General features: G+C 37.1%; 2 protein-coding genes across 11 annotated transcripts in view; one reads left to right on the top strand and one right to left on the bottom strand.

Annotated features, from left to right (window-relative positions):
• LOC110450821 (anoctamin-10-like) overlaps positions 1-5,408 on the top strand; it is a 41,372-nt gene extending 35,964 nt beyond the window's left edge. For 6 of the 10 annotated variants that reach the window (XM_021498573.1, XM_021498568.1, XM_021498569.1 and 3 more), the window contains one exon: positions 5,139-5,408. In XM_021498573.1, the coding sequence (XP_021354248.1) occupies positions 5,139-5,216 (78 nt within the window). In that variant the 3' untranslated portion in view covers positions 5,217-5,408. Of the gene's footprint in view, positions 1-2,436; positions 2,489-5,138 lie in introns of all 10 variants that reach the window. The other 4 variants (XM_021498572.1, XM_021498570.1, XM_021498575.1 and 1 more) reach the window with 3 other exon arrangements.
• Positions 5,409-14,347: 8,939 nt separating this feature from the next.
• Positions 14,348-62,914, bottom strand: LOC110450859 (thyrotropin-releasing hormone receptor-like). Its single transcript, XM_021498631.1, has 3 exons — positions 61,898-62,914; positions 39,452-39,674; positions 14,348-15,252 (listed from the first exon to the last, which is right to left on the bottom strand). The coding sequence occupies exons 1-3, from the start codon at positions 62,744-62,746 to the stop codon at positions 14,978-14,980; spliced, it is 1,347 nt and encodes a 448-aa protein (XP_021354306.1). The 5' UTR covers positions 62,747-62,914; the 3' UTR covers positions 14,348-14,977.
• Between the last annotated feature and the right edge of the window lie 9,175 nt (positions 62,915-72,089).

Here is a 72,089-nt window from a genome sequence, read left to right as displayed (position 1 = left end):
AAATCTCTCATACTTTTGTTTAAAACTGCTGCATAATTAATGCTTTAACTTCATAAACTGTATACCAAGAAACTTTTCCCGCGTCAAATATTTGCCCTTCACAGGAAAATTGATATTCACCCAATGTGAGTTTTGCCCTTTACATGTAGTTACTATATAGGATATACTGTGTACAAATATTTGCTGTCTTGATACATTCTCCCTCATCGTGGTTGGTGAAAAATGAGAAAATTGAATTGCAATGTAAATTTTCTAGCATACAGTAGTTCATTGCAATCATGACAATAAGGCCGATCTTCATTTCAGAAACAATAATGTAAGAGTGAAATGTAGGTATGGCCTGTGTATGTACAGTCACACATGTAAAAGGTACGGGGTAACTTAGGTCAATTAGAAAAAAACAATATTAATTTGGGTGGAACAGGACACAAAACCAGAGTAGATTGAATAAGATTTTCAGAGTAGATTGAATAAGATTTTCTGTACTCTTTTGTGGAGCAGGAAGTAGTAAACAAAACGAGTAGATAGTGTTCAATTTGTAAATTCCTTTTCAGGTTTTACCTTTTGTTTCTTTATTTATCCTATATTTTTTTTTTAGTTTTTTGTGTGTTTTCTTGCTTTGTTTAATTAGGTTTGTTTTTCATGTTACACATTTCTAATCAGACCTCTTTCTGTCATTCATAAACCTATAACAATTTAACATTATACAGTACATTCCACTTAATAATCATTCCATCGCTTTGTGTCACTTGTGAAGTATTGGATAAACATGCAAGGAGTTTGTTACAACCTTAATATGTCAATCTTAATCATGATGTCACATGAAAATATTTTGTTCTGGTATCATCTGTTTTGACAGTCATGATTTATATGATAATTGTTTTTTTGATTGGAAACAGGAATCGTGGTTTTCATGATAGATTATGAACTTCAAGTGAGAAAAAAGGCCCCCAACCTCATGTCGGCTGCTTATCATGTTGTTATATTCCAAATTGTACAAGGAGACTCAATAAACTACATGTTTTCCACTTTATTTAATGACATAAACATGGTTATAAACATCACTAGTTTTGATCCTTATCCAAAACATTTCTAGGGAATATTTACTTGTGTTTGGGTACAAGACCTGGAGTTCATACCCAGGGGGTCGTTTAATTTGTCAGACAATACATTTTACAAACAACCAATAGTTGCCATTTACCGCACCTCAGGCACTGTCATCAATGAACTTGTCACCACACCTTTATCACTGGTTCATCTCTGATGATAAGGAACTTCAGATAATCTTGTGTCAATGTTTAATTATTTGTAGTCAAATGTCGCGTTATACAATAGATCTTGATTTACATAAAGCCACATTTCTTTTTCTAAAATGGCAAACATATGGACTAAATTTCTGTTTGGTTGTATCTGATTTAACATCTTTACAACATCCTAAGGTCATGTGAAGAAAAGTACCTAGTAAGACAAATCCAAAAAGGAAAGAAGAGTTGGTAAGAGTGTTACAATGGGGGCAGCATATCTGTATTGGTTTCTTAAGTGTCCTCTATACAAAAGATAGAAAAAAACACCGATTATGCAGGGGGCTCCACATCAGTCGCCTCATACGACTTGCAGTGGGTTACAGCTGATCTCATCTTTCCCCTCCCCTGCATAGGAACAACCAATAGAAGTTTATTTTAAAAAAAATCCATCTAAAATAATCTTTTGTTTTCTAGGTCATTCCCCATGAAATGAACTTCAAATTCTTCTGTTCTGTCATGTTTGTTTTTACATTGCTTACACAAATATAAGATATATAAGTGTTCTGTGTTTCCAAATGATTGTATAATATTGGTGTTTATCACAGGAAAATATACCACAGGGTTTAATCAGTTAGACAGTCTTGCAGGTCAAAATCAATACGGAAATCACACACTAGGAAGACAGGATACATTGAATAAAAAACGTAGGTCATAGTAAATCTCCGCGAAGAAAAACCATTTCTTCAACAGATCTAACAACCATCTTTTTCTTCTTTCAAATTCAGGAATGGATACATTAACACTATAAGAGAACTATAATACAACTGAAAAATGTCAGAAAACCACTTCTTTTAATGTCATTTTTCATTTAGTATCGTATTTGGTCGATCAAGAAAACGTGAAGCAAGTGATATAAAAGCTGAATGTACTGTATTGTCACAAAGTCTGCGTCCTGTAACCATTTATCTAAATTAATTCCTTGAAAGTTCATAATTTTCTTTGGCATTAAAAAGAATGTACCCTATGACTTCAAACATCTAATCCCTTTTAATCACCATTTGACTTTTCACCTTAATATATATATATTTCCGTTTTTAATACCTAAGAATTCTTAAAATGAAACAGACTTTTCCTATACAGAATAAAAAAACATGTATGAAGAACATTATTGTTTCATTTTTTGATGTTTTAGAAGTCGAGATCATGACAGAATGCTTGTAGGTAGTATATGTGTATACAATCAGGTAAGGTTGACTCAGGACCCTCTATGTCAACTACTGCTAGCATCCACCTGTTTATGTATCCATGTGCCGTCAACAGCAAACACACTGTGTCTTAGGCTGGAAAGTTTGGTCTGTTAAAATGGTCATTTCACTTGAATTATTTATTCAAAAACATTTTGTTTTTGGTTTGCTGTGTTGGAGGCTGAATGAGGTTCTGTTTTAAAATAAATGACTCGGCTGTATGAAATTGTCAATGGACTGGAAAACAATTCAAATTTGTGAGAATCACATGCAAGTTTTAATAAATCATCACTGTAGAAATATTAAGGTAAAATAATCAGTCAATATAGATTATCATAATGTCCAATTAAGATTCGTCAGCGAAAGGGGGAACATTGCTTGTACAACACTTTATAATATTCACAAATGTTGGTTACATTCAACACGCAATTATATTGTTATGGCAATTACTAAATGATATGTGCGGTCTATTGGTTTCTGCCATCTAACAACGGTCAAGTGAAAAAGATCTAGGTGAAAGCTTTTTTCTTCAGTAAACTCTCAGTATAAGTTCATTAAGAAAACAGGCAATTAATGCTTTATTGATTTATACAGAAAAATCTTGTAGATTGAAGTTTTACATCACGATTGTGTTTTTCACGTGTTTCTCAAGAGAACCCTATTTTTTAAATCTAAAAAATGACCTTTTTCAGACCAAACTTTTTCTGCCTGTCTCTAAAGCAATCACCATCTCCTCCTCATCTAATGTTGACTTAGACTGCCGTCTACCCTTACATCACCTTTCCTGTGGAGATCTCAACTGTGATGTCCTTCACATTTATTTCCCTGTGTACTTTTTTGGTTGAGTCACATTTTTTTGTTTTACTTATGTTGTATGTCACTTTATCTTCCTGTATTTTCCTTATTTCATATTTTAAAATGTTGATGAGATGTAAAATGTCATTGTTTTGTAGAGTCGGGTTTATTAAAGTATTGAATGACATGGTAACTTATAAAACTGACAAGCTTTCAATATATTTCCGTTATTCTGGTTGTTACATAATAATATCATGACCACTTCCAACACAGAAAGACAATCAAAGATTAAAGTACATTTAAGCTTGGGCTGTTATCACAAGTTCTTTTAAAGTGTTATACAACAACAAAAGGAAGCTAGATAACCTGTGTCTTGAGTTTTGTTTTTCTCGATGCTCTTTATAAATTCAATTGAAGAAAAATATTTTAAATTGTCATATTCTTGAAGGAACCATGTCGGTCAAGGGAGACTCGATGTTTAAAGAAATTAGGTATTGAGGGATCACAGATACTTCATTCGGGGTGTAGCAATGTCCTTTCCCAAACTTAGAGACCAATTAGAGTAGATTTGGTATGTTTAGTATGATCGGCAGTTGCATTTGATTTGGTTTAACGGGGTAAGCGTGATTTAAGAATGTACCTCCATCGTTTAATGTAAGCGCGTATGTTTGCTGGAGGTGGTATGTTGTGTATTTGCCCATAAAGGAGTGGATTTGATGCAATATTTCTTAAACAAACTATGCTGAAGGCACCCAGCTCATCATTCCATCCGGGCATACTGACAACGAACATGTTTTGTTTAGGAAATTGAGATCAGTTCACACGAAAATATTAAGGATATTTGCTACTTGTTTTTTTTGTTTTGTTTTGTTTTGTTTTTTGGCAAATCGACAAGTCATTTTATGGCAAAACAACACTTCAAATATATATTATCAAAACGGAATGCATCAAACCTTAACTAAAAGGTTGCTGGACAATTGTATTTTTAATTGCTAGTCAAAACAATGCACATAGATTCTCACCATTGCATGTAGATTTAGTATGTTAAATTATTGAAGTTTACACATTGTTGGATGGACTGTCGAAGGCTAGATTAATGTTATTTCTTTGGGTTGGGTTTTATATGACATGTTTTGTGTTTGTTTGAATAATTTGATTTAGAAACAAGTATGCATACGATCCAATCTCCATTCATCAATATACTTGTGAAAATGAAATCAAAATAATGGAAATTGGTCATGGTACCAACAAGCTACTGTGAGATATATATTGTACTTTAACGAAATTCATTATGGCAAATTTAAGGTGTCATGCAGATGAAGTGTCATAATGATAGAGTGTAAGACTGCTGAAGTGTCATGTTGATTAAATGTCGTAATGTAAAGCTTAAAAGGTGTCATACTGATAAATAGGCTTCAGTACTCTTTCTGTTTGGTACATGTATCTATAATATGCATTCATCTCAATTTTTTCCATGTACAAGAATCGTGCGACTAACCTTGTACTCGTTCGGAATTCTATTCTAGTCTTACTCCACTTGCATGTGAAATAGGCATTTAAATATGGAGTTGAATGTTGATGGTGGAGAAATAATGGATGTAAAGAAGTATTCTGACCTTTGACACCATTCCATCCGGTCACATCATTACTTACAAGGAACGTGTTTTGGATGTTTAGGATTGACATCAATATTACTCAGATTTACCCATTCGTTGTGTCAAACTTAACTAATAATTAGCAATGAACATCAAAATTGCTGTATAAATATAAAACTATCTCATTCCTTCTCTAAAATTAGCCTTAAATATCAAAGATACCGTATTCAAATGTTTCTTGCATTTTTTTTCCTTTACAGAGAATGGCTGCTGCATCAAGTCAACAGAAGAAGCTAGGAGATTTGCTCAAGCTGGAAACCAGAGAAACGTCCATTTAAGTTTTAAACTGTCTTCCTCGCTCTCCTTATTCTTTCAATTATTGTTTCGTATTGTTATATAGTTTCTCCTTGTTCTTCATGAATAGTTCCGTACGTTTATGATAGGTTGAAAAAGCTTTATAGAACAGTTATACTTTATATTACCTTGTTGTTTAATAATAAATATTTAAGAAATGTAGTATATAATAATATATATATAACACAGATTTAACATTTTGATAGAAAGCAGAACTATTTTATTAAAAACATATCTTACTGATTGTTATTATTTGTTTCCAAATTGAATATTGCATATATTCCTTACCTTGTTTTCTTCTGTCTGTTAATTATCTGTATTGAAGTTTAATATATTGTGTTGTGAAAATATCTTTTAATGTAATTGAGTGATACAGTGAACAACTTCGGACTTTTATAAGGTACAGATTTACAGTTGTAATTTAAAATCGTTGTCAAGCTTTGGTTTAATGACATAATTGACGGTATTATAAATATAACATTTTATTTAATCAACAATATTTAGAAATGTTTTCATAATTGCGGAAGAACAAACTTTCAATGATCTGATCTGTAGGCTGCCTAGGTTTTGATTTTTTACCTTAATTGTTACCATATTGTTTATACATTTCTGTTTATTTCAATTATAATATAAAATAGATACATATACTACTGCCATAATTACTTTGTTAAGTACACAATTATTTCCTATGAAGCCAACGTAATGTTTCAGAAACATGAATCAGTTACTGAATTTCTATTTTCATATATGGTTCTATCATAATAACAGTTTAAATCACTTACAAATATAGTGGTTTCTGTCAGAGGGATTTCTTCTCATCACAAGGTTTCACTTTCACCATGACAAAATGTTTGAATAATATATCAAGACATGTATATTTCACATGTGTTTTACTGAGATTATAAACGGACTGGAGTTATATATGAGTTGAACCTTTGCAACGAAACGCAAACCATGATCAATACAAATGACAAGTGTGACATACATATTAAGCGAAGGTTTGAAATACAACGATGGTTTTTAATAGTAAATAATCGAATCGAAAAAGATCCAAGGTAAAAAAAAAAAATTAAGTATATATATGATACAATTTAATCAATGGAATATCTGTTTCAACATTTTTTTTTTAATCTGTCTCTTAATTAAGCAGTTATGACAGGTGGATATACATGGATAATTGATAGCAACATCTTAACAAAATTGATGTGTCTTCCATATCCAGTTTTGTTTTGCTCACACAACGTAATTATGAAGATTGAGCATCCGTACTACCGTACTAAACATATGACACGGCCAAAGTTGGTAATGCAATATTAAAATTTATAATGCTTCCTCTTGTAATTGATTTTCTAATTATTATGGGAAAGGAAGTTATGTATATCACACTATTTCTTGTGTAGGAAACATTTTAAGGTTGCTAATTTAAGGTCAATAGGGTACTCATTAGCTGATATACTTCCCCCAGCTGTTTATAGAACAATCAATCATGATTGTACGTCGAAGATGAATGCTCACTAGATACCTTGTCTACAGGTATTGTACATCACAGAAATTATATTTTTACGGATTTTTTTTTATCAATAATTGACACGGGTACCTTCTTCAGAAAAATAAGTGTTTCAATGCCTTATTAAAACCATCAAGAAACTCTGTGTAAAGTGTTAAAATAGTATAAAATTGTACTATGTTTCTTTTGTAGGTTTAGATTAATAGATTTGTAATTTGGTCGGATACGACAGTGTGTCGAAATTGAGAGACCAGTTATGCCAGTATAACAAAATTTACGTAACATCTTTTGAAAACTTTTATCGATGTATTCTGTAATTGAAGCCAAATATCTATTGCATTTAAAGATTTATATTTTTAAGATTGTTCCGTAATCACAGAAAGCTTACTGGTTTTGACGTTCTATACTCGATGTTGTTAATACATGTTAAAGTACATTGTATCTTGCTATGTAAAAGAAGATTATTTTTACAACAAAATTTATGAAAAACATTTTCTTAATGCAAAAATGAAGTAAAAGTGAATAAAGGTTAAATAAGTTTATTGTATGATTAAATGTTTCATTGCAGTTAACTAATTGACAGGTTCATGTTAAAGTCGACCTTTCTTTATCGTTTTACAGTGTAAATGCTGAGTCAACTTGTAATGGATTACAAAAGTTTTCTGTTATATGTCAAAATTTTGAAAAACATGTTTTTGAAGAGCACACAGCTAATTGCACGATGATACTTGAATCTGTAATAGAGGGTTAGTCTGACCTTGAAAATTATTTTGATGTAGGAAATCAAGTAACACCACAGGGCAAAGACTGTAGATAAGATACTAGGACTACACCCTATGATTCAACCACCAATACCAAGTGTCGTCCATTCATGCCTAATGTGGTTCTCAATAATTAACAGTTTATTCAGATTCAACACATCTCGAGATCAACTTTAAAATAAAAATGCACGAATAGTGTATAGTAGATACTATTGTCCTTTTTTACAGCGCGTGACCATCCTATATATTGTCTTGCCTTATTTTTGGGCCAATTATACCTTGCCAATTCATGATTAGATTAAATACTCAGCTGTTGTGCAGATTCAGAGACGATCCTGATATGTTTTGTCATGTCACTGACCAGGAAAAGTGTTGATATGAACCACTACTACATGTAATATAATATAATTTAAAGTACATTGTTTAGCTTTATTGTGTTCTCAATGATATAACTATTATCTTATATCATCTTTTTATGTACATTAAGGAAGCTACTGAATGTGTAACGAGGTAGAATTTTAAGGTGGTATTAGGTTACTTAAGTAGTATTTGTATATTCTATGTTGAAGTTTTATGTTTTCCTTGCACCTTACATACTTGTTTAGTTGAAGTCCATTCGCCTGTTATTTTATAATTTGCGCTTAATATTATGTTATGTATTCATTTTTTATTCTACACAATTTGTATAACTATAAATACTTGCAATTTCTACTGTGCAATACTACTGTATAAGGCCAAACTTTGTGTTGCACATTCTACTTAATATATTTACAAAAGGTGTTACAGCTTGTTTTGTCTGTTTATCTTTTCACGGTGTATGAAGTTCTTTAATTTACGAGTTTTCTTTGCGTGTATGGGTGAATTAATGTACTTACATGCCAACTACATGTACCATTATTTATAATCGTTCACATTTCTGACATGTTTTGACGAAAATATAAATGTATGTTTACATTTTATCTTTAACCTGTTTAAAACTAGAATAAATTTGATCTTGCAGAACAAAAATGTACCTACTTTCTTCACTAGAGTATTTTTTCTCGAAATTACAATGTTATTTTTAATGTTATTTTTAACGTTATCTTGGAGATTTACAGTTGTGGCTATTTTCTAATGATATATTTTATATTGAGGACATATTCTATCTAAAAACAAACATCGTGGGAAATCTGAAGATTATTTAAGTCATCTTTTTGCGTTTCAAATGTTTTAAATGAAGAAACACTAGTAATAAATACAATTATTTAAAACAAAAAAATAAAAGGTTTAATCGATTTGAATTGTTCTTATAGTTGCATTTATTTTGAGGTGGACATGTTTTACTGGTTTAGAAGACTGTACTGATTGGCAATATATTTCTTTTGAAGTTCTTGTTTCAGGAGCTTTTCAGTATTTTAATTGGTCAATACAATTCCACTCAGTTCTTACTTCATCCTATATGGACGAAACAGCTATATGGTGTAGTGTAATTCATTTTTTTGCCAACTGTGCCTACTACCAAATTGTTAAACTACAATCACCTGTGTTCATGCTACGTTCATCTTTAAAAATGGTTTATGCCTTTTCTGAGACTCAATGCTGTGGAATGGTTTAAAATAAAAAGCGTCTTGCTATAAACGTTGAAAAAGTTAATTGAAATGATAGTTAAAAGGTACAGGGATATGTTTCGTTTTTAATGGGAATCGTGGAGTTTAATATAATAATTCAGTTGAAGCAATCTTTTTGCAACTCTTTATACTGCCACCATTGACTTCAATGTAGATGTTATCAGGATTTTGGCGGTATGCCGGGGAAGAATTGACATTGACCTAAGTATTGAAAAATATTAAATACAAGGAAAACGGAAACTTTGAAATAAGTTGGCCGTAATCAAAGTGGCAAGTAAAAGAAGCGCCATTATGTCCAGGTTTTACTGAACAAAATTCCACCCATACGCGATATTATGATGATAAGGTCTATCATGAAGCCGTCTTCATGTATCTAGGAGTAATTCCTATAATTACGTGATGAATGTATTGGCAATAATTTGAACAGAATTTAGACATTTGCCTTGATTTTACCTCGGTAATCGTGGCCTTTAAGAAACTAAACAACTAATCTATACTCAAAGGCATTCGTGATAAATGGTATTCACGAGGGCGGTTCTCGTGATATTCTTTAAGCTAGAAAGCGCGTCTAGAACTAGTCCGTAGATTTCGATTACTGAGGGCCACGTGAAGCTTGAACGAATTCAATTAAATTGTTAATACTGGGTCAAATATCTTATGCTTTACATCCGTTTTTATGCATTTTAACAAGAAAATATTTGTCAATAATACTTAGAAATAAATAAACCTGGAAATTATCGTAATGTTTTGCCCTTTTACTTATATTCATTGAACATCCGCCGACTTTTCCTTTAATGAAGAATAATGGAAACTCAGTATTTTAGTCAAATTGTTGAGTCATGACTCATTAAATAACACATCATTAAACATGTCTTATAGACTCGTACTGAATGTCTGAACTTTATATAATTATAATGTATGGCCCCGAGGCTTGAATACATTGAGATTTCTTATAGACCTACAGCAATTAGATAACTATTTGCTTGGAACCAGTAGGAAAAAGGATACATTTAAATGATCCTAGCAGTTGACTTATGTGAGTCAGTGCAGGTAAGGTGATGTGAAGCCAGACGCCGTGAAACAAAGATCAATACTAATTTGGGTTGGTTTTAGTTGCATTGACTTGAGCTATCTATTAACAGCTAATGTCTTTTGAAAGGAAAGGAAAAAAAAAAAAACGAGATAGAATAGGATAAAGGTCGTATGTCAACTGTCAAAGTTGTGTGTAGGTGTATTTGTTGTCAAATGGAGTTAGTCATCAGTTTGCATAATATAGAAAGAGAACACCACTGTTTGTAATTTGAGAGGATTATTTGACAGTACGCAAACTATTTGCAAAATTATTCTAAAGGTTCCTACCGCAGTCCAACCGTTAAAACAAAAATCAAAAACCCACTTTGGTTGGTTGTTCGGTAGTAAACGGCCTTGTAGTAGCTAAGGTAATTTGAAGACGGATGTTACGAGACAGCACCGAAACATTGCTTCTGGATACTGTAAAAGGTACTTATTTCAGCTGTTAGATATTGGTGTGCTGAATTCAGATTGCGCTTATTGAAGATTTTTGTTCATTGGTTTCTATTGCAAAAATATAAACTTTATTTATTTTGCTACAATTATGAAACAAGTTATTTCAACTTATATTAATCACTCTTGTTGGCCCGGATGTTAGCGCGCGGGCGGTCTTGTTGTGGGAGGAAACCGGAGTACCCGGAGAAAACCCACGTGATCGGGCAGGTGACCCCATACCTTTTCACGTCCGATCGGGGAATCGAACCCCGGCCGCCTTGGTGAAAGGCAAGTGCGCTATCCACTGCACAACCCGACCACTTTCTATTGCACATATTGCGAGAACACCAATTTTAATTTGCTATTCTGTTAAAATTCAATCACGTCAAAAATTGATAGCGCTAAATCACGCACGTTTGCAGTACAGAAAACGTTGAATGTCTTAAATTCAACAGGGTACAGTTAAAGCCAAGTTGCTGGTTGATTGGCCCTCAAAAGTTGTTGAAGGTAAGTGAGCTTTCATTCTTCGGTGCTACAAAGGAGAACGGTTAAATAAATCGTGGGACACACCCTATAGATTCACGTACGCCGATTTTTATACATATCTCGTTGGATTCCTTTTTTAAGATAATTGTAGCGTTGAATTGTCCGTAGATAGAAAGTATCGGCTAACATACATGTATACACCCCCGCTTTATGGAAATAAAGTTAAGTGGAAAGTCGTTTTAAAGAAATGGAGGTAAACGCGAGTTCTGGCAAGGGTCAATTAATGACCTAAGTATAATCAATTGGTGTAGCACTTCTGACAATATCTCTACATATGAGCTATGATGACTGGGCTATTCAGTACGCGGGAAATGAAAGTCTAAAAATAAGATGTACGGACACACACGGACCTGGCCCTATTAAATACGGACACACACGGACCTGACCCTATTAAATACCCAACGCAAACTTCGAAGAGCGACGATGAAATGTTTCAAAATACCGGAAATAATTAAGCGAGAAACCATCTTTAAGATTTTGGCATAACTGTCACTTACAGATTTGACTCGTTTAATAAAAATCCGCTTGATATTACTGTTAGCTTGTCCTTTTTTATTCATTTCCTTCTATTTTAGGAAATATCATCGACTTTAGGATCTTTATTGCCTAAACGTTTCCAAACAGATACATTAACACAGAGTAGAACTTTTTCAGATACAGATAATATTGATAGTAATTAAGTCGTATTGGGTTTTGTTCATGCAGTAAGATAACTTTTAAGTGCACTTGTTAACGAATATTCTGTGCTTTACGACAGAAAGTGTTGCTGCCACAGTTGTGCAAATGTGGTTTTGGCCATCGTCGCTGTTGATTAAATGATCAACTGGGATTGCCAATAACGGAATGGGAATCATTTATTATGTGTCTAAAAATGTCCCTACTGTATATAAACACATCTTCCGTTTTCCTTATGGTCGTTAGATCTACTGTTATCGATCTAATTGTTTGTTGGTTGACACTATACAATAATTCAACCCAATTCGTAGGAGTACTTGAACGCGGCTCCCGACATGATGTATGTGCGTGTGCGCGCGTGTATTTTAGTGCAGCCGTTAATTGTCTCCAGAGAGATAAAACATCTATAACGCTTGGGATACATACTTCCCTGTCAGCTTCTCTCTATTACTAGTTCTGTCTCTTGTTTTTTTTGTTAATCGAAATAAGCGAGGGGAAATGCGTGTTTTTCTCTACAAGAATTCACATTGAAAATAATTTTGAGAGAAAAAGACATACTTTTGTAGAACTTTCGTATACAAAATAATGGATGAAATGAGAAAAAATAATCATCAAATCTGAGTTAAAAAAGACTGCAACAGGTTCAGACAAGAACTCGAACCTTGGACCTAAATTATGCTGTAACTATAACTAACTTAACTACCTGGTTCATGGTAATACCCTGGCCCAGTTGAGCTACAGTTATCTCGAAGTCGACATTAAACCTTGGTTGTGATAAAGTTTATTGTGTTCAACGCCTGTATACAGCTAAGGTCATTGCGATGCGACTGTGTGCAAGAAAAACTACAGTGGAACTCTCTAGTGTTTTGCCTGCAGTACGGTAGGTATTCTTAAATACTGTTTACGTGCCTCTTTAACAATGATACATTTAAATTAATTGACGTACAGCAGAGGGAATGGGTCTGAATACGGATTCGTGCGAATAAAAAGACCTATGAGTGTGTTTGAAAACAGTATCCTTTTAAGGCCATTTCGTATCATAAAAGAGAAGTTAAAACAGAAAAGAAAATAATGAAGAGAAAAAGGAATGTAAATTTAAGGTGCAAGCGACTTTTTTTTAAAAAGAACGTTAACCAGCATCCCGTATTCCGGCACAATTTACTTCAATGGCGACGAGGAAATCATTTACGTCCGACAAAAGGCAAGCCGACACACAGTATCATGATGTAAGTGGGTGTTTTTTTATTGCCAGAAAAAATGGAAATGTGTGGCAAAAGACTTATGCAAAAGATTTCTCAGATTTCCCCCAAAACGTAACTTAGCCGTTGCAGGTCTGAAGGGGATGTTTGATTTAGTTTATTTAGGGTTTTTCATCATTGTACCAGATAACGTCATGCGAGGGCGGAGTCACGTGATATGGAGTCACTCAAGTGTTAACTATAAAGTACCATCTCACTGAAATGTGGTGACCTTAACACGGCAGCAAGACATTCTACCCTGTCACATTATACAACAAAATCAAAAGTCCTTACCGCCAACCAATATATACTGATGTTTAATTAAATAAAGTTTAATATAACAATCATTTTTTTTTATTTGAATGTAAATTAAATTTTACAATACATATGTACATTTATTAATTATATTAAAATTTGCCCTGTCCTATTTGACTTATTAAACACATTTATTTCATACAGGTCCAGTATAGACATTGGTCAAAGTTATATTCAATTTACAATGTGATATTCATATTGATAAGTATTTATCCAGTGATATCATATATATATATATATCCGTTATGTAATTACCAGTGTTCATCCCATAACAAGAAATATAGTTTCGGTTGTAGCAGCTCTGAGAGAAAAAAATGCCCAATCGGATTAAATGACTAAAGACGCTTCTGCTCCCTCAAATAAAGACTGTACACCAAATTGAATACCTGATTTAATAGCTCTTGTATCGGATGATTGATGGATTCTATTACGGAGTGATAGTGTCGGTTGGACTATCTACTTGTCGCATTGTAAAGTGGGAGGCTCGCACTACGTTGTACTCGGGATACTGTATTCCGTCTTTGCGTATTGCAGAGTTATCTTCTCTTGGGAGCAGGTATTGATTGTTACGTCATTGGTTTGTGCGAGAAAATTACGTCGTTTTCTCAAAAAGTGATGACGTTACTCTCACAAACAAGTGACGTAACAATCAATACCTGCTCCCAAGAGAAGATAACTCTGCAATACGCAAAGACGGAATAATAAGACCTGCTTCTTGCGTAAAACTGTTCGAAAAGGCAATATATCAGCCCTTGACTCCTATTAACCATATTCCTTTCGTACCTAATCTGTTCGAGTCATGACAGCTCATCCCACTGGATAAGTCTTAGTTGAATTTTCAGCATTATCCATGTTGTTTTTGTTTTGTGTCGTGTGTTCCATTATTCCGTCTACATTGTACTTTTTGCGGCGATCGCTTCCTACACGAGTCCAAATGTTTCCATTGGGGATGACAAGTATACACTTTATACAAAAATCGATTGAGCAGGACTGATTTCATTTTGCTGCAGAGTCTAAAAATTCAAGACGTTGTTTAAAAACACACGAGCCCAATTCCATGTCCTCCATATTCCAGAGGTTCGAATCGTATTTATTTCTGTATAATAAGGGAAAAAACAGAACCACTAACTAGTTATGTAACTAAGTAACCACAGTATGGGGAATGGCATTGACATTGATAGTCAAGCGTTCGTTCATAATGAGATGTGTTTAAACCACAAACTAAGGTATTGGATAAACCACAAACTAATATAAGGTATTGGATAAAGCAATCGGTCCAGAAACTGTCGTTTTGCCGAAATTAAATTTGCCTTTGATTTAAAAGATTAATAAAAATGGAATTCGGACGATGGATAAATCGAAGCCCTTTCTCTTAAACTGGGCAGCAGATCAATCGGCATTATTCTGTAGTTAACAGAAGTTGTGTTTCTCAAATATTGTTTGTTTTAAAATGTAAAGAAAAAAAGAAAATTTACATAAACATGATTTTGCAAGAGAAATGTTGGTAATATCCATCATACGCGTAGAAATACAACAGAGAAATAGGATAACAAAATTTGCTAGCGTTTTGTTACTTAATCTGCATTGACGTCACACCGAGTTTTCGGACTGCATGGCGTCAATAACGTCAACACTGCGTGAGCAATAGTTATTATGGACATAGAGAGACTGTAGTGACAGTCGCGATCGTGGTCCTGATAACGGCGGTGCACTGCAGTTCTGTCTACCCATGCTGAAGCGCCTCGTGTTGTTGGTCATAAGGTACGTGTGTTCGAGCTGACTTCTGCGCCGGGATATTCTTGTCCAGTTCGCGGCAGTTGTAGACTCGTTGATGGTTCCTGATGACTGCCTCTTAAAATGAGGATCTGCAACAGAGTTGTTTTTTTTTTGTAATGAATATTTTTTATTTTATTTTGGTTCACACAAAGCCAGTACAACATATTACATGATCATGTATATCATTTCAATAGTAATTGTTAAACAATACTGTTTCTTTCTACCATTACTTTTTTTTTCTTATTTCAGGTAATTGCTAATTAGTTAAATAACTGTTCCAATGGGCGCCATTTTTCAGTTACTTCGTGAACTTTTTTTGATCTGTATAACTTGTAAGCTAAATATCTCGATGGTGTATTAAGACACCTTCTATTGACGGTATACTAGACTTACATTTACAGATGTATATGTAACGTCTTATTATCAAAAAGCAGAAATTTAGCAATGCGTTATTGTTTTCGCCGGAGTAACCTAAGATGGCGTTCTTTGTACTTATTTCAATTTCTATATTACATCTTACATATAGTAAGTCTGAAAAGTTCTCCAAATAGTGCACACATGAATACATTGCCACAAAAGATGATACATATCTTCATCTTCATAGTTACAGAAAGTACATTTTTTATCATCTTTTATACAAAATTTAAACAGAAGCGTATTTGTGCATAGTATTCTGTGATAGATTTTATACTGATAATATTGTAAAATGACATCACGAGTGCAACTCCTTGGTATCGAGTAAATACATTTCCAGTTAATATCTAAATTTGTAATGTCTTGAGACCATTTTCCCATTGCCTTTTGGTTTGTAGTTAAAATTGTAGAGACTAATTTTGAATAAAATATATTAGTGGGTTTCGTCAACGTTCTTATTAGCGTTATATTTTCTTTATCTCTAGTATTATTACTGCCCCGATTACTAATTGACTTTTTTCCATGTACCTGGGATGGCTGTTGTAACACCATAAAAACGGATTCTGTTCATGTCCGGAAAATTAAAGTTTTCTTGAAATTTCCGAAAGGTCATTATGTTGCCATCGTTTTCAAATATATCTGCTACCTTATTTAACATAAGAGAGAATGTTTAAGTTTCCATATTTTTCTAATTGATCTAACAGAAGTAGTTTCCAGGGAGATGTATTTTGAGTATCGAGTAATTTCTTTATCCAAGTAAATTTTAAAGCTTTAATAAAACTTTCTATGTCTATCATTTTCATTCCACCGTTTTCGTAACTATTTTTTAACGTAGTTCTCTTAATTTTGTCTGTTTATCATTCCATATAAAATTAAAACAGATATGTTCTATTTGTTGAACAATATGGCACAGTGGATTTGGTAAAACTGTAAATAATTGCACGAGAAAAGGGATAGCAAGTGACTTAACAACGGTTATTTTTCCAGCTATGGTAAGATTTCTAAGCGACCAGTGTTTTAGAATACGAGTAATTTCCGCTATTTTATCATCATAATTAACAAAAGTTGTTTTAGTTTTACTAAGGTCGTTCTTGATACCAAGGAGTTTAAACTTTCCAGTAAAATTCCATTTTAATCCTCTTTCAGCTCATGTTTTTTCGTGGCTACCCTTTTCCGTAACCTAGCCATATTGCCTCCGTTTTATCATGGTTTGCTCAAAGACCAGAACATTTGCCAAATGAATCTAAAATATCTCAAGTTGTTTTCAATGGAGTATCATCATCTTCAAGACTAATAGTAGAATCGTCCGCATACTGCCTCACAAGATTTCTGTTTCACCTATTTTTATGCCATTAATATCTGGAGAAAATTTTAATGTAGCACTTAGTATTTCTACTACCATGATAAACAAATATGGCGACAGAGGGTCACCTCTTTTGATCGGGGAAAAAATTGAGCAAAATCCGTTATCTATTACGCAACTGGTGACGTCATTATAAAAAAGTCTTAACCATGTTTTAAAATTGCTACCAAAACCAAAGAAGTCTAAAGTTCTATCGAGAAAAACCCATTCCACCGTATCGAAGGCCTTTTCAAAATCGATTAAAGCAATATTCTTGTTATATCTTTCTGAACTGTTTTCTCGATTAAATCATAAATAATTCTTGTGCATTCGCCTATGTATCTTCCTTTAAGAAAACCCTTTTGTGTGTCGCGGATGAAGTTATTTAAAACTGATTTTAATCTGTTTGCCAATACACTGGTAATAATTTTATAATCTGCATTCAGTAGCGAAATTGGACGCCAGTTCTTTAAAAAATCTTTTGCTTTGTTTATTTTGTGCACTTTTCCCCTTCCATATTCCACCTAGTCTTTGCTCTGATCATTAGTTCCCGTATTCGTTCTTCCCTAAAATTATATAGTTCCAATTCTTTTGCTTCCAAAATATTTAAGGTTTCTTGATTTTCAAAAATCAATGGGTCGGTTTGTAATTTCAAAATTGTTTCTTTCTTTGTCTTGTTTTTCCAACTTGCATATGCTATAGTTTTTCCACTTATGGTCAATTTGATAACTTCCCACAAGAGTTGATCATTTACTGAAAAAACTTGCATTGTCAAAATTGTTATTATTTCACCGATTGTATAATCATTAAGAACTTGGTTTATTACACTTTTAACATTTTCAATATGATCATGCAGCAATGCATTGTTGAATTTCCACGTTCCTCGTCCCGTTTCATGGTTATATAGTTTTAACTTAACAATAATTGGTGCATGATCTGATTTATATTTAATACCTATATCTGAAAACGTGACAAGAGGCTGAAGATCAGATGAGATAAGGAAATAATCTCAACGGCTACATTTTCCACCTGGACCAAACCAACTATACCTCTTTACCTCTGGATGTTGATTTCTCCAAATATCAATTAAATCAAATTCTTCCATAATGTCAAGTATAGCTGCCCTTGCATTTTTATTGTTTTCTCTAGAATATTTATGTGTATATTTTTCAAAAGACATAACCGCATTGAAGTCTCTCGTAATAATAACCGAGTCGTTATCAAAGAAGTCAATATTTCTTTTCAGACGGTGAAAAAATTCAGGAGAGTCAGTATTCGGACCATATATACATGCAAGAGTTAATTTTTGATTCTGAATTGTAATGTCAAGAATAATGAAATTGCCAAACTCATCCGTTATGTCTCGATGAATAGTATATTCAGAACTTTTGTTAAATAATATAACAATACCACGACTATTTGAAGTTGAGGAGCAAACATGACAGTCTAAACCCCATTCATGTTTCCATTGTCGTTCCATAGATGTTTTTGAATGAGTATCAATTAATATAGAAATATCATATTTTTATTCCTGCATAGGTCAAAAATATCTTTTCTCTTTATACTGTCTGATAAACCACTACAGTTCATACATGCTATATTTAATTCACCCATTTATATCTGTTACAAACATCCGAAGGTAGAAATTATGTTCTCCTAGATAAATCAATACATTGTATTGCACTAACCAGTGACTCGAGTGTAATATTAAAAGTTTACTACATGTCTTGTGTGAATCAAACCGAAGGTAATTCCCTTCTGTCCTCACCTGACCTTCCCCGTCCCTCCCTGATACCCCAAACATCCAAAGTATGTAAACTTTATAAATAATCCTTACATTGTACTTCTAGGTAGAGGTACCCCACTCGGACGACCTCAGTGTAATAATACATTTATCTTTTGTCTTGCCATCAATAAACTAAGGTGTACAAAACATATGGAACATCCTCAGTTGTTTCTGTTTTTTATGACATTCGATATCTATTGAGTGCCCCTCGCCTGTGAGCTCGTGTACATTACCAATATATGCCTATCGTTTTTGAAAGACAACACAAAACTGCATTATTGTATACAAAAGGGAAAAGCTTGTACGAGACTATATATTTTCATGATGTACTGTGAAACGTCCTCATCCCACTTTTATCTCATTTTTATTTCATCTACAATCAGTTAAACACTGTGAGAAAACGCATTAGTGCTGCACGTTCAGTTTTGTAGCTTCGACGATAGCGTTTAGAAGATTCAAATAATATACTTAACTGTATCTTAAGATTACGTGGCATGAAAACGTTCCACAGTACTTGGCCTCAAATACGTCTTTTACCCTATTTATATAGCATACAGACCGACAAACGCAGCTACACCCAAACCATTACAAGCAAAAGCAAAACAAACAAACATTGTTTGTGTAAATTGTTTGGGTAACAGAGTAATTAATTAATGAAATTAATACGTGCTTGACGGCCCATCAACGCAGGAAAGGCTATTAGGGCCAATAAATGGTCAATAAAATCAAAAGTATAATGAAAATTACATTCAAAACGAAAAGTTTTCGGTTCAGTTTTATTTGTTTACGTCCTATTACCAGCTAAGGTCGTTTAAGGACGTGCCTCCATGCGTACATATGTGTATGTGTGCTGGAGGCAGGGTATGTTGGTGTAACTGCCTCCTTGTGAAATCACGGATCTAAAGGTGAAAGACAACGGTAAACTTGAATACTATAATTGGTTATGGTGACGTGTCTTTTGAGACAGACCAACATGTTTCAGATAGCTTAATGTTGTAAAGAGTTATTTGTTCGATAAAACAGAATAAGAAAACAAATATATCCGTTAATTATGATTATCAACATATATACATGTTTTAAATCTCTAAGATGAAGCAGAACAAGTATATAATATTATAATCTTAACTTGAAAGCAAGGCAAACAAGTCAAACATAAACAAAACGGCAAATTATGAAAACATTACATATACTATAATGATCTTCTAGGACAAAATTATTAAATGCGAACAGACTTCAGCATAAGTTTTTTGTCCATGAAAACAACCCCGAAACATTGTCATAATATTATAGTTTCTTTTTTCCTCTCTTCTTTCCTTCTTGTGAATATAATTTTAGCGCCAAGAACGATTTTTCTCAAGACTGCAAACAGGTTTTTTTTATTCAAACTGCATATATCAGTTTGATATTACTTCATTAAGTTTTTTTCGGTTGATGATTTGCGATCTGGCTCTCTCAGTGCTACAATGGCAAAATGATTGAAATCGGTGAGTAAAAAACAAATCACACACAATTTAAACTTGGATAATGGTGTCCCATCCTTGACTTCTGATGGGTTATATTATACATTGTCCATTGTTATGTATTGAAACTCGAATTGAAACTCAATGCAGAGCAAGTCAAAAACCATTTACTGTAAAACACAAATTTCAATTCCATTGCCTTTCAGCTAACACGCAAAAACAAATCCTAAATGACATTCACAAGTCCTCAATCTCCTTTGGAAAACGTTAGTGTCTTTGCATAGCTAGACTGTCAGGAAACGTTTGGTCTTTTCAAAAAGGTATAGCTAATCATAGCCACTTTTAATTTTCAAATTGACCTTTGCCTTTTAGTTTTTTCGATGTCATTGACTTTAACCTTTTTTACAACCATTTATTAACCCACTTTTGTGTTGATAGACAATAAAGAGTGTATTTGTAATAATATCTCTCAGTACTTGCTGAACTTTATCTGCTCCCATTATAGATTTACGTTCCAGATCGTAAACTTCGCATAAATGATTTTTTCCGTGAAGCATATTTCAAAAAAGACATTCACCATTTGACATAAAAAAAAATGTGACGAGATACCTACAACGTGTTGTAGGGACTTAAAACATTTCGGGATTGGGACTTAAGTCTCGTATATAAACAGGAGATATATGTCTGTATGACCTTGAGTTCGGCAGTAAATATCGATATGACAGACTCGTACAAAAAAGAATATGCGAAGACTGTAAATTGTTAGGCAATGGCTACCATATTTGGTAAAAAGGTTGATAAAATATCAAGATTATTTAAATCCACATATAACGACCGTTGCTGAATCTTGTAACTATTTCGTCTGTTCGTCATTAAATGCGATCATCTTATTTCCTTACATGAGGTGACCGTTTAAATATATTGGATCGCCATTTCATTATACGAGATGAGTATTTCATTATCATCCATGTCTTCGTCCACTACGGACAGCCTATACAATGACATTTGTACACCATGAGACCTACGTACATGATAACAAAGAAATACAAACACTACCTTGTATAATGATTTATAAGCATCCAGTTTGTTTGGGTTGATTGAGATTAGCGTCCTAATCTGATGCCGACTTTAGAGTGAACAGTTTTGAAAGTAACCACATATTGAATGAAATCCCTAAGCAGAGACATTTTTGTTCTTTTCTAGTGTTTTACAATCTGATAGCTGTATGCGTGATAAGAATCACTTCAGTTTGATCAAACTTGCTTGGTATCTATTATGACCGAATGGTCGGAATTTGATTACACTACTTGCTTGGTACATTACTTATCTCAGATTCTTACTGCGGTTTGACGTTTGTCACATTCCATGCGCATTGAATGAAACGTTTGCACTCCGATAGGTTGATTGCTTTCCGCTCAATATTTAATGACTGATTTTGTTATTTTTTTTTTATCAAACTTGCTTCGTTTACTATTTACTCAAGTCGGATCATTGCTTCTGATTGGCTGACACATATATGGCTATTTCTTTTGTTCATGGATATGTTTTGTTTATGATAGATAATAGTTAGTGGACATTGCCACATTTTCCAGATCTTAAGTCCAAAGTGATCACCTTATGTTGCTTCTGATTGGCTGAAACACATATGGCTATTACTTTCGTTTTATTAATCATGATTTTGTTCATCATAGGTCATACATGTTAAACACTTTCTAGTAGATAGTTAACACAGTGCACGAGAACTTATTAACCCAATCCCATGAAACAAGATGGATGCCAGGACGTCTGTCTTGCTGAAATCTTTTTGATCAAAAGTATCTCCTTATTGTCTAATTTTATTTTTTTATTCTTGGTGATAACCGGTATTTGTCGGATAATAAACATAAATCGTTATAACGAACATATAATTGAAAATGATTGCTGTGGTGTCTGCTTAGTGAATATGGGGGATATATATGGGCAAACACATAGCGAGGCAATTGCTGACTTGTCAATGTTCTAGTCCTAAATTGTTGATTTTGTTTCCTTATAAAGATGCATTTATAGAAGGCTTATTAAAAATGAAATGAGATATACACCCCATCGTCTACTTTTTGATTCATGTATATATTGATAATATTAATATTAAAAACAAATCGAGAACCGATAGCTTCCTGATAATACTGTTATTAAATGCTATTCCGTCTTTGCGTATTGCAGAGTTATCTTCACTTGGGAGCAGGTATTGATTGTTACGTCACTTGTTGGTGAGAGTAACGTCATCAGTTTTTGAGAAAACGACGTAATTTTCTCGCACAACCCAATGACGTAACAATCAATACTTGCCCCCAAGAGAAGATAACTCTGCAATACGCAAAGACGGAATACAAGGCTCTTCTTCAGCGTCATATATTGGATTTTACCTACATCCTTCCAATACTGGTTATCCCCATTACCATTGTTATGCCGGTGCAGGATTTTACCTCCGTCAGAGTAATTAATATCGAGACGGTATTAACAAATAATGGAGCCCATCCCACTGAAATGTCAGAAATAGCCACATATCCAAAGGCGTATGAAATTGAAACATTAATCCGAAACGTATACATTAACAAAAATGTCGTTCATATTTTTTAGTAGTTGTGACCGTAACATGACACCCGGTATCATTATACTGACAACAGGCTGACCAGTCCTTACCGCCATCCATTCAAACCGTAAAGTCAAACAGAGATTATTAAGTACCTAATGTAAGGACTTTAGTTTGTTTCCATTAGGGAACAGTAACCACATAACCTCCCGCACTTAGACGAACACTCAAAACGCAAGTGTCATCTTCTACGTGATTCGTAAGAAGCAACCCCAAGTCGATTCGGAATAAATGGAGATTATAAAACACAACGGGCTGGTAAAGCAGCATTTAGCCTGCAGCCATAATACATCAAAATGGATCACTCGGATGTTAAACCCTCCCTAGCAACATCTATTAGTAAAGTGTTGACTTCAAATCTGAAGTATTGTTTCTTTCGTAATTACGGATTGGTAACTACGGAGATGTTTTGATAAAACGCGTCATCTGCCTGAGATTACTGGACATGGTAACATTACATTCCATCCAGTCCCAATTAAAAAAGAATAAAAAATACAAAAATAGAAAAACGAAAAAGAATAATGATTAAAACAAAACAAAGAATTATAAAAACCTACACCAAAAATCAAACAAAACTATTTTATAACAGTCTTACAAGCCTCTCAACAGAGGAGAGTTAAATATCAATGGATATTCCATAAAACATATAAAGGGCAATGACATCAAATAATACAAAGTGTTTGAGGAAAATGTTAAAAGTAGAAGTTGTTAGTTATTATACAATTATGGACTTTTGTGCTGGTGAATATGATGTGATATGAACCTGAAAGAGTGATATTGACAGAGGCATATTTACCAGCACAAAAGCCCATAACTGTTTTATTATATGCTTTAACAATAAAATAAAACAAAACAAAACTAATGGTTCTGATTTTTGTACGCGAGCACCCATGTAAAATTTAGCCAGGGTTGAATACAACAGTTCATCATTGCAGCTTTCGAAGGCATCGTCTAGGTTCTTTTTCTTAAGATAAGCATGGAGGACATGCACTGCGTGTTCAATGGCCTTTTTTTTTACGCTAACAGCATCTTAATCCTCGAATAGTTTTGGTAATTTTCCTAACGGAGGAGAAACGTTCGCCATCTGACAGATCGCGTCCCAGTCTTACTGCGCATGTGCGCTACGACAGGTTCCGGGGAATTTCCATACAGGCTATATTTAGAAATCGATATTCACCGGATAACCAGTCTACATGAGTTTTTGAGGACTGGTCACGTGTATAGGTTCCGACCAATGTGATTGCTAGAAATGTTCATGCATATAATAAACATTTTTGAACAGACCAATAGTTTTAGGTTAACTCGAATGGTAAATGTATTTACCGTTTCTAAAAAAGAGATTGAAGACTTTTTATATTTCTACAGCAATTAAATTGTATTGGCTGAAGGTCAGTGCAATTTAATAAGGGGTTTGTGACAATCCGACATCACATGCATATATGTATGAAAATAGTGCAAAGTTATAAAATCAGAATTACAGTTATCTTTACTATAACATGTTCAACTATGGTTGTCCAAAATCGCGATCCCCTGTTACCGGTAATGTATGTGATAATATCTCAAATTCAGCACTTTCCAAGCTTTACCTCACAATTACGAGGTCCGAACCTGTCACAAGTTATATTTCGGGCTGATCAATGAACTTGTACGTGAAAGTGTCGAGTAATAAAGATAAGACTAATAGCCTGATCACCCTACTGTTTGTCCTTCGATTACTCTACCCAACTGATAGCGACATATTCATCACACTCATAACTAGATTCATCTTGGGATTTTACAGTTCCTTATTCATAACACAAGACTATTTGAATAATTGATAGGTTGTAATCACGCGCCGTCTGTCCAATGAACTTTTGGATCAACGGATTAGTGTCTATCAGGCTCTCCGAGGCGTTATCCTCGCATAGTCCCCAGACGAAGCCTAGGGTGCATTAACGGGGTCGGATATGTCAGCTCTCGTAGCAAAGACTGGTGGACATCTGGTGATATCAAATGACACATTCCACCTCAGGGGCAAGTATAAATCATTCTATCACAAGTCATTCCCAAGTCCATTATAAAGTTGATTAAGTTGGCTAAATGGCAAACTTGTATATTGATATTAATACACATGGATTTTAAAGGCATTGTTATTGAATATGTGAGTCATTTAGGGCCAACAACACTGTTAAAAGAGATATTAACGAAAATAAATACATCAAATTGTATTGAAAAACAATTATTTGTAGTTTAATAGTTAATTTTTATTAACAATGTAAAGGTATAGGTAAGGGTTTAAAAGTAGCACCTCCTTGAGCGGTATTTATTCTTGGATATTTAGAAAATAAACTTTACACATATGTTGAATATATAACTAGTGGGAAATTTGCAAAAAGAACATAAGACAGCCTTTTGGAGATATCTTTAATCACTGTATTTTAATTTTGACTCCCGATGAGTATCAACAGGGAATATTTCAATGCTGACTTATATTGTAAGCCTACGGGTTCTCACAAATAATTTGATTTTTAATAACGTTGTAAACTTAGCTTTCCATGAGGTTTAGCATCTAAATTAATCACGCTTGTCGGAAAAAAGAAAAGGCTGAATTCTCAGAAACTTCATCTAAAAAGAAAATCTCGAAGAAGTGGTACAAACAGATATTCAAAGAGCAAAACAGAATGGTCTTGTCATTGTCAGCTCGGAAAGAGTTAACACCAATGATACCTGTACTGATGATAAACCATTTGCTACTACGTTTGTTTTGTTTGTTTGTAATGTACCGTCCTCCAAACGGCCAGGGACGGATGCCTTGTGACACCATAGGAAAGAGAAAGCACATAGAAAAGTAAAAAGGCACGAAAGACAGGGAACGATAAAGATCCCATGTGTTACAATGTTAGCAAAATTTCAGTTTTTGGTCACTTCCATATCCCCCTTCGCGGAATTACCTGTACATATTATCTTATATCGTCTAATATATGGGGACAGAAAAGACTAAACACCAAATATACAGATAATAATATCATACCATTTGATACTACGTCTAGTCCAAACAATTGTTGCACGTTTACTGTCGTTAAACATTATGTTAATTACATGAATTGTTCGATTAGAAGCTAAGGTCTTGTCTTTATGTGTGGAATATGTGTGCTCGGTGCCGATCCGATAACGGCTATCGAGGGCTACCTCACTGAATTAACACGCCGAAGGCACACAGCACAGTATTCCACCTGGTCAATGGGTTATGGCAGTGAGAACTGATTGGTCCGATCTAAGTATACTATGACTGGGTAGAGTATCATGTAACTGTGTCAAAGTGGTGACATTCAGTTGTTGTTTTTTATTTGAGATTTAACGTCCTCATCTAAGGCCATATGTAGACGGTTACCTAGGTATGTACAGTGAGATGGCACTTAAACGTAGCCCCCATCAGGCGTGAACAGGGTCTTCATATTACCTTAACTATTGCGAGGACACACAATACCAAACAAACAAAAAGAATCTATTATTCGAATAATTCCTCGGAAGCCAGCCTTACCAATTTCCGACAGTACTTTAGGCGCCAACCATATGCAGACATTTTTCATTTCAGATTGACGATACAAGTTTATGACAGTTCCAGGAAAACGTTTATCTTCTCACACAACAATGATGCTTGATGGTAAAAAACACCGATTGAATAGGACACTCCTTATCATTGATCGACCGCTTCTATAACTCTCCAGTTCTTGCAATTCAATGTAATTTCCTCTAGGATCAGACACATTGAATGTACACGTGTATTTATTGCACGTGGGCCGAGGGTGTTGTACGAAACTATATATAGGATTGACCGGTATTTCTGTTTTTGATGTACTGACATAATGTTTTATGAAAGGGCGTTCTCTGATAATTACTGTCTGCACACAGTCTATGTCACTTTGGCATTTAGTTTCAAGATATTCACTTTATTATATGAAGATGATGGCCAAACGCGATTATACTTTCCGAATTTTGCATCCATACAGCAGCTAAAATAATTTGAAGACAGGATCTAAGGTTTGGTTTTATATTGGCTAACGTCCTATCAACAGCTTAGGTCATTTAAGGACGTGCCTCGAAGTGTGTAATGTATAAGTGCATCTGTGCCGGAGGCCTAGAATATTTGTTGCAATTGCCTCTTTACGATAGTGTGAATCAAATGACGACTTCATATTGCTATCTCGCTGACATACTTGCCAAGGCACCCAGCATATCATATACCACGTTGTCACATTTTCCGACTAAGGGTGTACGTATTCAGAAATATTTTTTTATAGTGTCTAGTCTTTATAAGTTCCTGCAGGTAGGGCGTAAGATTGTACCTGCTACCCCCATTGCATGACCGTAAGACGCGACAAAATTTGGGATCTTATCTTTTCTCTTCTCTCTCAACAACGTTCTTCTTCCTAATGTCTCCCTTGACAATGCCTCACTTTTGGCCTTTAGTTGAGCGTTCGCCCCTGTGAGGATGGCTTTGGATTCTGTCCCCTGGCCGAAACATACCAGAGTCTGTAAAAATGGTAGTTTATACTCCTGTTAAACGCTCAGCAATTTAGGAGTGGGACGACAGGTTCGCCCGTTGTCAATTTAATGTGACCGAGTGGGGTGTCCTGCAGTGTGTCTTCGTCAGTATGTTTCAGCGAGGTAGCACTATAAAGTCGGCATCAGTTCCGCACTATCACAAGGAGACAAACACGGACATATCGCTGCCTCTTAAAACACAAACGCATGCACTACACGCATGCATCTCACAAACAGGGGAGGCCGTCCGTAAATGACCATTGCTGTTGTTAGAACGTAAAACAATACTATACCAAATCAAACCAGTCTAGTCTTTATAACTCAATTATAACAAAGCAATGGACGATAAATTACTGAAGTTATTCAAGGGGTTTGGCCAAGATTTTTTTTACATTTTGTAAAAATAAGCGAAACCTGTACATTTCCGTGATTCAAGCTTGAATGTATAACTTCTCTTTCGGAGAATTGATATCTTTATTTGTCAATTGATGATTTTACCCATACAACATTTATTGGTTGATGTCATCACTTACACTGTTTTGCAGATAATATATAAATATTTAAAGGAGTTTGTCAGAAAGGGTATACGTATTGAACAGGATATCGTATAAGTCTCGGTCACTACACGTATTAGTGTATCAAACGACCGTAAAATATGAAATTATAATAAATCGTGGCCAAAAATTCTTTAAGCGTTATTTCAGTGTTATAATGAAATACGGTAGTAAGGCAGTTTCACCTTTCAATGGTTCTTGATCTATTGCAATGTTCCTTCCTTCATTGGACGTCCGTCCGATAGGTCGTGTTTGCGGTTAACATGAAGAACGTATCCCATCCAGTAACTAAGATCCTCTCCTTAAGGTGAAGTCTCTGTATCCGTCCAGATTCAAGACACATAAGAAACGTCCTTAAATGATATAAGCTATTAATCGGGAAGCTTACCCAAAACACCAAAACAAATCATCTTCCTTCCTTTAAAAATTCTATTCGAAATATGGTGATCTTGGTAAACGTACATGTCAACTTCTTCCTTTGTGTAACAGTTTGGAATTCAAGGGTCAAAATAGCTTTGTTTGCCCGATTACAATGAATCTCAATATGTCACTTATCTCCGTTCCTTTATTATGACTGGACCGTCAGCGTTTGTGCGCTTCTTATAGTTTGAAGTCTTTCCATAAAATATGTTAGGATAAAATATCTGTCAAAAAATGTGTGGCTACTTTGAAGTGCCATCCGAATGGAAAAGCCGCATCTTGATACGATAATTCAAGAAATCCCACCGACTCGCATTATTGTCACACCGGCCAAATAACTCGTTTTTGACTTTAGTTTTAAGCGATCACCCAAACGAGAAATTCATGGTTTCTTATTCCACTGATTAAGATAAACCAGAAGTATATTTGGGATCCTGCTCAAAATGAACTTTGAGTGGGTTATATATACTCTCTTAATATTCGTTGAAAGTTTTATGAAAAACAAAGTTGTCTATCAAGTTGTTAAATGAACTTTTTGACACCGAAACGGTAATCCTGTGTCGTCTACTACCGTAAGTGATAACAAACGAAGCCAAATCAGGTTCTTAAAACTCTAAAAAAATCAATGAGCGGGTCGCAACATGTTGCTTGTTCAACAGCAATGATATATGCACTCCCGTTGAAATAACAAAATCCGTTTATCCACATATCGCCTTTCTGCACTCTGCTATGATAAAATAACAGCGGATCATTTAGAGATCATTGTCGTTCTCAAATAGAAACCAGACAGCACTAATGCTGTGAGGTATATTAAAGTGAAATAAGTGGCTTATGAAGTGTATTTTGTACTTTAGTTGGAAAATCGCCTAGGCGGGAAGCTGTAGCAAAGCTATGTCTATTTACATTGTGAAGCATGCCCGGCAAAAGAATTCTCAAATCTGACATCTCAAGAAACGAACAACAGAGGACGTTAAAACAAAGAAAAAAAAGAAAAAAACAGTAGAAAAAAGACCATTTATCGCTGTCTTTATATGGAAAGAAACTGTTATTTTTCACAAAATCTGTTTTGGCAGTTTAGCTCATTTTCAATACAAAATACTTTCCCGATATGAAAATAAATTTATATCTGCATTAAATCTTTGTTGGTTTGATTAAAAGTTAACGGCTTATCAGCATCGAAGGTCATACAGGCAGAACATGTGTTCACAATAATTTTAACAATCTAACCTCGCCATTCAAATCTTACATGCATTCTATAATGAAGTTCATGACCGTAAAGCGTTCGTCAGAGGCTACTATTGTTTTTGCTAGGTTTCAAGAGTAATGTTCATCTAATCATGCTAATTTGTTACTATGTCAAGAAATGTTTTTCCTTTGAGACATTTTATGAGGGGAGATACATTGATAATAGGACAAGGATGTTCATTTTACCATGAGTATATAAACACTTTTTCAAAATTTGTAAATAAAAACAATGGTTAAATTGCTCAATAATAATGTGTTATATATATATATATTTATATCTTTCATATTATTGTGCTGGGTATCAATAGGCATCACATCCTCTCTATCGCACGGAGACAAATACACCAAAATAAACCCTTCACACCTAAATGCAAACATTGCACACGCGCAGGCACAGCCTTACATGACCATAGCTCTTAATAGGATTAACCAAAACGAACACTTCGACATATTTTTCTCGGTATGTTTACATCTTTCCGGCCGATTTTTGATTACCTGAATTCCTATTTTGACCTCACAAGGTAAATGATGATAAATAAACGATTGTTTATCACGGGAGACAAATAAAACAATATGAACTCCACAAGCCCACTTGAACCGATCATAGAAATTAATAACCTTTTAACAGCATCGGAATACATGTCATGCTATTATAAAAGAAACAAATGACCAGTAAAATGTATCGCAACAAGAAAATGTGAAAAGCAAGTGGGTAGAGGCAGACACATTCACACTTGAAAGAAGACAATATTTATTCGCAATCTTATGCGAGCAAAGAAATGTATAACTGAAAACAAATCGATGTAAAAAGCCATCAATCAGACATACTCTTTAGTGGTTAATACGTAACCGAATCAAAAGCTTTACAAGCTATGCCATTCATACAGAAAACAAATCACACGGCGTTTTTCTTACGTAATGGACGATATTTGTAAATAATTGCGTCCATCAACTGTTATGATTAATATGAATAAAATTCGTCCGATCAAACTAAACTTAGACTTGTAATTCCGGACACTTCTGATCATAATCGAAAACATCGACCTTCATATCACACAAAGAGATAGTTTATTTCCCCATGGGATCAGGATGGCGACTTTCAAACTTGCCCAAAGCTTTCCCTAATCTACAACATGTTTTTCCATCAGCGGTTGACGGCTTACACGGAAGTCAATATTTTCAATATAAAATCAGCTCAGACATGTTCACACTATAAGTTCAAGAAGCTATGGTTAGTTTTGCTTCCTGAGTTTAACGTCCTTTTAACAGCTTATGTCAGCTATGACGTGCCTCTATGTTTGTTATGTATACTTGTATTTGGTATGGATGTTACTCTAAAGAATGGGAAAGTTCACGATTGTAAAACCAGTTGGTCATGTTGTAATACAGATAGAGACAGTGGATCAAGTAGAAGACTCTGTGGAGTTCTCGATTTCAAGCTTAGGAAGGTATAGACGGTCGACATGGTGACTGCATTTATTGTTATTTTAAGACGGCACAACGTCGATATATCTGAAATAATTGGACTTGGTTAGGTCTTTGTTATGATAGGTTCGTCAATCAATTCACCCTTATACGAAAACAAAAACATGTAGGGCAGCAGAGGAGCACAATTTGATAAACAATCAACACTCAAAACAAGATTCTCGATGACATTCGATAACAAATCGAGCTTTTAAAGTTTAATGCCCAAAAAAAACAATACTTGGCAATGAAAAACCCGCTAAAAAGCTTCTGGCTACGATATCAACAAACTTTTGCGTCTGTATCAAAATAGGTTTTATCTTCAGTTGGATGTCAAGTTTTTGGGAGATTAAACTTGAAACAACATTTAGTGGAATCAAAATGATAATTGTGTGATAATGGTATCGAAAGATAAACTAATAACTAATTTCCCAAGATCTCCTCCTCTCATCACAATCTGGTTTCCGACAAAATCATTCATGTGAAACCACCCTTTTAAATATTGTTAATAATTAGGGACAGGAAATTAATCATGGAAATATAAACGGTGTTGTTTTCCTAGATTTTAGGAAGGCTTTTGACCTAGTTAACCATACTGTATTAATAGAAAAATTGAAAATGTATCAATGTGATGTCACTGCTATATCAAATCTTTTTTGAGTGATAGGTATCAAAAAGTCTCTATTTCAGGAAATCTATCTGAGGCCATGAGGATAACCAACGGGGTACCTCAGGGCTCAATCCTTGGTCCTTTGCTGTTTTTAGTATTTATCAACGATTTACTGTTGATAACTCCTTGAAAACGGACATGTACGCAGACGGCTCTACACTGTCTGCTTCTGGAAAAACGGTTGATTTTGTCAGAGCGAAATTAGAACATGTTTTAAAGAAAGTGGAAGACTGGTGTTCTGAAAATAAAATGATTGTTAACGTAGATAAGACAAAATGTATGGCTTTAACAACTAAACAGAGACGCTGTAAATGAAGTGAAAATGAACTTAATTTGACTTTTAAAAATGAGAAAATACAGGAGTAAAATTAGACCACCACTAATAATTTTCAGAACATATAAATTTCATTCTGAAGAGGGTAAGTTGTGGTTAGGGCTACTCCGTCGTATCAAACAGTATCTGCCAGTAACTGGACGGTTGAAATATTTTAATTCATGTGTTTTCCGCATTTTGTATACTGCTGTACAGTGTGGGGAGGCTGTACTGATAATATAATGAACAAGCTAAATAAATTACAAAAACGTGCAGCACGTCTAATTTTAGATGTTCCATTTGAAACTCCTTCAAAAGAAATGTTTTCTGTGTTGAAATGGATGCCTATCAAATTGTATAATAATTATAGAAAGACTGTAATGACTTTAAATGTGTACATGGACTTTCTCCTGAATATTTATGTTCTTGTTTTAAACATGTAAACAGTGTCCACTCCAGAGCTACACGACGGGCTGAACAGAATGTGTTGTACATTCCTAAGCATAGGACAACCTTCTATTCTAGTCACGTTGTTTTATCAAGTTGTAAGACTTGGAATGCACTTCCAAATGATGTCAGGTCATCACCATCTTTTAACACTTTTAAGCATAGAGCTATAAAGCACTACTGTGATTCATACTTTTAGATAAAGAAAACAGTTTTTAATTTATACTATATTAGCGTATATCCTGGTAATTTTTATACTTTGCTATATTAGCATATATGTATGTAAGGCTCCGGCCATTTACCTATTATCAGACCTTCAAAGCATGAGAGTGATATTTGATATATTGTACTATATAATTGCATGTAATATTTTCAGCAATCTCATAACTTATATTTGAGATGTCATTTATGTTTAATTTATATTACTATGTTTTAAGAAATACTATGTAAACACTAACACATTTTACTAACATAGAAGTCCCTGAGGGAGATTAGCCTTTGGCTAAATCAGGTGTTTTTTTAATCCTCAATAAATAAAGTTTATTATTATAACGACATAGAATTAAAAATATGTTATCACAAACGTCCTTATCTTAAAATCCCATGTACATTTCGAAGAATACAAAAGAATTGAATCTGCACCTGCAGGAGCCAATTTCCATAAATATGTAACAGCACAAATATCGGCCATCTATGACAGAATCACTATCAGGATCCAGTTTATAATCAGTTTTTAGACACGTTTTACTTTAAGTTCCTAATGATAAATATAATGAGTTTCCGGAATTTCGCAACCATTTACAAAATCCTTATGCTATATAGGAAATTACATACTTCCTATGTTCGCTAGACAGCTTTTAACAGATTAACACAATATTGATCGATGCGAGGTCCATGCGGGTTTCTAGTTTCTTCCTGAAGTATATACACATAGGACAGTTAAAAAAGAGAAATTAACTTGTTCATTTTGTTTCCTTGGATACATGTGCAACCTTATTTGCAATTATAGTAAAAAACGTTAACGATATTTTTTGTTCCAAACTATTTAGTTGATTTAACGTCTTATTGACAGGTAAGGTCATATAAGTGTGATAGCGTGGATATAATGCCGACTTTCGAGCGCTAAGTCATTGAAATAATATGCAAAAGGCCACCAATAGCACAGTTATTATTGGATTCTTAACGGCCCATCACACACCAGGACCAATAAAAGGAAGTTAAAACATGTTAAAGGAGGAGAAATCACCTAAACGTAAGGTAAAAGACAAACGTCAACTTCAAAATGTCAAACTGGATATGGGTTGGTTATATCTTTTTGAACAGACAAACACATTTTAGGTAGGTTATAATTCTTTAGGTAATATTGGTTTCGTAAAAGAGATTTGAGACCTGTTATATTAACATACATTTGTTCTATTGGTGGCTGAAGGTCAACAAAATCTAAAACAAGTGTTTTACTGTTCGTGACATGCTATGCATTGAACTTGGTCTTCGCTTTTCAATAAATAAGAATGGGTAATGTATGAATGATCCCTCCGGTGACGGGCAAGGACAACTTCGTCTCGGCGGTTTTCTCTATAACTTAAATACAATTAACCGATTTTGGGTTTTCTAAAGTGTAATTTGTTGTCAACGCATTGATCCAATCATTTTGTCATTTTCATCTTACCAAAGTTATTAACGGTTTAAAATATGTAAAATGAAGTTGGAAATCAACAGGTGGTAGCAATTTCCCACCTGGTTTTATTATGATGAACGCTGGTTAACGAGTTGTTGCCATTTCCTTTAATGCTGAATGTCTAGCTGGGAATAATAACTACAATTTTAAAGATGTTGGTAATTTTGGGCCTAAAGCGTCAAAAAAAGAACTTTATTTAGTGTTGTTTAGCGTCCTATCAACAGCTATGGTCATTTAAAGACGGCCTCCCCTGTGTGTAAGATGCATGCGTGTAGTGTGTGCGTGTGTGTTTTGGGAGGCTGCGATATGTTCGTGTTTGTCTCTTTGTGATAGCACGGAACTGATGCCGACTTTATAGTGCTACCTCACTGAAACATACTGCCGAAGACACCCAGCAGGACACCCCACTCGGTCAAATTATACTGACAATGGGCGAACCAGTCGTCCCACTCCTAAATTGCTGAGCGTTAAGCAGGAGTAGAAACTACCATTTTTACAGACTCTGGTATGTCTCGGCCGGGGGATAGAACTCAGAGCCTTCCTCGCAGGGGCGAACGCTCAACTGAAGGTCAAAAGTGAGGCATTGTAAAGGGAGACATCAGGAAGAGGAAAGTTGTTGAGAAAGAAGAGAAAAGATAAGATCCCAAATTTAGTCGCCTCTTACGATCATGCAATGGGGGCAACAGGTACAATTCTTACGCCCTACCTGCAGGGACTATTTGCAGTTGTAAACGCTTGTTTCAAATAGAAACCTAAACGACTCTGTACCCAAAATCAACTCTTATTGGGGACTCGAGCTACAAAGCTGTATTTTGAAGGCAAGATTTGTTTAGTTTGGTTTAATTTTATTAACCGTCCTATTAACAGCGATGGTCATGTATGTGTGTAGTGTATGCTTGCTTGCGTATGTGTATACAGGAGACAGAGTATATTGGTTGCTTGCCTCCTTGTGATAGCGCGGATCTGATGCCGACTTTATAGTGCTATCTCACTGAAATGCCATGCCGAAGGCACCCAGCACAGCATTCCGCCCGGTCACATTATACTGACCACGGGTGAACCAGTTCCCCTAAATGTTCCCCATTGCCTTCCTCAACTGGGCGGACGCTCAACATTAAAACCAAACGTAGAAAGAAAGATAAAGATCCCACATATTGTAATGGGTGCAGCAGATTTATTTTAGTCGCTTTTGTGTCCCTAAAAAAAGGACATCAAAGCAAATCCCCAATTTTGCAGGGGATTCAAACATAAGTCGCCTTCTACAATTCACGAGTGGGTAACAGCAGGTGTATGTATTCTATTCCCAATTCCCACACCTGCAGGGGTGTGAAGGCAATGCATCTCATCTTTCAGTGAGGAGCACAAGCCGATTTCTCAGTCATATTATAGACTTTCAAAAACATCAAACGATATAACATTGGTTCACGTTTACCTGTGTATTTCTTGCATAAATGACACCTCGTCTTTAAAATACATTGAACATCCGACACTATGTAATATTTGCAGGGTTGAGTTTAGTACCGACATATGGTACGGATTACGGACCGGAATTGCGGTACGGAAAGAGTCGAGTAATGTATGTATGACCGGACACAAACGTGGCCGCACCAATATGCCTGTATTTTTATCTATTGATGAATCAATTAATAATTAATGAAGGATAATGAGGAAACATTTTTGGTAAAAGCTAAACCCCCAACGTCCCCACAAAGGCTAGTATTATTTAGATGAAGTAAAAGAAAGAGGTAATGAAGGTAGAAAGAGGAAATGAAGCGAGAATGAACATATATAACCTAAGTACCAAGTAACAACAGCAGGGGATTTTAATGCAGACCAATGTTGGTTTCTCTATTGCTATCCTTAGTAGACGACGAAGAAAAATGAGCCCTGATTCTGCACGTGTTGGTTGGTTGGCAGTGTTTTCTACAGCTTTTCTAGTAATTGGACCACTTCTGGCACATCTTTGTAAGGAGGCTATCACGTGTTGGCTGGTTGGTAGTGTTTTCTACAGCTTTTCAAGTAATTGGACCACTTCTGGCACATCTTAGTAAGGAGGCTATCGCGCTTGTCTTGACAGATGCCCCATCAGACCCTAGCAACATCACATTAACAACATCATAGTGTCAACAGCAACCATTTAATGCTTCATAATAGTAAATCCGTTTGGAAGGTCAACGTTTTAAAGACGCCTTCCTCGATAACGACATAACACCATAGGTTTTTTTGTTGTCACTGAAATGTCAGTCCTTTTGTCACAGATAATAGAGAAAAAGTTTGCATTTTAGCATCCTACAAGACCTCTTGTAATTCTTCTGCTGTAATATAGGAATGGTAATTGTCTTTTTGTCCACAGTTTGATGAGGTTACTTCAGTGCATCCTTGAATATGAAAAAAATGAAGACGATAATTGTACTTTTGAGTCGCATTTTGTTTATTCGTTATCCAGTGAACTGTTCTTAAACTGCCTGATTTCTCAAATAAATTCTTTCCTAACAGTCTCTTCAAACACTGAAGCTGGGAGCGTAATTTTGCGATATTCAGAAAACAGAGGTCTTTCAAATGTTGATGTTCTGAATTTTTTACTTCCATTTGTCATTTTATTATTTCGATTTGCTCTCAAATTGCATGTCATTGTTTTCTGTCGGTGCCATACCGCTACCAGGGATATCTTCGTTGCCATAGCCTTTGGATTTTGTATCCCCCGCTTTCACCGAAACGGGGGATATTAATATGGGTCTGTCCGTCTGTCTGTCTGTCTGTCTGTCTGTCTGTTTGTCTGTCACGCTTCGTTTCCGTGCAATAACTACAACAAATGTTGAATAATTTTCTTCAAACTTGGTCACAGGGTTAAATGCCTTAAGGTCTCGGTCAAGTTCGATAACCACTTTCAGCAGACCTCATTTGGCGGAGTTAATGCCCATTGAATAACAAAAAACGTAATTATCTGTCGGGTTTTGTTTCTGTGCAATAACTATAACAAATGTTAAATGATTTTCTTCAAACTTGGTTCGATTTTGATGAAAATTGGTATATAAGGATATTAGGGAACTGCGAATTCAACCGCATATGTTCCGTTGCCATAGGAACTACACAGAGGATTCTGATTGGTTGCAATTTAGATATTGTTTGATTTCGATGAAAATTTGTATATAGGGGTATTAGGGGACTGTAAATTCAATCACATATGTTTCGTTGCCATAGGAACTACACAGAGGATTCTGATTGGTTGCAATTTCGAAATTGCTCAATTTCACTCAAATTTAGTAAGTACATTGTAGGTGTAGTATGGCAATGCGATCCTTTTCTGGTGCATCTTTGCTTGGTCCCCACTTACAATTAGTTCATGTTGCTGTAGATATTGTTAAGATGTTTCAACCAAATTCCTTGTGCACATTCAACTCGTGCTAAGTTTGCCAACCGATGTGATTTGTGCATATTTACGGATAATCAATGAGGTATAGGGCTTTTTTTCTTACAGTTTCAAGCTATAAATTATGTCTCAACAGTACGATACTCACATGTTTAAACCTAACCACAATAATGTTAACCTACAATATGTCCTGCAAGCGGGGGATATACATTCCACGAATTTGCTTGTTATCGTAGCAACATGTACTGCTAGGTTTGGCCTGACTTGCCCAGTGATTTACTCGATCTCCAATTCACTTCGTTTTATTTTCAGAGTAATTTTGCGTATGAGAAATACGATTTATGAGGACATAAGTTCTATCCGGTCAATGACGCATAGATTGCTTCAAAATCTTCATTCCACAAACGAGTAACTAAAACACTTCACTGCCTGCCATTTTATTTGTGTTTTTTTGTTCGGAATTCCTGGTGATTTTTTATTATGTTATAATAGGTTCCGATATCCCCGGACGCAATGGTTTAACGTGGGTTTCGAGATCCCCACAGAGTAGGTAAGATTACCCTTAATTTGTAACCTTTCCAAAGCCGATTTGTTCGTGCTAAAAGCGGCCCCAAAGTATGATTGGGATGCGCCGTTTTTCTTTACGGTGCGTTAATACCGCAATTGCGCAGTGAGGAGAAAGCACTGCCGTTGGGGGTAAAGGGGTTTACGTCCTATCAACATCTAAGGTCATATAAGGACGTTCCTCCGTGTGTTGTGTTGGGGCCATAAGTCGCCATTTGCGTCATGCAGTTGGCCGATTTTCCGAAACAAATATTTCCGCAATTATTATTACTATTTGTCTGTTCCCGACTGCTAATACATTCCGTTGTCTCCGGCACACATACAAACATGCATGCATAAACAACACACGTGGATGTACATCTTTATATTACCTTAGCTATTCATTGGACGTTAAAACCTATAAAACAAAAACCTTTGAAACCTAAAAAGGTATTAATTTAGAGTTCTTCAGTATCTTCCCTTGCCATGCAGCAAGGTTTTGGATCGATGGCGAAACAAGTCCAAAAACAAAACAATCATTCTAGGCAAAATATTGTTGAATTACAGATTTAAACCCCTCCACATTTTAAACAAACAAATAAGAAGAAGGGCGGGCAGTAGTTCTTGAAAAGGGAAAGTTTATCGTCACAGTTGCCTACTTCTTGACCTGTGTTATCAATCAGTTTGTTACTGATGGAAGGGGATGGCGCAGCCACAAGTTTTACCATAGTTTCTTTGAAACAAAAAGATCGGGATATAATCAATTGGGTTATACAGTGAGTATCTGGACTGGGGAAAACAAGTATTGTTAATGCTGGTGTGTTGTGATTTTTATTGTTTGATACCTAAATGGACTTTAAAGTCCAGAGCATGATAATTTCATTTATTTGACGACATATTGAATTTATCGCACACTTCCGGTGCTCGGCACTTAATAATTTCATTATTTGGATGAATCACTGATTGATTTGCATTGGTTTATTTTTGAACTTGCCATAAAGCTATTGAAGGGCGGGGTTCAAAATAAAAGCGAGGAAGCTGTGGAAAAATATACGCCATTGATAAAATGTATTTATCTAAAAAAAATATTTTTCTCTGAATTATTATTATCAGTGACAACTAATCATCGGCACTTTAAACATTTGAGCTGTAATTGGTTTTTGTTTTTCGTCATCGATTGTTTTATGTCATTTATTTTTCCTATTTTAATATGCTGTTAGGAATGCAGTTTTGGAAAAAACCCACCTTAGTAGTAAGTCACTTAATGTTAGTTGGTGGTTTAGGTTAAAACTTCCTATCAACAGCAACGGTCATTTAAGGAAACTTAAGAACCTGCCTCGTTATGTGTAACATATGTATGTTGGTCAATGCTATCAACATGTTAATACTGTTAATCAAACATGCTGAAATAAAATGAAAATATACTTACTGCAAGAGAGTATCCGATGATAGGCTTTTCTGAATTTTAGCGACATGAGACTGTAGAGGATGGGATTGACGGCACTGTTGATGTACACCATGATGCGACAAAAGAGCCAGAACCAGACGTTGAGGTACTTATAGTCTGCTAAGGAGTTATATACCACTATAGCCCGGTACGGCAGCCACAGCATGGCAAATACCACCACTATCACCACCAACATGCGTATCACCTGTAAAGCAATATTAAGAATTTGGATTATTTTGGTCCGTCACTCTCTATTTTTCATTCAGTGAAATATACGTTTATTTTCGCCAAGACCCACGATATGTAAGGTAAAAACACCACCGACAGAATGAGAAACAACATGCAGGGCGTAAGAATTGTACCTGCTGCCCCCATTGCATGATCGTAAGAGGCGACTACATTTGGGATCTGATCTTTTCTCTTCTTTCTAAACAACTTTCTTCTTCCTAATGTCTCCCTTAACAATGCCTCACTTTTGTCCTTTAGTTGGCTTTGGGTTCTGTCCTCTGGCCGAGACATACCAGAGTCTGTAAAAATGGTAATTTCTACTCCTGCTTAACGCTGAGCATTTTAGGAGTGGGACGACTGGTTCGCTCGTTGTCAGTTTAATGTGATCGGGTAGCACTATAAAGTCGGCATCAGTTCCGCGCTATCACAAGGAGACAAACACGAACATATCGCAGCCTCCAAAAAACACACACGCACACACTACACGCATGCATCTTGCACACAGGGGAGGCCGTCCTTAAATGATCATAGCTGTTGATAGGACGTTAAACAATACTAAACCAAACCAAACCCTGTGCTGATTCGGGAAAAGACTACCTATGCCATATCTAACAGCATGTTGTAAGAGGCAGCTGATGTTAGCCACCTGGAGAATCGTGGGTTTTCCTCTGTGCTTTCTACATAATAGTCACTTTCCACGGCTACGCAAAGGGACATGCAAGGAAGGGTATACACAGTACAAAAATGTGAGCTGGCAAGATGCCGCGTGCTTTGAAATACATTGATCTTAAAATGATTTTCAGATTCTACCAGTAGATACCGTAACGATATTGAATTTTGTTAAAAACAGGCAAACAGTTATATCAAATATGGTATTGTGTGCTGTGTACATACAGACACGGGCTATACTTTACCGTTAACTTTTCATGTTGCTTGTCTAACATCACAAATCAATAGCGTAAACCACTGATTGGAGAACTGCAAAGAATGTCGTTTGCCGGAAAGACGTATTTAACCTCGCATCTTTTATTTATATAGACTAAATGGCAATGTGTCCATTTTATGATAACGGCAAGACAGTAATAACGGTACTGCGAACAAAATGATTGGGTCATATTGACCAGCTGATTGGTTTGGTTTAGTTTGGTTCAGTATTTTTTCAACGTCCTATCAACAGCTATGGTCATAATTAAAATGTAAAGTTGGAAATATAACATTTATCGATTTGCTTTCATTTATAACATTACAATAGGTTTATCATTTAAGCTTGGATAGTGAAAAAAGGTAATTTTTTGACAGAATAGGCCTCCTATCACCTGAGCAAATAAACTAACCAAACATGATAACAACGAATGTATTTAAGGATTGACCTTCATTTTGACGGCGTTTACGGGAGTATGAACGCCTAGCCCTTTCCCACTGCGTATACGCTAATTTATACGCAGTCAGAGTTTACTAAGCTGAAGAAAGGAGATATGTAAATATTTCAAAATAATCATAGTACTGACAGGAAATTCGTTACATTTGTTTAAACGTTATAGCCTTAAAGTAGCTGTTATGATAATTGATTTGCCTTATGAGGATAACCGTTGGGGTTGTAAATGTAATTGTTAGAGACGGTACAGAGGCAAATAATTCCACCATTACATGTCTGAGAATCAAAAGTGGATACTAACAACTACATCGGAGCAGACAGGGGAAGAGGCTTATTATATAAGCATATCACTCCCGTCAACCTTTTCTACGATTAATTTTACAAGCTGAAAAAAAAGACTCGCTGCTCGATATTTTAGAAGATTCGTACCGCTGGTGTACATAATATACACATATACTTGACCGTTTGACTTTATGGTTGCGGCACATTTTAAACCTTTGAATTCACCCAGCGGACCTTTGTCATAACCAATTCAATGAGTCGGGTTGATACATTGATTTATAAATTTAAATGTTTTTTTATAGTTGAGGGTCCGTGTCCTTGCAGCAGTGCCTGTGCTCTAGTTAAAATGCAAATACTTCACACGTTTGATTAACAAGTTTGTTTCTCATAATAAATACAATGAGATCGGGTGGTTTGATTTTGTAGGCTTCATTTACGAAAGAGACTCAATGTGTGTAATGTATGCCGGCATTTATGTATCTGTGCTTCAGAGAGTATGTTTGTGTATTTACCACCTTGGGATAGCGAGATAGCGAAGATCTGATGCCGACTTTAAAATGCCATCTAAACATCCCCCCCCCCCCACCCGAATAACGAGGGGACATTGCAGAACCTAAATATTGATCTCCTGTCTCCAATTGCAACATTTGGGATCTATATCTTTTCTTGTATCCAACCATAGCTATTGAACGTTAAACGCCCGTACAAATAAGGACAATGCAATGCAATACGACCAATGTGCGCTCTCCTAGTTTACGAAGACGAACTTCTAGGCATGGGGAATTATGCAGTCATTATAATTATTCTTGGAGAGGTTCTCTTGCAGCATGTTAAAACAGCATGGCTAACAGTCTGACGTTAAAAACGACTTGTCTCTGACAACAAAATCATATAGAAAACCTTTCGCTTTCTATTTTCGAAAATACTGTATTTTTTCAACGTCTGTGTCGGCAGAGCGGAAATTTGTTTTCCATTCTTTGTCTGGTTCTGTATATGGTCGTATTGTCGTATTTCGTGTTGTGTTATATAGACTAGAACAAGCACGGCTTGTTATAATAATATTCTTTAGTAGTATATTACATGTACATTTCTGTCACGAACATCGGTAGAACATATATCAGGTATCTCAAAAGGAATATTTCGATCGATTGTAGTTCCTGATTAATTCGGAACTGATGTGTTTAATTATTAGATTTTAACAAACGAGTTAGACTTGAACTCACTTTCGTTATAATTTGGTAAAGTTAGTTATTGACTCCCTATCGGCCCCTCAACACTGTTTCATCGCGTGACAGATCAACCTCAGGCAGAATCAAAATCCACGGAGGAACATCAATTGTTTCGAATGATCAAAAGGAGCATTAACTTGCTGTCTATTTTACATCGAAAAACTCCACAAGAAACCATATGACAGTACGGTGTCATGAAAGCTTTTCAAAAAGCTGGTATGTCGGGACATCTTCCATAATACGTTCTTGAGATATCCAGTATCACGTGTTTTATCCACGCTTGCATACAACCATGCACGCAAACATTTCCAAAATGGAGGCACGTCCTTTAATGACCTTAGCTGATAATATAACATCAAACCTAATAAAACCAAAATCTTGACCAGAAAACATATCATTAATTATGTAAGAATTGCACTTTGCGTAGTCATGAAATGACCGGCTTTAAATGAGAGAATATAGGGACTCATTAGCCCATTGTCATTGTAATGTTACCGGATGGAGTGTCATGTTACCGTGTCCTTGTTATGATAATTGAGTAAGTTGACACTTTGACCCCATCATGCGTGGACACGTCTTGTGACCTTAGCTATTAATCGATCAACAGTGATGCCTGATGCCGACATGTCTATCATCTAACAGTGCTTAACAGATAAAAGGGGATTGACCGGGAAAGTACGTTTAGCCGACGTGCTGTTCTCTCGCTATTTTATATACATATAGATGTTCTTTTCCTTTGCATTATTTCCCTATTATCGGATCATTACCTATTTCATAATATAAGCTGGTCTCTGCTTGGAATTTACAACCTATATGACACGATACCTTCTTATATGCCACCAATGACACTAACGTTTCCTTATAATGTGTTCGGAGCCGCGCCGTGTAAGTCTGAGCACCAATGGTTAACGACAGACGTAGATCTATCAACTGCTTTGCCCGTTTTAGAAACTGCAATGTGTATAATTTCCTGACAAAGCATAGGCTATTTTATTATAAATATAAAAACACTGTCGTCGATGCAAAATACCAGCATAACAACATTGCTATCATTTGGAAGATTGCTGGAAAAAAAATCAATAGTACAGGTCAATGCTAAGTGTCAAAGGGTTTAAGGCATTCCTTTCTAATTAGATAAAATGATTCATGAGAATGCGACGACATCACATTACCATTTAGAAGCACGACAAAAATAAAATGAATGTCCTAAACAAATCATAGAAATTTTATTAGTTTGGTAATGGTTTCCCCTTTCTCTCAATAGCTGAGGTTATATGTATCTCTCTCTCTCTCTCTCTCTCTCTCTCTCTCTCTCTCTCTCTCTCTCTCTCTCACACACACACACACACACACACACACACTTCGGTATTAGATACAGAATGCCAGGAATTAATTCCACTGCATCATACAGCTGACCACTGCAACGTATTATTTCAATGAAATGCGCACGATATATCACCTGGGCCGTTTCGTTTATCGTGGTCCAAACAGCTAAACCGGTTGGACCAGAGTTGTTTGTTTATAAAATAAGGTCGGACCTAGGAATCTGATGCTGCTTTTTGGCAAGCCTTGACAAAGCCTTGCAATGCCTGCATAAACATTTGAAGGTCCACTAGTATTAATACGCCAAATGTTACATTTAAAAACAAACAAACCGTTTGTTACACATAAACGGACAGGCCTCTGATCACATTTTACTAACAAGCCATTTTCGGAAAATCATTTATTGCTAAACGTCAAGCACAGAAAAAGAAGAGCCAGTTTTAACTTGTTCCTCTCAGTTTGAGAAAGAACCCATATGTTTCTCTTTTAGGCGAACGCTCAACCTCAATGCAAAAAGAGAGGTTTTGTCAAGTAGCACTCGCAGGCTCGGAACGAATAGGCCTGCTGTACCCATGCATATTATCTTCAAAAGGCGATAAATGTCCCCCCCCCCATCCCCCCTTCAGCATCGTACTTCCCCCATTCCACCGTCTTCTGATTAGGAGACATTGAAGAAGCAAACATTGATTTGCTGCCCCCATTACATCATTCGTGATGTCTACATATTTCTGTTCACTTCCCTAATCTCTCTTTTCGGTAGTGTTGTCTAAGGCACCCGTTTTCAAATGATCCTGGATATTGAAACTCATCCAAACAAGCAATTCACTACTAATGATATCCCTTATTAAACCTGTGCAATACGACAAACTGATGAGTTCTATCCTCTAGACCGAGATTACACAAGACCTTGTATAATTTCAGCTTTCAGATTTGCATTCAGCTTTATATGAAAGTCGTCAAGGACTGGTATGCTCAGTGTCAGAATAACGAGACTGGGCGAGATTTCAAAGTTAACACGTACGTGTGGGATGAGATTTCCGCGAGGTGACGACACTTTTATGTAGGGCTAAGAGCTACACCATCATGGTCAGACCTTGTATGGCCTTAGCTGCTAGTAGGACGTCAACCAAACTAAAATGTTAACAAACTAATGTGCAATACGTGTACAAAACAGCGAATGTTTGAGCCTGATGGGATTTAAATGTCCATTATGATTACGTAATCGTTTGAAATATGAGAAAATTGAACACAAATAAGTCCTAACTCTCACAGGATCGTCGGTTCGATCGTTCACTTAATTATCATTGTAATTAAAAAGGTTGACATGTGAATCCGCATAATAAAACTCAATTTCAAAGCGTCAATATATAAGCCATTAAAACCACGACGGACATTTTTATCAAAACACACTAACCAAACGCCGTATGTTTAACGTTTAACTACCCTACATTGAAACGGATCACGTTTTCTAACATAATCGTGTAGGCCAATCAGAGTCATGACGGCCATCTTCAATCACGAATCTGGATATTCGGTTGTAAGACGTGTTAACTATAACCTCGTTTTTGCAGTCTCTAAAAAACCTCCAAGTTTAAACCAATCAGAGAACATGGCGGACATATTTGTCTTCCGAGTCGGTCAAAACATTATCAGAGCAAAAATTAGTATGCAAATTAATAAACGTCCATGTGAAAAACGGATCAACAAGTTAAACGCGTAAGATAATGAAGCAAAATAATAAGAATAAGAAATGCGATAAAAACAGTTGCGTGTTATGGATTTAAAAACATTATCTATCCATTTTCACCAATTGTCACGTGCCGCTATTAGTGCATGTTGTTATGTTGCCGCCGGTAATACTATTTAATGGCTTTACAAGCAGATCATTTACCTCTCCATCACATGATTGCCCTTTTAACACACGACTGCTTTCTGGATAGTTCGTCAGCTTACATCTGATTACCTCGTGTTAATAAGAATATTTAACTGTAGGACCAGCTCAACTGACCCAAAAAATGAAATTATTTACTTTGTAAAAGCGGGTAGTGAGGTGTACTCTATCTAACAAAGCTTTATTAGGTCGATGTACCGCATTTCTTGAAGTCTTTTGCTTGGGAGTTATGTCATTGAGTTACATAATGAAGACCTAGGGAGACACAGTACATGAAGGATAACACTTAAAGCGACAGAGTGCGTCGCAAAAGGGATTTGAAAGTTTTGGCTTTACTGGGTTTACTATTTTATTAACAGCTATAGTCAAGTTAGTAGAAAGCCGTTCCTGTTGATCATGTTTTAAGTAAAGATGTAATAGAGCGGCTAATGCAAAATAGTTTAAGCTGTCTTAAGTTCAAACGGGTACAGTTCTCTTCTGACTATATGGTGTTCAATTTCATCCAAAAAACACCAACACACCCTGCCTCCTGCACACACACACACGCAAGGACGCAAGCACGCTTACACAACACACATGGATGCACGTCCTTAAATGACCTATGATGCTGATAGGACGATAAACCCAATGAAACCAAACCAACCAGTTTCGTCCAAAGCTAGATTCATTAAAATTGCTTCAGCTGAGGAACATATGCTATATCAGGTAAACAGCAGGATCATACGCAGCTGATACTGTCGTCCCGACTTTAGAGCCGGAGATGTGTCAAAGTAAAGGTTCGTGTGTTAAACCGGAAGCGTATTCAATTTATCGTTAATTGCTGTACCCCACTGCATATTATCTTCAAAAGGAGATTAAGGTGCATCAGATTCGCGCTATCGCAAGGAGGCAAAAACATCAACATACACTGTCTCCGGCACACATGGAGGCACGTCCTTAAATGACCTTAGCTATTAATAGGACTTTAAACAAAATACAACAAAAAACCACTACGTGCAGGATCGCCTCCCCCCTCCCCGCTTTTGATTAAGTGTCATTGAAGCAAACATTGATTTGCTGCCCCCATTACATCATTCGTGATGTCTATATATTTTTGCACATTTCCCTACTCTCTCTTTTCGGAAGTGTTGTCTAAGGCACGCGTCTTCATATGACCTTGAACATTGAATCTCATCCAAACAAGCAATTCACTACTAAAAATTTCCCTTATTAAACCTGTGCAACAAAACATGGGTTGGAGGCACGGTTGTCTAGTGGCAAGACGCTGTGCTCATGAACGAAGGGTTGTGTGTTCGAGATACGCTACGGCACTGTGTTGTAGCTTTGAGCAAAATATTTAACATTGCTTGTTCCAGTCTACTCAGCTCTTAACCATTACGTGGTTAGGCAGTGCTAGAAAGGTTGAATGTAAGCTGTGAGCGACGAAATGGTGGCACCGGCTGTATGCAACCTAGGGAGTTGGAAAGATATTGGCTGGTTGCAAAGGCCCTATAGCCACGGATAAAAAAATGTGAACCGATTTGAGACGACCGACGAACTACGTTGTAATAAAGCGGTTGATAAGAACCTCGAATTAATATTATAATTTTACCTGAATAATTATTTACGTTATTGAGCCATAACATAAAAAAGGAGTGTACTCTGAATAAACCCCAAAGCAGTTATATTCTGACCATCTCGTTCCATGCAACATTCTGAAATATAACAAGAGGCCCAGTATCGCTCACCTGGATTTGATTAAAGTACTTGATTAGGTAAAGATAAAGTACTCCATGGTACATGTAAGTACTGTACCATCCAGCATTTCTGGAGATATTAGAGAATACAATCTTCAATTGTCAAAATCTAAGATGGCGGCCTGGTGGCCATCTTGTTTTAATAACACCCCAATAGTAGCAAGCGCTACTATCATTTTCAGGGTTTCACCTTAATTTCCCCTATTGGGCCCCCTCCCCTTTGCCCCCAGGGGGGCCATATCCAACGTTAAAACAAAATTGAGTCCCCTTGGACCAAGGATAATCCAGACTAAATAAGGATAAAATCCTTTAAAATCTTAATTTTATTCATTTATTGGTAATAATAACATTATTTTTATAAATAATTGTTTTGGTTACCTTGAAAAAAATGACCGTTTTGTTGAACTTTTTTTTTATAGATTTTGATTGTCTGCAGTTTTCTCTTTTATATTTTCAAATGTTCTTCATTCGTTTTTCTAAAACGGCCTGGTGCATTAAATTTTCCAATTATTAAATCTTCCTCCATATTCTTAACATCTTTTAGACTAGCAGTACTTGAGGCCGTAGGTGTTGCTTCGACGACCCCCCCCCCCCCTCCACAAACATAACATCTTCCATTTCCCATTCATTCTCGACCGTTTCTGCATTTGGTTTGGTTTAATTTTGTTTAACGTCCTATACACAGCTAATGCCATTTAAGGATGGAAGTAGTGTAAGCGTGCTTGCGTGTGTGTATGCAGAAGACAGGATATGTTGGTGTGCTTGCCTCCTTGTGAGAGCGCGGATCTGATGCCAACTTTATAGTGCTATTTCAATGAAATACCATGCCGAAGGCACCCAGCACAGCATTCCGCCCTGTCATATTATACTGACAACGGTTGAACCAGTTGTTGCCATTACCCTAAATGCTGAAAGTTAAGCAGGGAATAACAACTTCCATTTTTATGGACTTTGGTATGTCCCGGCCTGGGGACAGAACCTATTGCCTTCATCACGTTGGCGAACGCTCAACGTTAAGGCCAAAAGAGAGGTGTTGCCAAGCATGGCGCTAGGAAATAAAAGGCAAAAGGATAGAAGTAGAAAGAAAGATAAAGATCCCAAATATTACAATGACTGCACCCACGTGATCGGGCAGGTGACACTAACCTTTTCACGTCCGATCGGGGAATCGAAACCCGGCCGCCTTGGTTAAAGGCAAGTGCGCTATCCACTGCACCACCCGACCACCCTACTGCATTGTGCGTTGTGATACCTCAAACTTTTAACCAATCAGCGAACGTCGTGGCCACATTTGTCTTCCGAGTCGGTTAAAACATTGCCAGAGCAAATATAAGTATGCAAATTAATAAAAGTCCATGAGGAATGCAGCAGCACATGAACGGCTCTGAGAAAAACGAATCGACAGGTTAATCGCGTAAGATAATGAAGTAGAAGAAATAAATAAATAAGGATAAGAAACGCGATAAAAACAGTTGCGTGTTATGGATTTAAAAACCTTAGATACCCTTTTCACCACCTGTCACGTAAAGCCATTAATGCATGCTGTTATGTTGCCGCCGGTAATACTATTTAATGGCTTTACAAGCAGATCATTTACCTCTCAACCACACGATTGCCCTTTTAACACACGACTGCTTTCTGGGTAGTCCGTCAGCTTACCTATGTTACCTCGCGTTAACAAGAACCTTAACTTTAGAACCAGCTCTACTGACCCTAAGAATAATCTGCTTGGTAGTAGCAGGTAGTGAATTGTACTCTACTGATCAAATAAAGCATTTGGTCAATGTACCGCTTTTTTAAAGTCTGTTGTTGTTGTTGTTGTTGTTGTTTTTTTGCTCGTGATTTACGTCATTGCAACATGTTGATAGTGAAGACGGGTGCCTAGGGAGACACAAAGAAAGAGCATGTAGGATAGAACTTAAAACGAAAGAGGCGTCACAAAAACGGCTTTTAAAGTTTGACTTCACTGCGTTAGGTGTCCTGTTAATAGCCAACGTCATTTAAGGACATCAATGTACAGTAGTAGAAAGCCGTTCATGTTGATCATGTTTTAAGTAAAAATCTAGGGGAGCGGCTAATGTAGAAGTCTACATGGTCTTTCACTTAAAGTTCAGGGTGGTGCATTTCTGTTCTGATTGTATTGTGTTCAATTTCGTCCAAGCCAGATTGATTGCATTGTGTCAACTGCAGAAACATAGGCGTTGTGTGGTAAATAGCAGTATCACATGCTGCTGCTACTTACTTCTCGACTTGAGAGGTGAAGATGTACTAGACAAAAGGTAATTGCATTGAATGGAGGGGTATTAATTGTAATTCGAAATTTACATCAGGTTACCGAATGGTTTACGACGAAATTTCAGGTATACTGTCGAAGTCGTGTGCCAAAAGGCGGAATTAATTTTGTTCGAAATGGTGAATATTATATGGACAAAAAAATTACAAAAGCTGAGTTTCCTGATAATTTCTTGCTGCAATCACTGGTGGCGGCTCAATTTTTGTGAAGAGTAGTCAAGTACTTTAATTAATTTTGATATCTTACATGTTGTGACCAATAAATGATTAATTAAGAAAAGGCAGCATGGACAGGAATAGGAATGTATTTTGTTTGTGTTAGTGAAATCAATATATGTCTTGAATGCTACAGGAGAAACCAAGACAGTAATTGAACAAATAGATTCAACCCCTGCTTAAGAGTTTATATTTGTCATTGGATCATCTCTTCATATTTTCTACGTTATATGAGTACCTTTTCTGAGAACGTTCCTTTGAGTGGAATTCCTTCACTATTCATTGTACTGGAATAATAATAAAGATTTAATAAAGTTCATAGCATTTACCTTACCCAGAAAGCGTTCTAGTTTGGTAACTAGATCCTCCAAGTTATTTCCCACCGCAAATTTAGTAAAGGCACACCACTAATTCAGATGGACATGCTAGCGCTTTTGACCTTTAAGACGATTCAATAGTTCAAACTGAACAAGTTTGTTATCTTTGTAATAAATTGATAATAAACGTCTGTAATGTAATTTTCATTACAAATGATTTATCGATAATATCATCAGGGAAACACCAATAGCTATATTGACGAAATAATTAGTTAGAATGGTGTACCCTAGTTGATCCCTCAAGGCATGTGCCGTAAAAAAAATCATAGCTATTTTTGTTTGGGATGATTCGGTGTTTTACACCATCGTTGATTATATGTCTTGGAATAGGAAGATGGAAGTGTTTAAATATGCTCTGGTGTTGCTATAATGTGAGTAGAATTCAATAGTGAATTGCTGTGGTGTTAATTGACGGAATGGTGGATGATTGATTATCATATTTTGAATATAGTTAGCAATATAATTATGTTACTATGTTTTTATGCAAATAAGATTTTTTTTCTTTATGGGTGTTTGTATGTGGTATAATGTCTTATCAACAGCTAAGGTCATTGAAGGAACTGCCTCTATGTGTGTAATGTATGCGAGCATGTGTGCGTGTGTGCTTGAGGCAGGGTATATTAGTGTATTTGCCTCGTTGCGAGAGCGCGGATCAGATGCCGACTTCATTTTGCTATCTCACTGAAATATCGTGCAAAAAACACCTGGCATATCATTCCGCCTAGTTATATTACACTGACAATGGGTCAACCAGCTGTGACGTCCTCGCAACAGCCAATTCCATATGAAGACGGTGCCTATAGGAAGATACAGCCAAAACGAAAGTGTACGTAGGAAAGAATGGATAACATAGGAAAAATAATAGCAGATCACTTTGGTTTTAAATTTGGTTACTCGACGGAGGTGCTGTGTTTTTTTTTCAGTGGAGGCATGTGCCATCGGTTTGGCACACAATCATATCGATGAACACCGTGTATAGATTGCAATTAAAGATATCCTAAAAACATTCCTATACAAAACCTCATTTACTGCATACCCAATGTATCTTGTATTCAAAGAAATGTAAACTACCTTTTTTTCTGTTGATTCCTAGTCACGCCGAAATGAAAGGCAATGGAGATTCTGACAACAGCTTAAATATGTATTACATCTCCAGCAAACCATTGTACAACTGTCATATACATATTTTAATACTATTATTTGATATGCCATTCAAAACGAACTACAGCTATAACGGTTTCCTGAGACTAACAACAAAAAAGGCAAAATGGGCCGGCATCGCTCACCTGTTATTAGCCTGACGCTTGTAATCTTATAAGTTAACAAGTTAGTCAAGAAGTTATTTTTAACAGCCCATCAACGCCTTGAAGATTTCTTTAGTGCCAATAAAAGTTAGATAGAACACACGAAAGGAAAAAGACAAAAAGTGGTTGTTGTTAGATATATCGTTTTGAACAAACCAACCATTTTAGGAAGGTTAGAATTATTGAGATAGTTACCCTTTCGAAGAAAGATTTTAAGATTTGTTAAATCACTAAATAGTTTACTCGTGTATGCTGAAGGTAAATGCAATCTAATTACTGTAAATAGTTCGTGGCATGCTATGTTTTGAGGTTGGCCCAATCGCGTTTCAATAATTCAGAATGAGTAATGTAGGAAAGTCCTATAAGGAGACGGGAAAGGACAAACCTCGTCTTGGCGGTGTCCTCTACAGCTGGAATACCGAATTAAGGTTTTACAGAGTGTAATGTGTTGTCTACGCATCGTTGCAAATCACTTTGCCAATTTGACGTTGCAAACATAGTTATTAATGGTTCGAAGTCTGTAAATTGAAGTTTAAAATCAACAGTTGGTAGCAATAAAATAAACTTCCTAATCATACGGGCCAAACATCTTTACTGTATAACTGTAAATTGCCGTTACATTGGTGCCTATTTTACTATACCAAAAAGGTCTCGAATGATAATGATCTTGCCATATCTTAAACAAATATATAATATCCCAGAAGAAAAATATCAAATCCATTTACTTTCGTTTATAATTTCTGTTTGACTTTATCTGGGGTTTACTATGGAAAGTTTAAAACCAGAGAAATGCGGTTGTAATATCTTACGGCAGTTTCTAAAAGTGTTTATTTAGTAGCTTCATTTTCTTTCCATTAATTCTAGCATAGGTTACCTCATACGTAGATAAGGTGGAATGCTGCAGGCGAAATACATTCCAGAGGGTAATTGATTATATAAGTGTTTGTAGTAATTTTCATGGAAATCAAAGCAGTCCTTCACTTATGCGTAAATTGAGGTTCCTCACATAATCCACCGAAAGTTGTAAAAGCCATTGGCCACCATACTGATTTTCACATAAGATCAAATTGACCTAACAGGGTACAATGTAATTAATACGTTTTTGCGGGAAGTGTTAGGAAAACCAAAGCATGTTCCCTACATCAGCCAATTAATCGTGCACCTGGAGCAATCTATACACATCATCCTCGCTTCGTAAACTTCGTATTGTTTAATTGGGGTTTAACGTCCTCGCAACAACCATGTTCATACGAGGACAGACACACAGGGAAAAAGACCAGAAATGACAGAAAACGAAAAAAGTTTGGCAATTCGGACAACAAATCAATTTTGGTCCATCTTCAATGCCCTCTTATTAGATGACACAGAAGAAAATCCCAGATTCTGAAGGGCCCACCTTAGTTGGCTTCTAGGACATAAATGCAGTGGGATACAGCAATCTTTTCTCGGTTTTCTTAATGTCCCCTAATCAGCTAGAAGTCAATAAAGAAACCACACCCGATTCTGCGCGGGGCACTTCGTATGCACTTACGTTCAGGTACTGTCAAATATAAATTGCGCGACCTGTTACCGGTTCCAGTCAAGATTAGAACGAACGTTAGGTAGCTAGTTTAGGATTGCTTAACGACCAAGCGAAAGTACAGTCCTACCTTGCCTAACAACAATGATAATAAAAAGACACCTACACAATATAATAAACAAACAGAAACTGAAGAATAAAATCTGCAGCTGTACAAAAGGAATGACAAGTAAGTATTGAACAGAAATTCAATTCCAATGACAAGGACCAATTCAACGTAAATATAAATGATTAACGTATTCAACGAATCAACTGGGTTAATCTTAACAATATCAGCTTCAGTTTGATTTAGTTTTGTATGGTAGTATTGTTTATTCCATTACAACCAAATTTGACACATGTTGACATCAATAAAATCGATGGTTACAATAAATGGACACTGTTGCTCTTTTAAGTGTTATCAGTGTTTCATGAAGTGTTCAGTGGTAGTAGATTAACTGACACAGCGTAGGGCAAACACACTCGCCAACAAGCGACAGGGAAACAATATCCGCCAAGTGGATGTTTTGTCAGTCCGAGCATATCACAAACCCTACTGACAAGTTAATGAGAGAAAAAACGAACCGGAGGTCCCATGTCTAACGAGTGCGACAGAGCCGCGTCCAGTAATACATGATATACATCAATTCAGCTTCTCAAGGAGATAAATACATTGATCTGAAGTAATGGCATGATCAGCGCTACCTCTAAAAGGTAAATACACCAACATACCCTAAGGTAGAGCAGACCGGAGAGAGGAGGTTATCCTCTACGATAAGGCCATACCTACATCAAACAGTTACATTTTACGTAAGGAAGACCAACATAATTGTCATGCACGTTACCAACCATTTATAGTCAAACACTTAATGATTTAATGCGATGATTTCAAACAAATACGTGACAGATTCTATAATGTACCCTCTATAAAACATTTATTTGATGCAATCAATGTATGATTATTTGCAATCAATTTTAATTTCTAAAACAATATATGATGTATTTTAACCAATTCGTTTGTTGTCGATATATTTCGACATTTTTTTCACATTGTCTCTTTTTTGTTTCTGGTTTTTATGTATTTATTTTTGTGAATGTCTATTTTTACATCATTGTTTGGGCCTAAATTACCTGAATTGTCGAAGGGCCGTAAAACAAAACAACACAATTACCTGCCCCAGCACACATACACACACATACTACACAATTGGAGACACATCTTTCAATGGTCTTAGTTGTTTATAGCACGTTGAGACTAATAAAACCAAACCAAATCAGGCATGAGATTTGCAATGTAAACATTAGATGAAAGTAACATTCAGAAATAATTCTATATGATAATCGATATCATTGTCATATTTTGTTTTGTGATGTCATTCAAACAAGGACCGTCTAAAATTCTCCACTCAATCTCACTTTCAATGCTCCCTATACAAATAACCTATTAATGTTTACTCTTCCGAAGTACACTTATGTTCGACACTTTAAGCCAGCACCAATATAAACCGTATTTCGCTCTAAAATCTAATGATATTTCAGCATGTTATATTATGTGAAGTTGTCGTTGGATGGTTCCAGTTATAAGTGTACATGTATTTACTATCAAATTTGTGGGGAACCAATCTATAGAAAGTGATAATGAAATTATCATGTATTCATTTTTTGTGAGTGTCTTTTTTAAAATTGTTGTTTGGCCCTAAATGACTCAAATTGTCGATAGACCGTTAAACAATACAATAAACATAGCAATCCCCGATCAGACATGAAAGGGTATTGAATCATTGAGACCACCTACACACATGGTTGCACGTCTGTAAATGACCTAAGTCTTGATAAAAAATCAAACAAAATAAACCAAACCTGCGCGCTACCATCCAGGCCAATACGAATGAATGATTTAAGCTGATACATATTGCTTCATAAATGTTGTAAAGCTTATTTTATTATTTCTAAAGTAGTATTAATGAAACGGAGAATTCATTTATCATGTATGATATATTATAAGAAGGTATATACCAATGTACAAACACCATTAGAAAAATTACATATCAACAGATATGGTCATTTAAGGACGGCCTCCCCATGTATGCGTGTAGTGTATGCGTGTGTTTTGGAAGGCTGCGATATGTTCATGTTTATCTCCTTGTAATAGCGCGGAACTGATGCCGACTTTATAGTGCTACCTCACTGAAACATACTGTCGAAGACAAGAAGATAAGATCCCAAATTTAGCCGGCTCTTACGATCATGCAATGGGGGCAGAAGGTACAATTCTTACGCCCAACCTACAGGGAGTACATGCAGGTACTCTCTGGTGACTGTAGATACCGAGGGTAGGGCAAGTGTACGTGCAAACACACTGAAATGTCACTTTATAGACCACCATTCAGATGAAGACGGTGTCAACAGATGACGAAAAAAACATGATTATTATTCGCAATATATACATTTTCATATTGTTTATAACATTGTTGCTAAAACATTGGACCTCTTTATGACAAGATTGGGTTGACGATTAATTAAAAAGAAATTTTATTTGATAGAATTTGTTCATTTGTTTTTCCGTCATATATCTTCTTTTTATTTTACTTTTTAATTAATGGAATTCTTGTACTTTGTAATAATGATTCTCAAAAGCATTACACTGTTACGATATATGTTTACAACCGCCTGTACGGACATTCATTGGTTTCTTTGTCTCTGTCCATTAGCTTCACTAAAAGATTGACAGACAGTAATCCTATGGCTCTTTTGTTAACACCACAAGGAGAATAAAAGTCACGCTTGGCAACTAATCAGATTAGACAAGCTTTACCTATTTTCCTATGAGCTGAGTTCGGTAAACATGTTCGTATAAACTATTTCAGGATTTTTGTTCTAATCATCAAGGTCCGGAAATAGCATTCCTGATTCAGGATATGTCTACAACGTTATCGAATGAAGTGGTTATTAAGGTTTTACGACGATGCAACAGCTACATTGTGTACGGTCCATTATAAAGTATGTGTAGTGTCCGAAATTAAACAACATGCTCCACCCCCTTTACTAGTGTTTTGTTGCAATCTCTTCTAAACAGAATTCACGATGAATTTCAATTTGATACTAACAGTCGTTGAAAAAGAACCCACGATGCATAACATCGAAAAAGCAATTTACAAAAAGCATTGTGCCAAATTCCCCAATGCTTAATTTTAACACATGCTAAAGCCTTTTTGCAATTTTATAATATCATGCATGGTTAAGGTTTCGTGTATATGACACCCAATGTTTTTTTTAAAAGGATTTACCTGTTATCCACTGCAGGACATTAAGTGATCACTATGTGGGTTTAGTTTGGTTTTGTACTGTTTTACGGCTCATCGACATTTTAAGTTATTGAGGGCTTTATAACACTTAAAACCGTCCTTCTTTTAATTGAATACCTAACAAATCTTTTGAAAATTGTTACTCTCTTAAGTTTTTAACGTCCTTGCAACAGCCAAGTTAAAATATAACCGGTACACAGGGAGACGACACACAAATAGGTACACAGGGAAACGACACACCAATCGGTACAAAGGGAGACGACACACCAACCGGTACACAGGGAGACGACACACCAATCGGTACACAAGGAGACGACACACCAATCGGTACCCAGGGAGACGACACATCAACCGGTACACAGGGAGACGACACACAAATCGGTACCCAGGGAGACGACACACCAATCGGTACACAGGGAGACGACACACAAATCGGTACACAGGGAAACGACACACCAATCGGTACAAAGGGAGACGACACCCCAACCGGTACACAGGGAGACGACACACCAATCGGGACACAAGGAGACGACACACCAATCGGTACACAAGAAGACGGCACACCAATCAGTACACAGGGAGACGACACACAAATCGGTACCCAGGGAGACGACACACCAATCGGTACACAAGGAGACGACACACCAATCGGTACACAGGAAGACGGCACACCAATCAGTACACAGGGAGACGACACACAAATCGGTACACAGGGAGACGACACATCAATCGGTACACAGGGAGACGACACACCAGTCGGTTCACAGGGAGACGACACACCTATCGGTACCGAGGGAGACGATACACCAACCGGTACACAGGGAGACGACACACTAATCGGTATACAAGGACACGACACACCAATCGGTACACAAGAAGACGGCACACCAATCGGTACACAAGGAGACGACACACGAATCGGTACACAGGGAGACGACACACCAACCGGTACACAGGGAGATGACACACTTATCGGTACACAGGGAGACGACTAACCAATCGGTACACAGGGAAACGACACACCAAGCGGTACACAGGGAGACGACACACCAATCGGTACACAAGAAGACGACACACCAATCGGTACACAAGAAGACGGCAGTACACAGGGAAACGACACACCAAGCACACCAATCGGTACACAAGGAGACGACACACCAATCGGTACACAGGGAGACGACATACCAACCAGTACATAGGGAGCCGACACATCAACCGGTACACAGGGAGATGCCACACTAATCGGTACACAGGGAGACGACTAACCAATCGGTACACAGGGAGACGACATACCAACCAGTACACAGGGAGACAACACACCAACCGGTACATATGGAGCCGACACATCAACCGGTACACAGGGAGATGACACACTTATCGGTACACAGGGAGACGACACACCAATCGGTACACAAGGAGACGACACACCAATCGGTACATATGGAGCCGACACATCAACCGGTACACAGTGATACGACACACCAATCGGTACACAGGGAGACGACACACCAATCGGTACACAGTGATACGACACACCAATCGGTACCCAGGGAGACGATACACGAATCGGTACACAGGGAGATGACACACCAACCGGTACACAGGGAGACGACACACCAACCGGTACACAGGGAGACGACACACAAATAGGTACACAGGGAGACGACACACCAATCGGTACACAGGATGACGACACACCAATCGGTACACAAGGAGACGACACACCAGTCGGTACACAGGGAGACGACACACCAATTGGTACCCAGGGAGACGACACACCAATCCGTACACATGGAGACACACACCAATCGGTACACTACGAGACGACACACCAATCGGTACATAGAGATGACACACTAATCCGTACACAAGGAGACGAAACACCAAATGGTACACAGGGACACGACACACCAATCGGTACACAGGGAGACGACAAACTAATCGTTACGTATGGAGACGACACATCAACCGGTACACAGGGAGACGACACACCTATCGGTACCCAGAGAGACGACACACCAATCGGTACACAGGGAAACGACACACCAATCGGTATACAGGGAGACGACACACAAATAGGTACACAGGGAGACGACACACCAATCGGTACACAGGGAGATGGTACACCAACCGGTACACAAGGGGACGACACACCAATCGGTACACAAGGAGACGACACAACAATCGGTACACAGGGAGACGAGACACCAATTGGTACACAGGGAGACGACACACCAATCGGTACACAGGGAGACGACACAACAATCGGTACACAGGGAGACGAGACACCAATTGGTACACAGGGAGACGACACACCAATCGGTACACAGGGAGACGACACATCAACCGGTACACAGGGAGATGACACACTACTCGGTACACAGGGAGACGACACACCAATCGGTACACAGGGAGACGACACATCAACCGGTACACAGGGAGAGAACACACCAATCGGTACACAGGGAGACGACACAACAATTGGTACACAGGGAGACGAGACACCAATTGGTACACAGGGAGACGACACACCAATCGGTACACAGGGAGACGACACACCAACCGGTACACAGGGAGACGACACACCAATCGGTACGCAGGGAGACGACACATCAACCGGTACACAGGGAGACGACACACCAATCGGTACGCAGGGAGACGACACATCAACCGGTACACAGGGAGAGAACACACCAATCGGGACACAGGGAGACGACACAACAATTGGTACACAGGGAGACGAGACTCCAATTGGTACACAGGGAGACGACACACCAATCGGTACACAAGGAGACGACACATCAATCGGTACATTGGGAGACGACACACCAATTGGTACATATGGAGACGACACATCAACCGGTACACAGGGAGATGACACACTAATCGGTACACAGGGAGACGACACACCAATCGGTACACAGGGAGACGACACACCCATCGGTACAAAACAGGAAGACGACACACCAATCAGACACAGGAGGACGACACACTAATCGTTACACAGTAGGACGACACACTAATCGTTACACAGTAGGACGACACACCAATCGGTACACAGGAGGACGACACACCAATCGGTACACAGTGAGACGACACACCAATCGGTACACAGTGAGACGACACACCAATCGGTACACAGGAGGACGACACACCAACCGGTACACAGGGAGACGACACACAAATAGGTACACAGGGAGACGACACACCAATCGGTACAAAACAGGAAGACGACACACCAATCAGACACAGGAGGACGACACACTAATCGTTACACTGTAGGACGACACACCAATCGGTACACAGGAGGACGACACACTAATCGGTACACAGGGAGACGACACACCAATCGGCACAAAACAGGAAGACGACACACCAATCAGACACAGGAGGACGACACACTAATCGTTACACAGTAGGACGACACACCAATCGGTACACAGGAGGACGACACACTAATCGGTACACAGTGAGACGACACACCAATCGGTACACAGTGAGACGACACACCAATCGATACCCAGGGAGACGATACACGAATCGGTACATAGGGGGATGACACACCAATCGGTACATAGGGAGACGACACACCAATCGGTACACAAGGAGACGACACACTAATCGGTACACAAGGAGACGACACACAAATCGGTAAACAGGGAGACGACACACTAATCGGTACACAGGGAGACGACACACCAATCGGTGCACAAGGAGGCGACACATCAACCGGTACACAGGGAGACGACACACCAATCGGTGCACAAGGAGGTGACACACCAATCGGTACACAGGGAGACGACACACCAATCGACAGGAAAGCGTTGTCAAAAAGGTAAAGGAAATACAGATATTAAGTGCAGCAATAGGGGTATCATATAAACTATGGTCAATTCGCCTCATACAACATGTAGTTGGATACAGCAAACTTATTCTTTCCCCGAACTTCCGAATAAAGGGAAATATTTAAGCATTGAACTGCTTTCAGTTGGCATCCATAGGTAATATGAATGCCAACTGGACAAAGGCAAATTTAATGAAGCGCGTTAGCGGTTCATGTTGGATTTGCCTTTGTCCAGTTGAAATTTCTTTTTTCCTATGAATGCCAACTGAAAGCAGTTCAATACTTATATTTACCATTTTTAGAATCTGTTCATCTCATAGAAAACTCAATTACATTTACTATTATTCAACATTTAGTAAAAATAATGTATGTATCGTGTATGCTTGTTCAATGAATAGAACAGCCATCGCCCAAGTAGGGTCAGTGGCATCCAACGTAACAATTACGACGTCAACAATTGGTTCATGGCAATCATAGCCTATATGAATGCCAACTGAATTTGGCAGGGTTATATAGTGGCAATGCCATACGATGGTAAATATGTATGTATAATATTATACTAAAGTTCAATCATATCATCATGAATAACGTCAGCTTTAATGCTTTAGTTTGCCGTAATGGTTCAGCTTGATTTGTTTTGCAGTAATTAAGTCTAGGATAAGGTCATAAATGAAACAAGAGAACGATTTTGAAAAGTTACTTTGAAATTACAACTATAGTTTTCTTCGAAATAAATCTTATGTAATCATAATCGTAAACAGAAAGTCGCTTCTGGCCAAGGTAATAAACTCGTTTTGTTTTTTAGTGGAAAAAGATGCATGAAGCAAGGCGCTCCACTTTCTGCTATTTTATTTTGTATTAATTCAAATGCTGTTTAAAACTCGTTTGAAAAATGGATCAAAATAAAATGCAATATTTTACCGTTTTTCAATTTCACCTCATTGCATACAAGGATGATAAAAGAATAGCACGCCATTCCATATGACATAGCCCTAGATTTTATTTCTGCAAAATGATCTCAAGCTTATCCGTTTTCGTCAAGTGAAGCATTTTAGTCGGCAACCCTCCTTTTATAAGATACAAGTTCTTGTTGGTTTGTCCACGCAACCTCTGAGTTCATATACAGACGGGTGTCTGCGGCGACAACGCCGAAATGTAGCGTAGGTAGGAGATCTAATAAAAACTGTCTCAGTGGAGCAAATCAATGTTATTGTGTGTCCTCCGGCAAGCCAAAAATAAAACTGACTTTGTCGGATCCCCACATTAATAACCACTTACGATTAAGTTTGAAACAGCATCGACGTTCTTTCCCGTAACCTGACGGGATTGATACAATATGTACTCCTATCTGTACGTAATATCAAAATAATTGTATTATAAAAAGTTCGCTTTAGCACTAGTCATCAGATCAAGGTTCATTATTTATATATGATGATTTAAATATATTGATTATATAAAATAAACCTACCTGGCACCGGGAATTGGACGTTTGACGTGTACGGCTGGAATATTCCGGAGCTTTGCTTCCGTCCGAATCTAATGCTGACTTGTTAAAAAGTATCCTGATAATGAACGAGTAGAGAATCCCGGACAAAAGTAAAGGGAACACATAGAAGATGAAAAAGTCCGTCATGTAATAAAACAGATACGATTCTCGCTCTAACCTGTATGTACAACTATGAAGGGGTGCCGACCCGTCGCAGGTTAAGTTATACGTCATAGTAGTCAATCCAAGCCAGGGGGTGCAATAAAGCACAGAAAAGCACCAGAGTGAGATAATTATACGCTTAGCTCGGCGAGCAGTACATATTGTTTGTGCCTTCATTGGGTGACATATAGCAATGTAACGCTCTAAAGTAAATGCGGTAATTGAAAGAGCCGACGCGTCGGCGCCAAGATATTGTACGAATACGAGAACAGAACACATGGCCCTTCCCCACGGCCAGTGGTTTCGTCGGAAGAGGGGCTCTGGTATAGAGGGAAGTGTTGCTGACAAAAGTAGGAGGCAGTCAGCTACCGATAAACTTATAAGATAACAGTTGGTCGGAGTCTGCATGCTTCTCCGACGTGAAACCACGACGATCACCAATAAATTTCCAAGCATTCCGATCATGAAGATAATAAGAGGAACTATCACTGCAATAACTTTGTATAATGGAGAGTAATCATCAGATCCCATTACGACAGTAGGTAGACAACTCTTAGAATCACCCTCGTTTGTTTCATTTATGACGAATTCCGGTTCCTGAGTAATAAAGCACCTGGTGTACATTCCAACCGCGGCCGATGTATTCAGTATCACCTCCCTGTCGGTCATATTGGTAATCAATCTTACCGCTTACAAAAACGTATTTATATATTGTCATGACATTATTACATCAAGGCATCGAGAGACTATAAAGGTGCACACCCTCCTTTGTCATTTCCGTCCGCTACCACTTCGCTGTCACCCCTTTTATTATGTTCTACAGAACAGCTAGACATATCTGATGGTCACGCGCGACTGTTGCTGGCTGCGACAGTATACGTAGCAACACAAACTATATACGTAGCTCGTAGCTCCCGTGCAATGCATGAGTTATGCCTTCATTATGTGTCGCGGCAGGAAACTATGTTATCAAATGTCAATGCAGCGGTGCCCAACGCATTTAATTACGTTCCAAACTATTTTTACTGATACAATCATTCCTTGCAATTATACAGAAAATGAAATGTTTTTTTATGTAATATATCCAATAAAATTAAGTTGGACGTTTCGGGAATTTTTTTCCCCAGAGTAAAATGTTCTCTCAAAAGCTAAGATCGTATGAAGACAGGTCCCTTGGGATTTTATTTTAATAACTAGGGTTAACGCAGGCCAGTTGTTTCTGTTCTCCAGTCCGCTGCTCATTAGTGGTTTCATTCAAAAGATAAAGCGTTGCAATGTAAACATATTATATGATGTTACGTTGTTGACAGCGTCGAGGGTTATTTGCACTAGCTGAAATTTCGAGGGTATTTTTTTATTTTAAACGCGTGTGTTTTCATTTCATTTTGTTCAAGTTTAGTTTAGTTTAGTATTGTTTAACGTTCTATCAACAGCTATGGTCATTTAAGGACGGCCTCCTTATGTGCAAGATGCATGCGTGCAGTGCATGCGTGTGTTTTGGGAGGCTGTCATATGTTCGTGTTTGTCTCCTTGTGATAGCGCAGAACTGATGCCGACTTTATAGTGCTACCTCACTGAAATATACTTCCGAGGACACCAAGCAGGACACCCCACCCGATCACAGTATACTGACAATGGGCGAACTAGTCGTCACACTCCTAAATTACTGAGCGTTAAGCAGGAGTAGAAACTACCATTGTTACGGACTCTGGTATGTCTCGACCAGGGGACAGAACCCAAAGCCTTCCTCTCAGGAGCGAACTCTCAACTAAAGGCCAAAAGTGAGGCATTGTCAAGGGAGACATCCGGAAAAAAAAATTGTTTAGAAAGAAGAGAAACGATAATTTCCCAAATTTAGTCGCCTCTTACGATCCTGCAATGGGGGCATCAGGTACAATTCTTACGCCCTACCTGCAGGGACCGTAAATATGAGAAACAACTGAATGGTATACGTGATCTACGCGTAAAGGGAGAACGTCAGGAATCGCTGATTGTACAGTTTAAGTTGGATAACGCCAGTAACAATCGTGACACACCTGTTTGAGCGAGGTATCACCGGATAAAGATATGGTCTATACAACACTCATCACAGTATTATTGTCAAAACATATTGTGCACGCGAATCCAGACATTTGTACAACGTAAAAACGACTCAACTGACACGAAGTTTCACTGCTGATACAGGTATGTCGCCATTAGTTCAATGAAATGTCGTTTGATCCATCGTGAGATTTGTCGAATAATAAAAGGTTTTGGGAGGCTTTATTTGAATAAAACAGTCTAAGGCAAGAAAAACATGAAGATTTATTAACATGTTTCTAAAATATATAGCTTTACTGATATAATGTCCATTTCCCTTCGTTTTAACGGCTCACAAGAGCTAAGGGCGAAGCATACCCCGGGGAGACATCGCCTAAACAAAAAAGGAATAGGAGTATGCAGGAGGCAGACTTCTTGCACTACTCGAATGATATATAATATGATACATGTACGTCATGTACTGTTCATGTGTAGTACGGGAATGATGTCACATGTGAAATCTCTCAAGTGCACGTACGAACACGCAATCCCGTGACAAGACAATAACATGACAGTACAATGCAGGTGACAAATACTCAGGTGGACACGTGGACGGCACAAACAGGTGTGACAAGTATATTTATTAATATAAAAGGCGTGATACATAATTAAAAAATAAATAAATAATAATACCACTTTGGTTATTTGCTCATCTGCCCGAAAGACAAATGAGCTAATGCCATGGTGCGGCGTCCGTCGTCCGTCGTCCGTCCTACGTCTCTCAACTTTTTCATTAAAAACAGGCCTAGAGTCACGATATTAAGCTGAAATCTTCGTTGGTAGGAGTCCGAAAATAATTGAGAACAAAAAATGACCTTGACTTACTTTCAAGGTCACAGGGGTCAAATGTGTCAAACTTTAGAAACGACTTCTTCTTAAGAGCTGAACGGTATTGAATATTCATATTTGGCTGGTGGCTTCATGGGATAGAGCCTGACAAAGTTTGAGGATGATAATTTTATCCTACTTTCTAGGTCACAGCAGTTAAATATGTGAAACTCTTAAAACGACTTCTTCTGAGGAACTAAAAGGTATGGAATCTTCATATTTGGCTGATGGCTTCCTCGGATAAAGCCTGACAAAGTTTGGGAATGAAAATGACCTTGACCTTCTTTCAATGTCACAGGGGTCAAATATGTCAAACACTTCAAACGACTTCTTTTGAAGAACTGAAATGTATGGAATCTTCATATTTGGCTGGTGGCTTTCTGTGATGGAGCCCGACAAATATAAGTTTGAGAATGAAAATGACTGACCGATTTTCAAGGTCACAGGGTTCAAATGTGTCAAACCCTTCAAACGACGTCTTTTAAAGAACTGAAAAGTATAAACTCTATATATATGACTGGAGGCTTCTTGGGATAGAGCTCACTAAAGTTTACAAATGAAAATGACCTTAACCTACTTTAAAGGTCACAGAGGTCAACAACATTTCAAACTATTTGTTTTGAAGAACCAGAAGGAATGGATTCATAAGATTTGGTTGGTAGCTTCTTGGGATAGAGCCAACCAAGTTTGAGAAGGAATATTACCTTGACCTTATTACAAGGGTACAGGGGAAAATATGTCAAACACTTCAAACAACTTCTTCTTGAGAACTCATGGGTATAGAATCATATAATAATATTTGGTTGGTAGTTTCAACAGATGGAGCCAACAAAGATAGCGAGTGAAATATTTGTAGTACAGGTTAATATTTAATGAATATATTTTGCTATGACTGCTTAAATATTCAGGCGAGCGATACAGGCCCTCTGGGCCTCTTGTACATGCACAGTTTGAAAGATTTCAACAAACTTATAAAAACTGAAATTGGATGCAAACTATTTTCAGACTGCCACAATTCCAGACATTGTATCAAGACATAAATGTCCAGTACATTAACAATACAATAGATGTTTTACCAGGACAACACAGAAAAGTCGTAAACAGTCAAACATGTATCAAGAGGCCACTCAAGGGACCGGCAGAAATTGGCCTCTTAAGACAGGTGGCTGCTAAAACCAGGCTCACCCGAAAATCACAACCAAGTTTTCATACATCCACGGGTTATAATGACATTTTCCCGGCAATATAGGCTGCTATGTTATTTTGAATTTTCTCTCTTCAACAACAGGGGTACGATTTCATACTTGTTACAACTTGTACAACAATAAGTCCATTGTATTGGAATTCTCCTGACGGCTGTATAGGCATTCATTGTAACCCACAACCGGGCCCAAATGCATAATCAATAAAATACACAGACGTTTTGGTGATTAATTTCTTGAAATGAAGATTTTTTTTTGTATCGTTATTATAAGTTCGAAATATGTATATATTAAAACACGGAACTTCAGAATAAAATAATGGATCTGTAATGTAAGGCGTAAATTAATATCACAAATATAAGTTTGGGTTTGTATTCGTAATTTAAAAACAATTCAAGATTGTTCTATATAAAAACATGTTCTGGAATTTTCGAATTACAATAACTACCGAATTATGTGTATGCTAACCTCAAGATTAACCAAATAATGCAAAAAAATCTTTATAAAAAGTATGAGCATCATTTATGAGCTTTGCTTAAAAAATGCTTTTACTCTTTTCTTAAAATTATTTTGTTGGTCACAGATCTGATATCAGAAGGCAAATATCTCAAAGATTTTTAAAATGACTTGTAGAAAAATGTGTTTGATGTCTTACCTTTTGCATAAAGGTTCTGAAAAGTTTAGAGGATAGCTCTTTGTGCTGTATCCATCGTTCAATGACTCGGGTGACATGTTCTATAATGTAACATGGGAATGTTTTTTGATAAACATTAAAATATATGACTAAACCCTTACAGCTTCGAATGGTTTCCAACATTTAAACTATTTCAGATTTTAAAAATATACTAGCGGAAAAAAGAAACTGTGCATGCGGAGAATTGTTATAGAACATGTATTACCAACTGTATATACATGAAATGCACACACATGACCGAGTATGACACATACACACTATCCGTGTGTCATTGACAGTTGTTCCCATGCAGTTTGCTCTCTATAGGCGTTGACCAGTTTGCACGTTTTACTCGTCCAGCCATCCAATTCGACAATGAAAGTTTATTTTTCAACTGTTGGGTCACTCTGTAGAGACCAGTGAACAGTAAAAACAGCATTATAACGTTTTAATTTGTGATAAATGCTATGCCGAGGCTCAATGAAAATGACCGCCTCCGGATTATTGGTATGCTTCAAGTTGGTATGGTCCAAGCCGTTGTCTCTACACGTTTTCATGTCAATCGAAACACAAACAGTTTGGCCACGTCGGCGATCGACCTCGTGCGGGACGTCCATATGTGACGTCACGTCAACAGGACAATCATATTCGGCTTGTCAATTTGAGAAATCGCTTCCAAACGGCAAGTTTGACTGCACGAACAATCCCTGGGTTGCTACCAATAAGCCCGAGAACTGTACGGAACCGATTGCGTGAACGAGCTATCCGTCCGCGACGTCCTGCAATCCGCACAGTTCTTCTGCCACGTCATCGTGTAGCACGTCTGGACTGGTGCAGAAGGCATCTGTGATTTACTCGACGGGATTGGGCAGGCATTTTGTTTACGGACGAGTCGCGAGTCCACCTGGATAGTAGTGACGGCCGTTCCAGAGTGTATCGTTGCGTTGAAGAACGATTCCGTGACGCGTGTGTGGTACAACGACGTTCTTTCGGTGGAGGCAGCGTTATGATTTGGGGCGGCATCACAGCCAATGGGAGAACGCCTCTGGTGGTTGTTAACGTGAATTTGAACGCGCTATGTTACCGTGACGATATTTTCCGGACCCACGTCGTTCCATTCGTGCAAGGACAGCAACGTCACATTACGCTACAGCAGGACAACGCCAGACCACACACAGTTCGTGTCGCTATGGACTTTCTTGCCAAACAGAACGTTGACGTGTTGCCCTGGCCTGCTGTATCCCTCGATCTGTCGCCCATTGAACACGTCTGGGATGAAATGAAGCGCAGATTACGGACATTACCTAATCAACCGGTGACGTTGGCTGATTTGGCTGCAGCGTTGGTACAGATCTGGAATGCCATCCCACAAGCACTCTTGAACCGTCTGACAGGCTCCATGCGTCGACGTTGCCAGGCTTGCATTCAGACAAACGGTGGACATACGAGGTATTAACTTTGTGAATTCAGTATTGACCCCTGCTGTGTTTACGTCATTCCTGAGCGGAACTTATTGATTCCATAACGTCGAAAATGGAATGCAACTGTTAATAAACAACAAACAAATTGTTCCTGAAAACCTTGTTGCTCTACGTCATACACATTTATTTTTATAACACATTTTAGGCATGCACAGATTCTTTCCGCTAGTATAGTTCTATCAATTCTTGTCCGTGGTCCTCAATTACAAATTAAACGTATATATTTAATCTGTGCCGCTTGCAACTGATGTTTTAATCGCTGACGTAATCCATGATACCAGCCCGAGCAGCAGTAATCGAAATCGAATAACACAAAAAGAAAAGCATAGTGTCTTCCCGATATTCAAAGGTAGATATTTACAGTGTCTATATGAAAAATGTAGACGAGAATTAACTTTCTTTATAATGTTCTCTGCAATAGAGGATCCAGTTAAAAATAGATCAATATCTACGCCAAGATAACATGCACGATCTGATGCCATTATTGTTTTGCTATCTACATATATTTACGTAGGAGCCTGCCTCATCATAGCTTTATTCTGCTGTATTAACTTTTTTTCAATATTTTACATCTGGAGTTTGAATCACTCTAATTATTTAGATGATTAATTAACCTTCTTTCAGCATAGGTGTCGAAAAATGGAAAATCAGCCTGAAAGTTTTTTTTCTAAAAACATCCCATATTTTTTGTATTTTCTTTCATGTGATTCTGGGATAATATTTATCATCAAGAATGAGAGAAAAATAAAATATTTTGTGAAAATTGAAATACAGGATTTTTCATTCTTATTGTTATTATTGTATACCAAACATTTTCATAGTATGAAGAAGTGTGTTATTTCAAATATGTATGCGAAAATTCAATAAAAAAGCAGTGATCGAAAATATTCATTTCGCACAACAATGAACCTTGTGAACCCAAAAAGGTGACGGCCTAAGACTCGTCCCTGGCTTCCACCAGAAAGCAATGAAACTGATTACCCGTAAATGATAACGAAATTCGTTTAAGCCTACCATAAACCTTCATGGGTATCACAAAAAATCCAAATTCTGATCTGCTTCAGCACTCAGCACAGTGTTTGATAAATATAGGATCTTACATGAGTTTCCATTTCATATGAGATTTATGACACGAGTCTAAGACTTTTTCAATTTTGTCGAGCTAAAATGAAAAATTCGTGACGAGTTTCATAAATTTCATATGAAATGAAAAGAAGTGCAAGATCCTTTTTATCACATCATCAAGATTTGTGGCATTTGTTCGTGTAAAACGACAATTTTAATGCAACCTTGAAATGTAAAAAGCAACCATTTTTACTCCAGTGCGTAAGTCTGTGGCGTCATGTACTTGTCCCAGGCGTGACGTCACAATTGGAACCATTGTAACTTACAAGCAATCACAGGGATGCTATGTCATATTACATGGGTTAATACGCAAACAAATATGACATGGGCATATTCACTTCATAACACAGTACATTATGTGATAAAAGGTTTAGTTACACACAATAGATTTTGAGATCAAAATGTAATATCCTGGCCACTCTTTCGAATACTGTTGTATTATTTATCTTTCCTTAAGGGGAGTAATACCAGGGTTGAATATATCTTCGTTTATCAGGCATAAAAAGTTCTCCGTTAATATTTTTCATTTTTTTCTCTCAAATGTCCAAAACGAGGTTCTGCAACAGCGTCACCCCGAGACGCTTTACAGGCTGTCCCAAGACAACAGAGGGAATCCAAAGTAACAATTTACATATATACAACACTCCTCCTCATTTTCTTTTAAGTTTGACAACTAGGGCAGAAGTAAGTTTCCATGGAATCGGCTTCCTCGGGGGTTAATGAAACACAGTTCCATGGAACCAGTTATAACAGGTGTCGCATTCAATCATAAAGCTGCCCGTTCGTCTGGTCCTTGACAAGCACAATATGAATTAGCTTGTGCAGTTCCCTCCTTCCAATGTTTATCGGTATCCCACAGCCACTGCGGAATGTCTCTATCTGCACACAATTTTATTCTGTCGGGGTTCACCACCACTGCCGTCTCTTCTGCTGTTTGAGATGGGAATGCTATGGACTCGACCCATTTCGAAAACTGGTCGACCATCATCATGATAAACTCGTTTTCATCATTGGTCTGTTTTAGTGGACCCAGAAAATTCAGGTGAATCCTTTCCATGGGTTCCCCAACATGATGTAAGGTTAACGGACCGCGTGGAGCCTTCTTATTCTGAATACATACTACGCAAGACTTGACTTACTTCTGGACATCTCTTGACAGTTAGTACCAGTAAATTCGCTTCTTTACATTTGCCTCCGTCCTATTCATCCCCTGATGTCCACTCACGGGAAGATCATGACATAACTGTAGGCTATATTTGCGTAGGTCCGGCGGAGCTACAAGTAAAGGCATCGCGTAACCTTCTTTTGGTTTCTTCCACAATACCTCATCTTCATCCAAATACAACAGATCCCTGTTTATCCAGTAGCACTTCATTGCTTTATTAACCAGATGTAACTGTCCCTCATTAAGTTCCTCCGAAGATTTCAACTACTCCCTTAAGAAACCTGTGCCCGGGTCTTTTATCTGTTGGTCTCTTATGTCTTTAGAGAAATATCCAGGTAAGCCTCTAATGCTATTTATCACTGCACTTCCGATTTTTCAGAACCAATCTCACTTTTGGCAACAATTTTTACATCTCCCTGATGTATCTCTATGAGCAATTGAGATTCATTTTCACTGGCATCTGGAACAGTGATAGGTTGCTCTGAAGACCACAATGCACTGACTTGCGATCCAAGAAACCTGCTCATAGGAACAGCCTCATCCACCTCAATGAGAAACCGGTGCCAGTTGTTATGTGCCTCGGTGCAATAATGACACCCTCCACAAAGCAGTTGTGTTGGGTCAATGATCGCTTTGTATTCGCCACACGTATCCTCAAATGAGGATCGCGACAGGAAATCTGCATTTGTATGGTATTTTCCTGGCCGAAGTTGTATTTCAGTCTCGAATCAAATTGCACTTTATAGCTTAAGTGAATGGGCTGGTGTACCCCAGGTTTTTTTCCAGTTGCAAAGCCACAGATGTCAAAATGATATGCAACAAGGTGTGTGCCATCAAAATGCGGTCAGTAGGTATCTATCAGTTCATGATCGCCTTCATATAACAAAGGAAAGGAAAACCAAGTATACCTTCATAAGGACATTTATTACAATCAGAATAGTATCCATTACACAATCAATGCATCAGTTTCTTCACTAACATTGCCTATACATTTTATGACAAAACAGCAGTTACCTTTATGCCATAATGATGAGTTTGTGCATACAGCCATTTTAAATCTTGATTTAAAGCATTAATAACAGTTACAGCATGAACTGTAATGTTTGTTTTACTCAAAAAACGGAGATTATATATAGTACTTGTATATACATGTATCTTGTGGTGTTCAGAACAAGTCGTTGGGCCGTAAGACTATTACAAAATAAAATCATGCGGTAATACGATTACCTAAATGAAAATAGAAAACTGCGCATGCGTAGCGTCACCCAAGGAGATTAACGAAAAACCAATTATATGTTCCTATTTTTGTAAAACCAATATAAAATGGGTTGAGTACACATCGCGATTGCTAAGTGCAAACGACTAACCGTCAGAGGAATAGGCTTTTGTTGCGTTATTGACAGTACTGGGACAGGCAATCAGCCTATTCAAAATCAGGGCAAAATGTGAAAATAAACGA

Source organism: Mizuhopecten yessoensis, unplaced genomic scaffold (genome assembly GCF_002113885.1).
Source record: "Mizuhopecten yessoensis strain PY_sf001 unplaced genomic scaffold, ASM211388v2 scaffold5519, whole genome shotgun sequence".
Lineage (NCBI taxonomy): Eukaryota > Metazoa > Mollusca > Bivalvia > Pectinida > Pectinidae > Mizuhopecten > Mizuhopecten yessoensis.
The sequence above is the reverse complement of the archived record's forward strand: the minus strand, read 5'-3'. Positions and strand labels throughout refer to the sequence as shown.

Bases quoted from the DNA above. Each gene is read 5' to 3' on its own strand.
- LOC110450859 (XM_021498631.1), bottom strand. From the start codon at position 62,746: ATGACCGACAGGGAGGTGATACTGAATACATCGGCCGCGGTTGGAATG. The intron at 39,675-61,897 runs GTAGGTTTATTT...ATTGCTTTACAG, and splicing joins CGTCCAATTCCCGGTGCCAG to GTGATACGCATGTTGGTGGT. The intron at 15,253-39,451 runs GTAAGTATATTT...ACTCTGTTGCAG, and splicing joins TCATCGGATACTCTCTTGCA to ATCCTCATTTTAAGAGGCAG.